General features: G+C 33.5%; 3 protein-coding genes and 1 non-coding gene across 9 annotated transcripts; 3 read left to right on the forward strand and 1 right to left on the reverse strand.

Moving 5' to 3' along the window:
• Nucleotides 1-28586: 28586 nt before the first annotated feature.
• Nucleotides 28587-30172, forward strand: LOC115958960 (homeobox-leucine zipper protein ATHB-7-like). Of its 4 annotated transcripts, none has more exons than XM_031077245.1 (3): nucleotides 28590-29257; nucleotides 29506-29780; nucleotides 29912-30172. In XM_031077245.1, the coding sequence occupies exons 1-3, from the start codon at nucleotides 28880-28882 to the stop codon at nucleotides 29934-29936; spliced, it is 678 nt and encodes a 225-aa protein (XP_030933105.1). In that variant the 5' UTR covers nucleotides 28590-28879; the 3' UTR covers nucleotides 29937-30172. The 4 variants fall into 4 exon arrangements, with proteins under 4 accessions (XP_030933107.1, XP_030933105.1, XP_030933106.1 ...); XM_031077246.1 differs by having other exon boundaries at nucleotides 29918-30172; XM_031077247.1 differs by having other exon boundaries at nucleotides 28587-29257; nucleotides 29647-30172.
• Nucleotides 30173-31572: 1400 nt separating this feature from the next.
• On the forward strand, nucleotides 31573-31652 carry TRNAL-UAG. Its single transcript has one exon. It is a non-coding gene; the product is annotated as a tRNA-Leu (tRNA).
• A 2547-nt stretch (nucleotides 31653-34199) lies between these two features.
• On the forward strand, nucleotides 34200-39407 carry LOC115960697 (pyridoxal reductase, chloroplastic). Of its 3 annotated transcripts, XM_031079670.1 has the most exons (10): nucleotides 34200-34411; nucleotides 34544-34617; nucleotides 34720-34772; nucleotides 36256-36349; nucleotides 36499-36622; nucleotides 37152-37253; nucleotides 37587-37738; nucleotides 37828-37921; nucleotides 38930-39111; nucleotides 39208-39407. In XM_031079670.1, the coding sequence occupies exons 1-10, from the start codon at nucleotides 34289-34291 to the stop codon at nucleotides 39209-39211; spliced, it is 1002 nt and encodes a 333-aa protein (XP_030935530.1). In that variant the 5' UTR covers nucleotides 34200-34288; the 3' UTR covers nucleotides 39212-39407. The 3 variants fall into 3 exon arrangements, with proteins under 3 accessions (XP_030935530.1, XP_030935529.1, XP_030935528.1); XM_031079668.1 differs by having other exon boundaries at nucleotides 34201-34411; nucleotides 34544-34772; XM_031079669.1 differs by lacking the exon at nucleotides 39208-39407 and having other exon boundaries at nucleotides 34544-34772; nucleotides 38930-39115.
• Nucleotides 39408-42851: 3444 nt separating this feature from the next.
• Nucleotides 42852-46721, reverse strand: LOC115959304 (phospholipase A2-alpha). The gene is made up of 4 exons (XM_031077657.1): nucleotides 46527-46721; nucleotides 46398-46440; nucleotides 45874-45999; nucleotides 42852-43354 (listed from the first exon to the last, which is right to left on the reverse strand). Exons 1-4 carry the CDS (start codon nucleotides 46656-46658, stop codon nucleotides 43179-43181), a joined length of 477 nt encoding a protein of 158 aa, XP_030933517.1. The 5' UTR covers nucleotides 46659-46721; the 3' UTR covers nucleotides 42852-43178.
• Between the last annotated feature and the right edge of the window lie 4771 nt (nucleotides 46722-51492).

The raw sequence follows: 51492 nt of genomic DNA on the forward strand, positions 1-51492 counted from the left end.
AAAAATTAATATAATTGTGATAATTTAACAATTACCCAAGAAAAAGATATTAAAACCTTAGACGTCTTTAAAGAAACATATATACATTATTTATTATTATTTATGTTTTTGCATAGAGACAAGGTTGGATTCAGTATTTGAGACATAAACACGTGAAAATTATTTGACATGTGTCTAGGTCTCAACAAATCCAATATACGGGAGTACTGGACCCAAACCAGTTATTTCGCAAAGATACTACCTTATGGATTAAGATAATACTGACGATTTCAAGTCTTCAAATTGAACAAGCTCTCTCTCTCTACCACTAAATTAAGTGAAGAATTAATCTACTACAAGTCTACAACTACAACCCAAATCATTAAACCCTTTCAAACTCTACCACTTGTTCCCATATTCTAAACGTTGTTTAGTTGTAAACCGCGGAATCGGACTTGCTCATAGCAAAAAACAAGAAGTAAAATAAAATACCATTTCTAATTTCTACTGTAATATTTTTTCCTGCTGAGCAGGTAAGACACGTAGAGAACGTGTGGCAAAAGATGAGCCAAGTCAGCAAACTGGGGTCCACGTCGATGAAACTTGACCGACAATGAGGTGTAATGTACACCCCAGCATTGACGGAACAGCCAATAGCAAGTCTCCAACATGTTTATCTTTACATCATAGAGATGTCACGTCAGCTTCTTTAATTTTTATTTTTATATAATTCTATCTTAACTTTTCGAATTTAATGATTGGTCTTTTACTTTTTGTTACTCGTTTTTTTTTTTTTTTTTTGGGTATATCATAATTCTATCATGACCTTTCCATCTTTACTTTATATCATGGGTATACATTTTCGTATGGATATTAAGTTTGAAATTATGAACATTATGTTTGCGGACCAGTGGCTTAGAGAATACACATTAGCAAATGTAAAAGGATAATTAATATATATATATATATATATATTTAAACACTACTCTCTCATATGTAGGGTTGTCATGGACTTGATAGCATGACCACGCAAGACTGCAGTGGCCTAGGTAGTGTGCACTCGGATATGTCATAGCCTTAATTGCGTGCCCACAAACATGCCATGGCTTTGACTGCTTGCTCACACTAGGTTGCCATGGCCTAAGCCACCTGTATAGTACAATATTTGATTAGTTTTTGAGAAAATTAGTAGATACTCCCGGACTACCATAAATGCATACTCCCCTCCTCTTACATGAATTGTGAGTCTCACCATGAATTTAATTAGTGGGGCTTTCCATTCATGTGAGAAGAGGGAGTACGCATTTATAATATTCCGAGCGTACACAATAATTTCTCTAGTTTTTGGGTGTGCATAGTCATTTTGTCTCATACATATAATTAGGAATAATTAAAAGGAGAAATTCCTTGGAGCAGCCCTAAAATTACCGAAAATTATTAGGTACTCCTCTTTCTTACATGAATGGTAAGTCTTATCATGAATTTAATTAGTGGGATCCACCATTCATGTGAGAAGAGGGAATACGCATTTATGATACTCAGGGTGTATACAATAATTTCTCTAAAATTATTATAAAAGAGACTTAAAATAGATTCTAAACAAAAAAATAATAATAATAATTGTGGGGGGCAATTCGATCAATAGGCCCATTAAGGTCAGGATTGTTGGGCCTGTGGCCCATCCGAGGATGCGTATCCGTCCGAGGAGGCCAAATCCAGTGTAGTGACCCAAAAAGGGGGGGTCTTGCATTCTATGGAATCCCACATCGCCCAGGGAAGCACATGTGAATGTGTGTATAAGGAATGATCTCCCTTTAATGTGTAGAGGCCTTTTCCCTAGCGCAACCTGAGGAAGAACAAAACCATGAGGAGTATGGGCTCCAAAGTGGACAATATCTACACAGTTGGGGCGGGGTCGTTACAGATGGTATCAGAGCCATGCCCTAGTCGGAAGTGTGGGCCCCACACGCGAGGACGCGTGTGCCCGTAAGGGGGGTGGATTGTAGTGACCCAAAAAGGGGGGTCTTGCATTCTTTGGAATCCCACATCGCCTAAGGAAGCACATGTGAATGTGTTTATAAGGAATGATCTCCCTTTAATGTGTAGAGGCCTTTTCCCCAGCGCAACCTGGGGAAGAACAAAACCGTGAGGGGTATGGGCTCCAAAGCGGACAATATCTACACAGTTGGGGTGGGGTCGTTACAGATGGTATCAGAGCCAACCCTAGTCAGAAGTGTGGGCCCCACACGCGAGGACGCGTGTGCCCGTAAGGGGGGTGGATTGTAGTGACCCAAAAGTGGGGTCTTGCATTCCATGGAATCCCACATCGCCTAGGAAAGCACATGAGAATGTGTTTATAAGGAATGACTTCCCTTTCAATGTGTAGAGGCCTTTTCCCTAGCGCAACCTGGGGAAGAACAAAACCATGAGGAGTATGAGCTCCAAAGTGGATAATATCTACACAGTTGGGGCGGGGTCGTTACAGATGGTATCAGAGCCATGCCCTAGTCGGAAGTGTGGGCCCCACACGCGAGGACGCGTGTGCCCGTAAGGGGGGTGGATTGTAGTGACCCAAAAAGGGGGGTCTTGCATTCTATGGAATCCCACATCGCCTAGGGAAGCACATGTGAATGTGTTTATAAGGAATGATCTCCCTTTCAATGTGTAGAGGCCTTTTCCCTAGCGCAACCTGGGGAAGAACAAAACCATGAGGAGTATGGGCTCCAAAGTGGATAATATCTACACAGTTGGGGCGGGGTCGTTACAGATGGTATCAGAGCCATGCCCTAGTCGGAAGTGTGGGCCCCACACGCGAGGACGCGTGTGCTCGTAAGGGGGGTGGATTGTAGTGACCCAAAAGTGGGGTCTTGCATTCCATGGAATCCCACATCGCCTAGGAAAGCACATGAGAATGTGTTTATAAGGAATGACTTCCCTTTCAATGTGTAGAGGCCTTTTCCCTAGCGCAACCTGGGGAAGAACAAAACCATGAGGAGTATGGGCTCCAAAGTGGACAATATCTACACAGTTGGGGCGGGGTCATTACAGATGGTATCAGAGCCATGCCCTAACCGGAAGTGTGGGCCCCACACGCGAGGACGCGTGTGCCCGTAAGGGGGGTGGATTGTAGTGACCCAAAAAGGGGGGTCTTGCATTCTATGGAATCCCACATCGCCTAGGGAAGCACATGTGAATGTGTTTATAAGGAATGATCTCCCTTTAATGTGTAGAGGCCTTTTCCCTAACGCAACCTGGGGAAGAACAAAACCATGAGGAGTATGGGCTCCAAAGTGTAGAGGCCTTTTCCATCTGTAACGATGGGGTGGATTGTAGTGAGGGGTATGGGCTCCAAAACGGACAATATCTACACAGTTGGGGTGGGGTCGTTACAGATGGTATCAGAGCCATACCCTAGTCGGAAGTGTGGGCCCCACACGCGAGGACGCGTGTGCCCGTAAGGGGGGTGGATTGTAGTGACCCAAAAGTGGGGTCTTGCATTCCATGGAATCCCATATCGCCTAGGAAAGCACATGAGAATGTGTTTATAAGGAATGACTTCCCTTTCAATGTGTAGAGGCCTTTTCCCCAGCGCAACCTGGGGAAGAACAAAACCATGAGGGGTATGGGCCCCAAAGTGGACAATATCTACACAGTTGAAGTGGGGTTGTTACATCCAGTCATAAGGTAATTACTGAAGGGGGGTAATCAATATCACGAGAGTGAGGTGCTGTATTCGACCGAGGACGCCATACTCCTCGGCATTGTGCGTCCGAGGACGAACAGGGCGCGGCCTTGTGGCAGCCGGGCCTCAGAATCATGTCACCAATACAGATAGGATCACAGACCAAGGGTAAAAGGGAAAAGATAAACAAAATATCTGTAACCACAGCTACCTCCGCATTAATGACTTCTCAACCAACTCTCTGGCCGCATTAATGTGGAGGTGATACCTGAACAGTAAAGAGGCAGCTGTATAGGAAGTTCTAGGAGGTGCTGGATGGGACAGAAAGAAATCCTCCGAACCCAACCTACACGTGTGCGGTGAGGATGAAAGGCAAAGGGTGATATATAAACTGAAAGAAGAACATGCAAGAGGAGGATCGGAACAGAAAAAGAAAAGAGAAAAAAGCACAGACAAAAAGGAGGAGAGCAAAAGGAGAGAAAGAGAATTGTATTGATCATCAAAGAAAACGATCGTTGTACCAACTTTAGACCTTTAATATACGTGAGAGTGAATCTTTTGAAGAGACCACAGTTAACCTAGTTCTTTACATCCACGCTCTACAAATCATATTGTCTGGGTCTTTTTACGTACGAACCCAACACTATTACGGTTCGTTGCAAATCGCGTCCTTACAATAATAATAAAAAATTTTTTTGGTGGAAACTAATAAGATATTTTGCTATTTCTTTATAACATTTTTTTTTCCTCTCGTACAATTCCATGAGATAATACTTTAGCTCATTCTTTAGCCAAAGAGCAAAATTGTCTTCGCCTCTAATGATTTGATGAAGTCTGTTCCTCCAAATCTCTATAATTGTCATCTTTCTGATTTTAAAGTATTTAAATAATAAAGCCTTATGGCCTTCTGCTCAAAAAAAGAAAATTAGAAATTAAAACCACTAGGGTGACGTTTTATAGTTATGTGAAAACTCGGTAATGTCCAATTGAATTTATGACCCCAAAATACGGCTAATAAAGGAAAAAGATAAATTCTAATTACCATAAATGCCCTTCACATATATGATTAAAAAATATATATATATATATATCAAAGTCCATGCCCCAATCTGGGACCGGATACTGTGCCAGATTTTACTGCAAAATTGTTGTAGAGAAAGCTAGTTGACCTATTCTCATTTGCGTGGGCTAATATATATATATATATATATATATATATATATATATTTTTTTTTTTTTAAAGTGTTTTTTTCCTCTCAAAAGAAAAGGGCTAATATTATTGTTAAAGTAAATCACTCACAGATCAATAATTGCGGTTTGTACGTGTTACATGCTAATTTCTTTGTTTATTATTATTATTATTTTTTTTATAACTTTGGTTTCTTTGTTACTCTATACTTTTTATTTCATACTCCTCGTATTCTATATACTATATTCTATGTATATATATATATATATATATTTTTTTTTTTTTTTGGACGTTAATTTTGACAATTGGATTATATTTTCTTTTTATATTTTACAAGTTTGTAAAATTTTCGATCAATAGATATGTTATCAATCAAAATTTTAAATTTAAAAATTTTTGCAATTTTAAATTGTGAATATATGTAGTTATGTTAATTTTTTTAATGGGAATTGTAGTCATTTTAACTATAACTAACAATAGAAACATGTTATGTGTTTTTGTCATGGACAATGCATATTATTTGCTTAAAATAAAGTATTGAATGCATGTTATCTTCCTCTTGTTGGTTATAGCCTTAAACTACAATTAAATTTGTAAGTTACAACTTGTAAACCAAACATTGTTCATTAAATATTGAGTCCGGTTAATGTGTGCCCTTAAGGCACACATTAAGCTTTCTGTTTTTGGAAACATTTTCTCGGGAATTGAAAAAGCTGTCATTACTTTTTCAATTCTCGAAATTTTTTTTTTCCAAAAATGGAAATTAATGTGTGTCCTAAGGGCACACATTAGTAAAATCCTTAAATATTTAACAATGCAAAAAAAAAAAAAAAAAATTATGGTTTGCATGGATTGGTCGGTTCTAACTTGTCAGATATCATTATTCCCAACCTTCTGACCTAAATAATAAATTGATAATAGTAATAGAGAACATAATCATAATGCCAGCCATAACGTTGATTTAAATTAATGTGAAATATTCATGAATGGTTACTTTAAAAATGTGTGATCAATAATTTGAGACAATTGGCAATATAAATATTAATTGCGGCTGTGGCCGTATTAAAAGTTTGTAAATTTAGCAATTAGCCGTTAGGTTTCCTTTTTTGTTTTCAAAACGTAAAAAAGGACGGTAATGCTACATTCACAAGTTATTTTACAATTTTAAAAAAAAAATTTATTTTATAAATTTTTTTAGGAATAGTTAATGTGTTGGATGGTTATTGGTAATTAGTAAAATTGTGATATTAGTGATGGGTCCAATTGAAAACTAGTAAAAAATTTTAACATCAACATTTTATAAAAAAATGTTATAAAATAGTTTGTGTCTGTGACTCGGTAGCATTATTGGAAAAGATACTCGGTCTGAGTGGACCCATTTAAAAAAAAAAAAAAAAAAAATCCTCTCCAACTTTTGCAATGGTGTGTGTCTTGCTCTTGCCTCCAAGATTTGTTTGAGTTTAAAACAATTAAAAAGAAAAAGAAAAGAAAAGAAAGTATAACAAAAGAATGCTGGTGTCATGTGCTCAAGTCTTAAGTCTTATTTTATTTAACCCATTGAACTAAGATGGTTTTGTAATTTTGTTTGGTTCTTGGTATTAAATTTTTTTAGAATATTATCTCTGTTGCTTAATTATGAGAAATTTTTTTTTTTTTTTTTGGGTTTTTGTGGGGGTTCCTTCCCAAGTTGGATATGGTTGGTTTGGCAAATGTCGTGTTCAGAGAATATATTTAAAAAAAGAAGGTAAGTGTTACATTTTTCTTAGCATTAAAGTTGCTATTAAATAGTCAAGTGCCTTAATTCATAATTTAAATCTCTCACCTTCAATTATAGAATTGAAAAAAAGAAAAAAAAAGTGGGTTTTCACTTTTCAACGTTACTTGAAAGTCTTAGGCAATATCTTTGTGTTTATTAATTTTTGTTAAATATTAATTTCTTGTAAGGATAATTGTTAATATTTCATTTACAATATGTCAATAGGTGAAAGTGTGAAACTATTTAATATTCTTATCCAAAGTCCAAACTCCGGAGTCCCTAGCAAGAAGAATACAGTATTATCCATTTCAACTTAATTTCCTCTCCTTTCTCTCTAATCTTTTCATCCCCATCAGTGTTAGATAAAACATCAATATCCAAAATTAATAAATATATACCATTGAAAACAAAGTTTGAACGTAATCAAGATTTGCTTTTGCTCAAATTTAAAATAAATAAAAAAACGCAATCAATATTTTCTAAAGAAATTATCAGAAATTCAGATTCAAATGCCAGTTTGTTGACATATTCAAACCCCACTATTTTTTAGTTCTTTATCATTTCCTTGATTTAAGCTATTTCTCCATTCCCCAAAAAAGAGAGAGAAAAGATTTAAGCAATTTCAATTTTAAAGTATTGCTTATCCATTTAACTATAAAATCTGTAATTGAATTTAAGCCATGAGAAAATTGCACATTTTCCGTAGCAGGGTGCCATCTATTTTGATTTTGAACAGTTTATCCAAATTGGAGATGTACAATGATGGAGACAAAAAATATATATATATATATATATATTAGAAGGAAATATTTATAATTTGGTGAAATAGAATAGTAACTAGTGTAATACTTATAACTTTTATTTTTTATTTTATATGAACTACTTATAACTTTTATATAAGTACACCGTTAAAATCATTTTTATTAATATATCAATCATAATATTATACTCCAATAATAATTAAAAAAAATTGTAAAATTTTTCAAGAGTCCTGTTAAAGAGGGTACAAGAATTATTATTATTATTTGTTAGGGTGTCCAATAGTTATTGATTCGGAGATAACTCAGAATTTTAGGTGGTCCCTTATCATCACCAAATAGTATTCTTTAATACTTTTTAGGGATTGGTGTTGTCGCATCGATTGTGTTATTTAGGGTATGTTTAGATACCGTTTATTTTGTTGAAACTGAAAAATTATTACTGAAAGTACTGTAGATAAAGGTAAAAATTAGTTAAAATAGTACAGTGTAATATATGAATAGTGCCAAAAAGTGCAGTGGAGCCTATAAATAGTAGTAAAAATAAATTGAATAGTGAAATAATATTTTTAATTTCTACCCAAACGCATACTTAGCATTATCCCATGAGTCCCGTGGAGAAAGGGGACTTTCAAATTCTAGTGATTGATTAATCCATTAATAAATCTAGAGACATGCCATATCGCACATCAAAATTTACAATTTGTTAACTTTTGTGATTGCGAGCTGTACGTCAGTATTTTCTGTCCATGGTAGACTTGTGCAATTCATTGCTTTTCCTAATTACTCGCAATCGCATAAGTCAGTAAATTGTAAAAACAAGTGTGAATGAGTTATATGCCGACTCTACGACTATACAGATGGATGCCAATTGCTTTGCCAAGTGTGAGTTTGTGACATTGTCTAAAAAAATAGGGGACATTGTGGGTCAAGAGCGTGTTAAACAAGAGAGAAAGTGAGAAGAGAATTTGCCTGATGTAAAGGAATAAAGGTCGGCACGAATCAAGCAATATAGTCCAAGAAGTGTGGATGGGGAAAGTCCTAAGTGGTTTTGCTTTGAAACAAAGTAATGCTAAAGTGTCAAGCAATGTGGGGGCTTTCCTAACCTTTATTTTATTTCTTTAATCTAAAGGGAATTGTCCATTCCTTTGTTTGTCTCCATACTATACTACTAAACCACTGTATATATGTTTATACTATAGCGTATTTCACAATCAATTCCTGTTTCCTTGTTATTATTATTATTGTTATTTTTATGATTGAGTTCAATCATTAGAAAGTATATTTCAAAATTCACCAAATACTTATAAGTATGACACAATATTCATATTTATTTTTCTTTTTCTTTTTCTTTTATGAAGAAAGGAGTGACTTCACCTTTCATCACCAAAATATTTTTCTTACATATTTAATATATTTATCTTGATTTAAACCACTCACATAAATTATTTCATTTGCAGTGGACCTTTGTTTTGTCAACTATTCTTATTAATATTATAATCAGTTTTTATATTTACTAATGATAACAACAATAGCAATAGTATTCCCATAAAAAAAAAAAAAAAACAATAGCAATAGTATCTTGCCAATAGCATTTAACTTGGCACATTCTAATATTATTATCAGTTCAAATCTCTCATATTTTATTATAAATTATAACTATCAAATTATCAAAATAATAAAGCTCACATTTATTTGTGAGCCACCCTCTCCTAAAAGATATTATTATTTTTGAGTTGTGACTTGTTTTATGCTTTATTTGGCTGGGGTGAAAAAGAGAGTATCAAAAATGGGGGAAAGAAAAGGGAGAGAAAATGTGATTTTCATCATATGGTTTGAGTAAAATAGAAGAGGAAAGAAAATGGGGGGTAGATGAAAATTTTCACCTATACCCTCCATTCTTTTCCCTACCATATTGGAAAGAAAAGAAGAACGAAATTAGCATTGAGAAGAAAGTACAAAATTACCCTCAATTTTCTATCATCTATTTATAATAATAAGGACATAATTGTAATTTACTCTTTAATTATCATTCTACTTTTCCAACTTCCCTCCCAACACACATAATGTAAACACAAATATATTTCATTCTCCTACTTTTCTATCCTCCATCATCCCCCAACCAAATAGAGCCTTAAGAACCCAAAAGGTCAAAAATGCATCCTAGGCTTTTAGAAAATAGCATAACATTGACTACTAATTTCCAAGTAATTTAACATTAAAATTTTCCCCCTTTTTTTTACACGCTTGTTGATATAGTTTGTTATAATTAGCGTATTTATAAAAATGGTATTAATGATGTTCCTCATAAGAATGACGTTGCTCAAATATCAAATTACAATTTTTTTTTTTTTTTTGAAAGTGTTTAAATCATAACTTACCACTTTAATAAATTGTGGAAAAAAAAAAAGGATGTGGAAAATTTTGTATCCATCTACTCAATATAACCAGACCTATTAGACCACCCAAGAAGATACTATATTGCTAATTATATAGAATTTTTTTTTAGTTCTCTCCCTTTCTATATGTCCTCTTCTCAAAAAAGAAAAAAAAGGATAGGCTTTAGGAATAAGGTTTTGGGCCGGGCTGGCAAATCTGGGTGGCTTCGGAGTTTTCATTTACAAACTTGAGCGGATCCGGTAGTCCCCCACCCCTTCCATTAATTCTTTTCAATCCATCTCGGATCTTTATTGGTTTGGCCCAATAACGAAGATTTCAAGCCCATTCTGCTTTGTGAGATCAGGATTATTTATTACAGCCAGGCCCAGAAATGGTGGGATAGAAATCATAAACATCATAGAGGATATGAATGTCAAACAAATAGCTTTTGCACACAATTTTTTAATTTTTTTTTACTAAGTAGATGAATGCCTTATAAATGTAAAATTTAAACCCACTTCAAAACTCCACAGGTAAACCTGGCAATTATAAGCCAAAATCCAATTCTCTTCTTAACAACATGGGACAAAGTCTAAGGGACCCTTAAAAAGAGTTTTCTTTTTCTATTACAATTTGGGACTAGTGAAAGCGTATTCACACAAACAATAATATAAAATAATGACACGAAACAATAATATGTAACTTTTAATTTTAGGAACATAATATTTTTCCAAAGACTGTCAAACGACTCTGACACAGTGATATTCAGCCCATTTTAAGCAATGGCGGAGTCAGGATTTTTATTTAGGGGGGGCAAGATGAAAATAAAGAGCTGAAGACAAAATCAATTTCAATTTTTTTAATTAGTATAATTAAAAAAAATACTTAACTAATTAAAAAAAATTTGATTAACATATAAAATATAATGTTAGTGTTAAGTTTTTTTTTCCCCCTCATGTGTAACGTCAGATTTAGTATAAATGTTGTTGTACTTAAGATACTTCATAGGTGACTACAAGTATATTTTTCAAATAAGTAAAAGATTTAAAAAAAAAAAATCAATATATAGCCATTATTATTCGAAGTTAATGGAGCTTCTTACTAATCATCAGCCAAGAAAAGTGTATTAAAAGTGGAGCCAAGAGTGACAGCCCCGTAGCACAATTACATGCAGAATTGAAGACCATAAGCTTAGAGCAAACAGAAACATATATAAAGCAAGACTAAATCTAAAAGAAATATATATATATATATATATATATATATATATTAAGGGGGTGGGGTTTGGGTGAGGTCAGGGGGGGCAATTGCCCCCTCTCGACCCCCCCTAGCTCTGCCCAATTTTTAAGGGTTTAGTACCAAGGTTAAATTCCTTTAACTTTTACTTAAAAAAAAAGAAGAAGCTTTTTTGTTGTTGTTTGAGAATAAAAAGAAAAGGTTAATTACTTGAGCATTGTTAAACAAGGTTAATTTCATCGTCATTGTCTTTGCCGCCGATGATACATAATACTTGGCTGTACATTAAACTACAACTTATCCTCAATCAATCTTTCATCATCATGTACTCGATTAAAAAAGAAAAGAACTAATATCAAATTTAGTATCAATTTTACTATAAAAACTAAAAAGTTAACAAAATAACGTGGGGAATGAATATAATTAATGCTATATTAATAGTTGGGTGAACCGGCCATGACCGTAAATGACCATTGCACAACCGTATTGACACAATTTTTGGCATTATTAACAAATTTTATTTCATTGGTAGGTCCGTAACCATGAAATGTTGAATATTTCATTGCCATTAATTAGCAATATTGTCTTTGTGTTTTGTTCAACTTGGGATTCACGTACTCTACTTCTACAGGTGGCATTTGGTTTGCGATCTTGATACGATGTACATTACGATGATATAACATTAAAGTTTTTGGTTTATTTTATTTTTTCTACCATTACTATAATTTAAAATTACAAAATATATCACATAATCTTAATCTCATCATTTTCCTAAATAATGTAATGTTATATTTTTATATTGAGATTAAATTAATGTAAGATTACAATAACGTAATATTACGGCGTAATATAACATCATGATGAATCAAACGCCCCCTACGTGTAATAGTAATGACAAATGAGTGATGAGTAAGAGATTAATTAGGAAGCAGTGGATCAGTGTTTTGAATATGATTTTATTCCATACACCATATAAATAAGCATTAACAGTGATAAAGATAAATACCTGAGACTATAGGATGGCAACAGCTTATTCCTTTCTATTTAATAAACGCCTCCCACTCATTGCTAAGATATCTTGTAGCTTATTTGAACAAACTAAACTATAGAATCAAACTAATCAAATTACATCTTCATCTATATCTCCTTATCACTGCGGTTATGCATCTTTAACTTCTACTTTATCAATATGGCTGTCCAAAATTAGGGCATGGGATTTGCAGCACGTGCTTGTTGCTACGAATAGGTAACACTTTGCCATACATATTTTACTTGGCTATACATAAAACTACTATAAATATCCTCAGTCAATTCCTAATGATGTGTTAGATAAATAAAAAGAAAATCGAAAATTCTAGAGAAGTAAAAATTCTTAAAAAAAAAAAAAAATCATCTAATGCTTTTTGTTCTTTGTATTAATACATAGAACAAAAAGCATTAGATGAATTTTTTTTTTCAGTGCCTCCAACAAGACTGAAAAAAGAAAAAAGAAAAGAAAAGAATACGACATATACTCGTACACATAGTTTTCACAATTTACATACATTGGTACACATACAACGCAAAAAAGTAGTTTTTACATTTAAAACATAAAAAGTGGATGTATATAGAAGATTTGAAATAAGTTATGTGAAAGAATCGTTTCCTATAAAACAAATATGATAATTTTGCGTTTGTTGCGGGATTAACAGTATTATGTTAGTTATAAGATATAACTCTATAAGTAGCAGAACAGAAACAAAAAAGAAGGAAAAAACTAAAAATAAAACTTCTATATAAGGTTTTGCACATGCCCATTCTGTTTTTGGGTGCAAAATCGTTTTCCTTAATTTTGTAGTAAATTTGAAAGAAAGTAATTAGAAAGAACAATAATCTAAAAAAATAAGTCTAAACATAGCATATAGCAACATTCTTTAGAGGGCAAAAGGAAAATATCAAACATCAAATGACAGCTTCACTTTTTCCTCTTTTCATTTCTTTCCATACAACCAAACCGTACACTGCGGTTGACCAATATCAATGTCTCACTCTCTCACCACACCATGTAACCCAAAATACATAATTCCTAATGTGTCCTCATAAGTATAGTCCAATATTAATTTCATGTGTATGCTATAGTCCTAGCTAGACAAGTTGACATTCCGCCAGATTTTGATCGTCCTCCGCCGGCCGTGATGGGGAGGCCGGAATCCACCGGCAGCACTCTCCTCCGGCAGCCAACGTGTCGGCGATTGGTCTAATTACCAACATACCCTCCCCCATTGCAGCACACAAAAATGTACTAATAAACACAACGAGTGCCACAGCGCCATAGGCTAGTTCTTCAGGACTCCAGAACGAGGACAACCCAAGAGACAGAATTTGCACAGCCAAAGATGTCAAAACCGAGAAAGCAAGCACATAGATTCGAACCCTCAAGCTCTTATTGATCGCTAGGGACAAAGCTTTCCAGCAAGAAAACAAGAAGCATAGACAATACGCAATGCAAAAACTACCAAACGCAATGGTACTCAACAAAGGGTATCCGCACAAAACATTCTCGTTACCAAAACCATCCTTGAAAACCACAAAGCTCCTTGTAAAAATGGAAGGTAGTTTTTCCTCCAAAGGCACAAGAAACACAAATACCACTTGGAATGTTAATATGGGAAAGCAAGAGATGAGAACAAAAGGGAAAGCCCAGTTTTCTCTCTTGGCTTTTTGTTTGATAGAGATGTTAACGAGGAAAAGTAGGGTTACCAAGAAGGCAGGCTCGAAGAACCCTAATGAGAGAACAACATGGATTTTGCATAGGCTTTCTTGGTTAGATTCGTTTAAGGAAGGGAAAAGAGGGTAGAGAAAACGCTTACAAGAGAAAGGTATGCGGAGAAGCTCGTTGAGTGCCCACAAGGTAATGAAAGCGACGAGGATGAAACGGACTAACCAGAGAGAATTGAATTCTTGTAAATGGTAAAGGGTGCGCGATTTGAAGCGGAGGTGGAAGATGAAGCAAAGGGACAAGATGGAGAGGAGAAGGAGCAATGCAATGAAAGCAAGGGTGGTGTAATCGTTCAAGAGAGAATCAAAGAGAGGCAATGGAGGAAAGAAAAACATGGAGAGAATCTCTCTTTCCCTCTTGTGTCTCTCTTTTCTCCCTCTCACTCTTTCTAGCTCTCAAACCCCGGGTTGATAAATATAATATTTGATTAATAGTATGTATCACCTAGCTACCTTGTGTTTTCTATAATAAGGTAGGTTTGATGATTATGATATGGGTGGTGGTTTTGGTGGCAAAATCCGAAGTGAAAGTGGCGGCGAGAGGGTGAGATTATGCATGGAATGGTAATCATATGGAGGAAAGATGGCATTTGGTGGTAGGAATGGGATGGGGGAGAGAGATTTGTTTATGGTAAAATTTTCTCCCCCAATTCCCAACCGGCGGGAAAAACAGGCTAGATTGGTCCTAATAAGGTAGGAAAATTAGCTTTGTGTTTTGATTAGAGAGAGAGAGAGAGATGGTGGAGGAGGAGAGAATTGTGTTGTAAATGAGATGGCACCCTTAATCTCGGGTTTGTACGGTTAAGGATTTTTTTTTTTTTAGAAGAAGAAGTTAAGGAATTAGTTTGTTTGATATGCATAGGATTTTACAGCTTCTATATTAGTAGTATATTGGCTTTGCTGTGATGAAGAGGTTGCTATTCCTGAGGCTTAATCTTGTGGAGTCAATTGAAGGATTTTGGCATGTTAAAATCCTATCTTAGAAAATTGAGATAAGTTACAAGATATTAGTAATAATATTATTATGGTGATATCTCTGCCGAACACCTGTGTGATCTTACCAAAGAATTAGATTTTTTTAATGATTTTATTATTATTAATGAGTCTTATCCATTTATCTGTACCTTTAAATTATTTGTTAAAAATAATTTTAGGGACATAATTGGGAAAATTTATAAAATTTTTTAATTAGGAACATTAATGAAACATTACATTTCTTGTAATCATCAATCAATTATTCGTTTAGATTCTTCTAAAAAAAAATTAAAAAAAATTATTCGATTAGATTTTTTATTATATAATTTATAGGAATTATAGACTATATGGATGTCAGAATTTTTTTCTACTATATTTTATTAGGAATTGACACATAATATGTTCTTTTAATTGTGGATGTGATCAAGAAAAATCGGATTCTGTTACCCAAATTTGTAGTTTATTAAGTTGGCAGATCTGAATTGTATTACAGCTTAGATGGATGCACTTCCATTATATGATTATAATTTATGGAAAGCAAATTAATGAATTAGTTTATGGGTATATTATATACGCTTTTTTTTTTTTCCTTTTTTTTATTATTATTATTTTTTTATTTTTAGAGAAACCTAGGACAGCCTGGGCTTTATTAATAAAACCTCAATGAACATCAAATAAGACTAGAGGAGCAATGTCAGCTGGGATGTACTCCGACCACACCTGTAGCCCCATACAAAGGTATTAGGTATATACCATCCAATGGTTTTGAGTTTGACCAGAATGTTAGCAATATTATGGAAAGGTGAATCCTGTGGGTACAAATAAAACAGCTAGCTGTCTTTTATGTAAGGGTAGGAGGAGCTCCTTCAATTTTTTATTTCCTGTATTGTACTTTGAAATGCCAACCGTAATACTTTGTGATTCGATCAATCATAAGTATTAATGACTCCATTATTGTGGGATTAGTGAACTGGTTATTCTCTTGTGTAGAGAGAGAGAATAGCCCTAATGCATGACATAATTTATGAACAAACAAAATATTATGTCATGGTTTTCTCTCTCCAAATTACTAAAAGACTTTCATTTCTCCATATTAATTAAGAAATCTACATACATAAAGTCCAGGATGAGGAACTTGCTAGCTAACAGAAGAAATCATTTCTAGGAGCTCGTGGGCCTCAACCAGTGATCTATATTGGTAAATTGATCAAATCTTAGTAAATTTTAAAAAATAATAATAATAATAATTCAATAATTATAATAATGGTAGGGAGGATTTGAATTTTGATTCTTCTTATAATGGAGAGTAAGTAATGCCATTAAAATACAAAATTCTTGACATAAAACTAGCAAGTTAGAATATGCCGATTTGAAATTATATCAGTAATTACTTACAATAATGAAATTGATTCTCCTTAAGCAAAAAACAAGTAATATTTATTGAAATATAAGACTTGATTCTAAGATTTTAATCAACTGATACAAAAAGCTACCCAGTAGATGGGTGTACCCTATAACCCAAGAGCAAGGGGCAAGCTGAGATAGATTCGCATTATATGACTCTTAACAGTAAGTAATTAATACCAAAACATTGAGAATAGGTAAAAAAATTTCCATATAAAATAACCTCTAATTTGAGAACACTAAGAAATATCTACTGCAACTACAACACTTGGTAGGTAGTGGTAACCCAGCCAACAGGCAAACTTAAGAATAACCTTGCATAAATATTGAACCACAAACATTGCTTATGTTGCTCCCCAATACTTTGTATGCATAACGATTCTTAACCCATTGTTTATATTGATCTTTTACATGTAGTGGTAAGCGTGGAAACTAAAGTGAATCATCAGGGCACAGTGTGTCATCACCTTCACCGGCAATATATATAAAACCTACATTTCCTGCAGTGATCACTTTCTACTCCACCTAAAGAAATAAAAAGTTCCATTCTTTAACCTTTGTCTCTGCACATTTGCGCACCTGCATCCCACTACTGATAACAAATATATTGAAATGCCTTTTATTTCATATAAATTGTGGTCCAAACCATACTCTACGGGAAGTGTGTGCATGTTATGGTACAGTCCCAATGTAATTAAGAATTCTCCTCGACCTTGCTTACTGGTTTAGTTTAGCATTTGGGAAGTAGATTCTTGTTTTTCAAAGACAAATTTTCTGTTTTCTTCTGCTTTCAGAAGGAAAAAGGGTAGTCTATTATATATAGTAATAACAATACTGGATGCTTAGACATAATTCTTTGAAAGACAAAATATTCTTTAGATCTCCTTTAAAGATTTGGCTTTGATATTTACAAATGTTGATGTGACTAATTTTTTATTGGTTTTTATCTAGACCTGCTATTAATATCATTTTTTTTATTTACCAATAATCACTCACTATATCAGAAATTTGAAAAAAAATTTGTGAAAAAGTTTATATCTCTAACATTACACTCATATAGAGTTATCAAAAATAGAAAAAACTCTTTATATAGAGCTTTACAAAGATTAATTACAATTTACAAATATTTGAAATAATTTGTGAATCTTAGCAAATCACTTTTCTTTTTCTTTTGTTTTTTTTGAAAAACGGCAAATCACTTAATTTAAAGAAGCAAGTTGAGAAAAATATATGAATTCAAATAAGGAATTATATCCTGAAAGATTTAACTTGCTTTATTGACGAGTGATTGCAATTAAATTGATTACGTGATTGTACTCATGGAATAATAATAACCGTCATCTCCAATTAATTTTTGCATTCGTACAACTTAATACTACAAGGAATATCCATAGAGATTCTGGTTCTAATAATATAGTATAAGCAGTTAAGCACAGTGTTGATGTATCTTAAATATATCGTCAATGACCATATCTTTCTTGCTTCCTTCACACCCACTCCGTCACTATCAACAAGTTTGATTGCCAGTGCCAGATAAAAAGAATGTATTTCATTTCATTCAGTGGCTACATATATGCTTCCCACCTCTTACATGAGAAGATAAGAGGCAGAGGAGTAGTATGAAACAGCAATGTGATTACTAGCTTATAATTACTTTTTCAAATTATTTCAAAATAATCTAAAAAAATATAAATCTTTATCACTTTCAATATAGTATCATAACCAAATCCAGTGACAGTTCATTTGGATATATAAAAGTATTTGAAGATAAGGATCTATAATTGAATAATCTGAATAAATTAAGTGTAAAATGACAACTTTTATCTTGATAATATTTTATGGATGGTTTAAGATGTGTATATATCAATATGTAAATTCGAAATGATTAAATGCAAGGTGTTATTTTAAATCCATGTATTTTCTATACTATATATAAGAGAATTTCTCTATTTCAACTGGACTTTTATGTGGTTTAAAAATACCCTCATTAATGAAGGGTAACTTCATTTAGAAATAGGGTCATAAATGTCAAATTACAAATTTTATTTTGAATTCAAAAAGAGAGCTCCACCACTGCGAACCTTTGGTGCGGTGGTCACTCTACAAGTATAAATGCTTATGGGGTGTGGGATGCAAGGGCCGAAATTCAAGTCTTCAAGAAGGAACTTTATATACATATACACTTAGATTAAGTTAGAATAGAAATTCAATCTTATATAAAATTTAGGATTTTTTCCCTTTACGTTAAAAAAAAAAAAAATTACAGTTACTGCTTATCTCTAAAATTTATCATTTTTATTTGTTTGAAAAAAAATCTAAATTATAATAAATGCAAATTATTAATCTTTACAAAAGAAAAAAAAAAAATAGAAGAGCCTATGAGCACGCGCTTAATGAAGGGTAACTTCATTTAGAAATAGGATCATAAATGTCAAATAACAAATTTCATTTTGAATTCAAAAAAAGAACTCCTAAAATTTAAGATTTTTTTCCCTTTACATTCAAATTTTTTTTACAGTTATGACTTATTTCTAAAACTTATCTTTTTTATTTGTTTAAAAAATAAAAAAAATATTTCTAAATTATAATAAATGCAAATTATTAACTTTTACCTAAAAATATATAAGAATCTTTCAGCATGCATGTGAGCACGTGCTCAGATGCTAATATTATTAGAATAAAATTCTTAAAACTCAAATCTATCATGTGCTGTTAAATTGATGTAAAATAGTTTTTACTAGTGAATAAATATATTTCAAATCCATTGATTTTAAATCCTAAAATCTAAATGCAATTTTACACCGTTTACCAAGTTCATATTGACTCTAGAGTCTAAGAGCTCTAGACACCAATCCTAAAATCCAAATGCAATTTTACACCATTTCCCAAGTTCATATTGACTCTAAAGTCTCTAAACTCTAGAAACCAATCCTAAAACCCAAATGCAATTTTACACAATTTCCCAATTTCATATTGACTCTAAAGTCTAAACCTAGACACCAATCCTAAAATCCAAAAGCAATTTTACACCATTTCCCAAGTTCATATTGACTCTAAAGTCTAAAGTCTAAACACACCATATAGTTTTGTCCTAGCTATTAGACTAGCAATAGTATGAAAGCTTACAAACACTTTTTTCCAAAACTTACTTAAAACTTTGAAAGTGGCATAATTTGTATTGTCTTTAATGTTTTTCTAAAAGTTTACGAGATTACAGTTCCAAAAGAATAATCTGACGGAAAAAGCAATCCACAAATGATAAAAACTTACGGTTCTCGTATGGTAGGTAGCATTGTTAACGCGAGAGAGAGAGAGAGATTTAAGAATCATTGGAATGAGCATTATTCATCACAAATATGGCAATCATACATTGCCGACGTAATTGGCTTCATCCTTCAAAAAGCAAAATTACAAAAACAAGAATAAACAAGAGAAAGATGGCTCGTAATTTCACTAAGTGCCTTACTTTTTCTTTTTTCTTTTTCTTTTTCTTTTTTTGATGAACACTAAGTGGCTTATTTATGCATTCAGAAATAAAATTAAAAAAGTTGTCTGTCTCATGCAATACAAATTTAAAAGTCTGAAAGTCTTTCATCCTTTATTAGAACTAAAAGTTAACAAAATTAAGAACAAACCTGACCTCTACTACTGCATAATAAGTATTTTATAGTAATTTGTATACCACATGAGGGAAGTCATTGCTTCTCCATTATTTTGGAACAACTACCAAGAAAAGAATCACTTTAATTGTTCATAGTTCATACTGATACAGAGACAAACAATAATGTTTGCACAGTTTGCTACACTGAATTTAGTACATGACAAATAAAAGGAGGTGGTGGTGCATGCATGGGCTTATTGAATCTATCTATTGATTCCATCCCTAGCGAGCTATAGCAGCTAGGCTTACTCGGTTTTCCTCTTGCTACTTTGTGTTACGATTATCCATTATGACTGTTTAGTGTTTAGACATTAAACAGTCATGCCATTGAAAAATAAGAAGAGGAGATTATTCTCAAAAAAAAGAAAGAAAGAGGAGATTGTATTCTATTACTTTTCTGTAGAATTATTGTTGTAATGAAAACAACTATAGAGTATGAAGCATAATAAAATGGCTTTATATGTCGTGTGATTTTATTTATTTTTTATTTTTTTTGAGAATCAAGTCATGTGATTATTGTTGCAAATAAAACAAAAATAATATTATATCATAACATGTAACTTAATATATTAATTTAGGTTTTACACCAAGAGCATTGTAATTATAATTTAACTGGTATTTTCTAATTAATACTTTTAAAGGAAATATTAAAATTTCAAATTAAAAACCAAAAATAAAAAACAGTTAGGTTTAACGTGTTATTTGATTTAATGTGAGCATATTTTAACAATATAAGATAGTAAGATACTGATATAAGACAATTTACTCCATCTAAAACCTTATCACCAAAAGTTCTAATCATTTTTAAGTAGTATTTATTTTATTTCATCTGAAATTTATTTATAAAAATTCTAATTAATACATATTAATAGTTTTCCTTTTCTTTCCTCTTATCAAAAGCATTGTCTAAACTCTAAAGTCTAAACCAATACAGATTCATACCTAAAATATTTATTAATACAAGATAATATCTTTGTAGGAGAATATGGTTAACACACACACACGCACACAAGTCCCTTCTTGATTGAGGAAAAAACATGATACTACTAGCTAGGAAATCTCCATTAAAAATAAAAGGAAAAGAAAATATTTAATGCCCCTATCTTGTCAATTAACACGCATACGATTACTACTTAAAAAGAAGTAATTAAATTCATTAATTGATGAAAAAATAAATGAGACATAATTTTCATTAAATCAAAAGAAGCCTAGCCTAGATAATATCCGGGGATAAGATCCAAAAGATAGATAGCGTCAAAAAGAAAAAAAGAAAGAAGAAATGAGAAAAGAGATTTCGAAAAGATAGCAGAAAGATGCCTCTTTTTATAAAGAGAGACACACAACAAATTGGAATCAATTCTCCAATAATACTATTTACCGACAAACACAATCTGATCTAGGTAGAATATTCCTGTAGTGCAGCTCCATATATATCTAGCTAGCTAGCAAGGTATAGTATTCCACTAAAAAATATATCAACAAAAATTCAATGTAAATATATATTTGGAAAAGCATTGGTAAAGCTGAGAAGTTGAAGATTGTACAGCTCTGCAGATTCACACCCACCCCACTAGCAACAAGTTATACAAAACCATTACTTAATATTTTAAAATTGAAGGAAAACTTAATCTTTGTAGCTAAAAGTGTATTGTCCTTTTTCTAAATAATTAGGCTTTGGTAAACTAAACTTTCCACTAATCTTCTCTAGGGGATGAAAGGCTCTCTTAGTAGCCCTTTCTTAAACCCTAGTTAAAAAAAAATAAAAATAAAATGAAGATACAACAATTATTGAAGCTAAACCCTAAAACTGAAGAAGGGAAACATATAGAAATTACCAGAAATTTTGAAGGCATCATGAGAAGAATCTATCCAATGATAAACCCAAAAAGGATTTTGGAGGAACTGAAGAAACACAGTCATGATGGCAGTAGTTGAATAACCCAAGACTAGAACTTAAAAGCAATGATGAAAAAAAAAAAAAAAAAAAGTCTGTGTTCTTGTCAGAACCCAAAGACTAAACATAAAACAGTCAAAGCTTTTCATCATTACACCAATCTGATAGTAATTAACCACACTAATATTTCCACAAAAGAACAAAATCAAATCCACAAAAAGTAGAGAACTTATAACACCAAAAAATGATGGGAAATTTTCAGAATTAAGCAAAACCCACCTGGGAGATCATGCAGGCGATTGAATGAATGAGATCTTAAGAGGCGAAGATGATTGTACTGATCAAAAAGGAAGCAATAATTGAGGGGAATGAAGCCTGGTCCGAGGACGCTGACACACATATATATAAATCGAGTTATGATCATATGTATATGATCGGTTTTGAAACTGATAAGGAACAGAAAGAAAACGATCGATTTAGCCGGTGAGTCTTGGCCTTGGACCAGATAACATTCCCCTCAAAAGAGAAAGCTTCCTCAGTTCTTAGCTATCCTTATTCCTTGATATCTCTTTGCAAGCAAGAGACAGCAAGAGACTTCTTTGATCTTCTTCTTCATATATATTTTTGTGTGGTTATTCTTATCTCCAACAGTGCAAACCTTTCTTTTATGAATGGAATGAGATTTTGGTTTATGCTATAATGAAATCATGATGATGAAAATAATCATTTTGGTTTTAGGGAAAGATAAAGGGCTGCACACACGGAGAGAGAGAGAGAGAGAGAGGGTGCATGGGGTCCTGGGATCGTGGTCATTTCTGGAACCCAGCTGTGGGGTTGGGTGGGACTGCCTGTCTCTCTTTCTCATAATTCATATGCACAAAATGTGTGTTTTTGGGTAAATTTTAAAAGTTATTCTTATGCTTTTTTTATGTAGAACTTACTTTATCTTACATTTTTTTTTTTTTTTTTACTTTTTCAAAGTAAACTTTAGCATACTTTCAGCGGAAAAAAAAACTATATAAGTTGTTTCCAGAAGAACATAATATAAATCAGTTAATGTCTATTCTTCGATTTGGATCATTATGATCATGATCTCCTTCAAATTCTCTAACACATTATATGGATTTGACTATATATGTTTTGAAGTAGACAATAATACTACGGTTGGTGGAATCATTCTCCTTCTACCAATCATCAACCTTGTTTGAAGTAGTCATGACAAAATAAGTTGAAAATTGAACATCTTATAAATTCATGAATACGTACACAGAAATTTTTCAAAGGTTATTACAAATTTATAATGCCATAAAATTAATGCATTAATGTTTTACTATATTGTTGATGCGGAATTGATCAGCAAAAAAAAATATTGTTGATGCGGTATGAATCAAATTAGTTGAGATGTCCGTTGTTAAGACTTTTATAATAAAATTAGTCAATAATTCATGCAATATATAGAAAATTTTAACAAAATATTTTTTGTTCATTCTTTTTTTTGGGTCTAATTAACTATGAAATTTAATAATTATGATAATTATTAATAGGTATTTACTATATTTTTGTTTGTATATGGAACTATATACTCTACTATTTAAAAAATATATGATTTTGTAAAATTTTAATGGATGGATTAAATATAAATATATATATATATATATATTTATATAAAATTGAATAATGAAGCATACAACAACAACATTAGTTGAGGGAGTTTATAAACATAAAAAATTTCACATTCATTAATGTGGTAAATTATTAGTGGTGATTAAAAAACTAGTGTTAGTGGTAAATTCAGATAATAACCAATTAAAACTCATCAATTCAACAGTTGTGATTTTTATTTATTTTTATTTTTTTGATATATGAAGCATTGCTCACATAAGCCAACAAACACCGTTTCAAAATTGAGTATGTGAAACAGGTGGCAGCCCACCAAGATCTACTGTGAGGTCGGTGAGTACAGTGGAGCCCAATTAGCTGGTAGAGCTGTCCAATGAAAGAAATAACACTTGTTTCGTTCTGGGCCAAATTTATTCATGCAGGTGTAGGCCCATTACATTTCTACGCTGCTACGCCGGCTTGCACTAAATAACATTGATGGGTAAGCCCACTTAAGATTCAATAAAGGGCGTTATCTAACGGGCCTGAATTTTGTTTTGGAGGAATGAAAAAAAGTGATTTGTCCAAGAAAATTGCTTAAGTGGACCTGGATTTGTTAACCCGCTTCAACTCAAGAAAAAAAAATATGTACCAAAAAATATTTGTGTTAATAACTTGAGTAAATTGGATTTCTAAATGCACTCAGTACTTTTTTTTTTTTTTCTCTAAACAAATGCAATAAGTTTCATAATACTCGAAATTATGGACCAGGGTTGAGGGGTGCTATCAACTAATGCTACTATCTCAGCAAAAATAAAATAAAATAAAATAAAATCAACTAATACTACAACTTCACCCACACAAAAATGTTTTTCAAACTCTGGACAAAAACAGGTATTGAATATATGACCACAAGGTCATTGGCCACAAATATAATTGTTATGCATGTGTGAGTGGAGGTTACATATTTAATAATAAAAAAATATGAGTAATTAATATAAAATAATTAGGTCCACATTTATTGATTTAAACTTTTTGGTTAAGTCGTTTCGTTTCAAAAAAAAAAAAAAAAAAGACTTCTCAAGGTATTAATATTTCTCCATATCATCACCGTACACCCTTGGTACAGTAGTCACTCTACAAGTATAAATGCTTGTGGGATGTGGAGGGTAAGGGTCGGGGTTTAAGTCTCTAGAAGGAAACTTCACACACATATACACTTAGATTAGGCTAGAGTAGAAATTTTATCTTGTATATAAAAAAAAATAAAAGTATTTCTCCATATCAAAGATTAAAAATAAAAAACAAATAAGGGTATTAGTGTTTATAAATCGCAAATCTCAATAAGTGGTATTAAAGTCAATGGATGTCTTAAAAAAACCCAACAAAGCAGAATTTCTAATGATATGACCAAAGCAACACAAGATTTCCACGGATGGCATATGAGAGAGTCCATGGAATTTGTTAGATATAGAAGTATGAGTGAAAGTCTCAAGATTCACACACATATACACTTGGCATATGAGAGAGTCTATGGAATTTGTTAGGTATAGAAGTATGAGTGAAAGTCTCATGGTTGAAGAATGAGGGCCCGTGTATGGAAATTGTTAGGATATATACGTGTGGGGGGAAGTCTTATGACCATATATAATCTAATCCGAATATACTAAATTTTAATATATTCCGACCATCTTCCTTCCCCTATACTCTACTCTCGTCTCTCTTTATCTCCCTCCGTTCCAATCATGCCTTTAAGAATTTTTTATTAATAGAATTTAATTGTTACAACAAGTGAGAGAGAGAGGTGATTTGAATTTTGGTACTCCTCAAAATGAAGACCAAGCAATGTCAATAAGATACAAAACTCTTTAGAATCTTTCGGATTAAAGGACGAACCATCTCACTTTAAAATTTTAGGCATAAAAATTTGTTGTTAACATAGTAGAAATCAATCTAGACATAGCTCATGTAATCATATATATAATCCATAGATACTAAGAAAGAGTTGGATAATAGGATTGTTAATGATCATCAAATAATTCATGACTTAATTATTAGAGGACTAACCAACTCACTTTGTTGTAGCTTTTAGGCACGAAAAATTGGCATATAAATTGGTTTGAGAATTGAAATGAATTATTAGGTCATTCATGCTTGCGCAAAAGAAAAGAAATGCTAATTAATCATTGCCGTTCAAGACAAATAAGTTGGTCATTGTCAAAGGCAGTGGTTAGAGATAGACTTAAGGAGATTCGAGGGGGAGGCCTTTTTCATATACACGCAGTTTCTAGATGCAAACCCAGCTTCCTGGACGTGGACAAAGGGGTATTTGTTGTTCAATACTCACTACAGGACATTACATATAGTAGTTTTGGTGACATTTTGAGGAAAGCATCTTGCTTTACGACATTTGCTCCTTTAATCATCTTCCCAACTTTTCAATATATTGCTTTTGTCTTCATGTTCACATTGCCTCATAACTTTTGATTTTAATCCTTAAAAGTTAAGCTATTTGGATTTTAGTCCCTAATGTTGTTTTCGATAGATATGAGCCTCAAGTATAAACAGAATGATTATTCTATGAGAAAGGGTGAGCACATTCAGACACAAAAACCCATAATATAATTTGTATTTGTATCGAGTAGCATGTAGGCAATCCGTAGGGTTGTAAGAGGTTTTATACATGTAAGTTTGTATTCAAGTTCTTAATTTAATCAGGCATTACTCTTTTTAAGTAGGTTTTTACCCTTTTTTGCAGTTTATTTTACTTTGAGTAAGCTTGGTATATATTAGGCTTGATAGTTTAGGCATCGTAATCTAGGCATTTTCTTATTTTCATTGTTAACTTGTGAATTTCACAAAAGTCTTATTAAGTTAAGCATGGATAGAAAGACCACAAATAAAACAGACTCATGTTGGGAACTAAAATTCAATTTTTTATACATTTAAGGCTTAAAATTAAAATTACCTCAAATTTTAAGGATATAGTTTACATTTTAGTCTACACTCTATTCTAGTGCATTTAAGGTGATTGCATGGTATACAGTAACTTCAATCTACATCCATTGTGGTATTTAAGTACTCCTATCTCCATAGGTAAATTATAATGTCCCATTCAAATGGTGAATAATATATAAGACTGCATCCAAAGTTCCAAACCATGTCTAAATGTCCTACTTGAATGAGACTAATTGCCCTTTAATGGCCAATAAAAATTGTTGATAAGGAATTTTCAGAACTTCAATCAAACAAAGAGCTGTTGTCAATATAGTAGAAGTCAAATTTCAGGTCTTGTTGGTTAACTGTAAACGTGTTCCAGGGGTTGTTCATTGTTTGTGTTTCTTTTGTTTCCAAAAAATGAATTTACTTTCAAAATGTGTTTTGGAAATCTAAACCTATAGGGTTCAACAATTCCTTGCCAAATTGTCAACAATTTAAGGCTCCCGTGGCGTGCAAGCGAGGACTAATTAGAAAGAGTATCCTAAGCTTATTGACCGACACCTATTCTTTTTCACAAGACACTTCACCAACCATGACATTGACACCTATTGTTTTGGTAAGAATTCATGACATATACACGCCAAACTGTAAAGCCATTTTGGACAATCCAATGCCACCAAAACATGAACAGAGTTTGGAAAAATAGTACCTGAATCAATGGTCTCAAATTATATGAACTTCGTGGCCAAATCTATACCTGAAACTTGAAACCAAAATGGATAGTTGGCCTTTGTCTAAGGCCAACTGGTATGATTAGCCTATCATTGTTAGGGTTGATTTTTAGAATCTCATGTGATTTAACTTTACAATCTATTATTCATCATTCATTTGTCTGTGTTAGGCGATTTAATTAGTTGATCCTCATGTCTTAGGAATTTATGATCCACTCTAAGAATAGTACGAAATCTTATCCTAGATATTCAAGTGATAAGTATCAATATGAGCCAGAAACTTCATGCCAAAGATTGCACCCATCTTTTTGTTCAAAATATGCAGGAGGTCATTTGTTCAAATTATTGTTACATAGCTTTAATCTGTGCCTTCAGTACTAAGTAATTAAAAATGTTTCCTTCAATGGAACAAGACTACAGGATTTTATTATATCCATCAACATCTTGTAAAACTAGTACAACAATCTTCATTAAATCACTATGAGTTTATCTTCCCAGCTGAGTAAGTGGTTGATTAATTAGTGATAGTAGTGACAAAGTGCTAATATATACCTGTATTAGTCAAATCTAATCAAAAGTCTATTTAGAATTAACTGCCACCCTTTGTGAATCAAAACCAGAATATGTTAATAAAGAGAGAGAGAGAGAGAGAGAGAGGGAGGCACTTATTTCAAAGTTCATTGCCAAGAAGAACTTTTTCTTCTGATAAGCTAATTGTCAGTGATTGATTGTGGGAACTTTACAAAAATCTAATGTACTGAAAAAGTGCGTGCAAGTTCAAAGTTAGTTGATTAATCTCTATCTTGCAGACACTGATAAAGCTTAAATTTGACTACTCAGACCCCATGGCCAATTATTTTTGTAAGCTAGCCACATAACAGCAGATCTAACCACAAAATATCCGTTCCACACTGATCCAGACAGCAAAGATCAAAAGGTTGACAAGAACAGTTCGAAAATTTTCCTCAGCAAAAGATCTAAAGGACGATAATAATATCTCGAAAATTTTCCCTTTTACTCACAATAAAGTGATCCTAAGTTTGAAAATAAGAGCAGGAAACAATGCTCTCACATACCCTTGCCACATGCAAGATTCTGTAGTCAAGAAAATATGTTAACTAAGAGATGCATTCTTTTAACTTCTAAGATAAACCAAACCCCTTAAAATGAATATTGTGTTCTATTTTTTTTGCTTTTTTTTTCTGTTCAATTTTCTCACTGACTAACCAAATGGCATTCTTGTCACTGCCATTTTCTTCATACATTTTATATCATTTGAGAAAACTACAGTTTCCTCGTATAGTTTAGTCCTATTACAATGTACCACACAAACTTTCTAATTACTACATTTGAAACTTGAAAGCTTCATCTTTTTCAGAAACAGTTTTCAATGAAATTAGAAACAGGTCTCAATTGTATGCTTTTTTCTTTCCTTTTTGGTTTACAAAGAGTGGGGGGTGGGGGATTTGAATCTAAATTTTCCTCATTGGACAATACCACTCAGTCACGAGTCTCTTGGGTAGCCTCCAATAATGTGTACGCTTGCAAAGATGACCTGTGTATAATTTACTTTTCCATTTATATACCACTGTGATGGGACTCGAATAAAAACTATGCATGGATCACTGTCTATAAATAAAAAGAGAGAAGATAGGAATGTCATCAAAGGCATAAGATGGACATTGCAATACGGTATCTAATCCCATTGGTTGGAGTAATCCATAAGTCATAATTATCTGAAAGCAAAAGCCCATATACTCTCTTCATGCCTAACTATATATCCTACAGCCAACCTCTATGGTAGAGTTCCAAAGCACATTCATCACAAAGATATGACTCTCTTTGCTTCCAAAAACAAAGAGAGTCATATCTTTTATTACTCTATTAATCAAACTACTTTGATAAACATTTCTTCCTGTCTCAATTGAGAAACAAAACAATGGAAGGTAGAGAGTTCATGTACAGTCCAGCAGTGCCAGAAGGTAAATATGAAATCTTCACTTGCCAGCAGCCACCTCAAACTGCAAGAAAGAAGAAGAACAAGATTGTGAACAAGAGCAGGTTTAGTGCTGAACAAATTAAGTCACTAGAATCCTCATTTGAATCAGAGACAAGGCTCGAGCCTAGGAAGAAGGTGCAACTGGCACGAGAGCTTGGGCTGCAACCTCGCCAGATTGCCATATGGTTTCAGAACAGAAGGGCTAGATGGAAGTCAAAACAGATAGAGAATGAATACAAAACACTCAAAGATAATTATGACAATTTAGCATCCCAGTTTGAGTCCTTAAAGAAAGAGAAACAATCCTTGCTCATACAGGTACTGTTTTTTTTAAAATATATATTATTATGTTATGAGAAGGCATTAATTCCCATATGTTCAAGTAGTCAAAAGAAATATACTAAGGATATTACAAATTTTATCACATAATTCTTTCAAACTGATATGTGGCATCAATCGCATTCGTTGTCACGACAAGTTGTAAACTTTTTGTAGTAAAACTGATGGTAGCTTTGAAAAATTTTCCATGCCATAAACATGAGCATCTTGTTTGATTTTGCCAACAGTTGCAAATCCTAGGTGATATGCTGGAAAAAACTCACGGTGGGAATGAAGACAGCAAGGGTTTGGAAGGAAATAGTGCAGTTTGTACATCAAATAATGTAAATACCAATAGTGAGACTAAAGCAAAGCTGAATTGCTTTCAGGAGGGAATGGAAGGTAGTGCAGTCATGTGTCCACATGAAGATAAGACTGGCATTCGAAACTTTGAGGAGGAAGGACAAGGACTTCTGAACGTGACAGAACATGTACATGTTCCTTTTGCATCACTTGAAAAATGGTACACTTATGATTCATGTGGTCTGCTTGATCAGTTATGTAGTAGTTCATACTAGCTAAACTTTTGGACTAAGAAAAATGCACCTAGTTTACAAATTTTGGATATTTGTTTAACAATTGGACCTTCGAAAGGACCAGAGGAGAGAGGGAACGGTGAAGTGGATGGCTCTAAGTACATTCAGAATAGTCCACCAAGCATCCATATAGTAGATTAAAGGAATGCTACAGAGCTCAAGACAACTGAAGCAAGCAAACGAATGGTCACCTAGAGGTTTGTTCAGGCATGTTTGCCCGTGTGAGTGTGAGTGTGTGCATGTGTTGTGAGGCAAAGACTGCGACCTTGTAGAAATATGACAAACATCAATACAAAAGTGCAACATAATGCTTGAATAATTTAGCAGTGTATTGTTTGATTGTGTGAATTATAGAATTAATTATTTCTTCTTTGTGGTTTATGGTGTATACATCAACACGATAAGATGCAAGACATATATGAAACCCACAAACCAATTCAGTGAGGTTCCATGAACAAATTGCCATACTCTATTTAACTAAAAGAATTAATGAGAATGGTTCTAACTTCTAAGTTAAGGTCAATCTGGCACACAAGATGGCCTTAAAAGCACTTAGCCTCAGTTACACAAGATGGCCTTTAATGGGAATGGCCATGCGCACTAAATCAATATTGGTTATACTGTATATAATACTGTTCAATCACAAGTTTAATTCATCCTAGCAAAAGTTTAATCACAAACTTTTTTTCTATATTCTATGTATAGCACTGTTCAATCACAAGTATAATTCATCCTAGAAAAAGCCTGTAACACTTGAGAAGAACATATTTTTGGAACACTATGGTTTCAGGTAGTCGAACATAAAAACAAGGTAGCTCATCTTCTAGCAAAGTGGGATTGGTCTGGTAATATTTTTGGCTCTTTTCATGGTTAGGCTTCCCCTTTGTTCTTAGTCACTCTTTGTGTTCCTGTTTTTCTTGTAGCCAAAAAATAAAAATAAAAACCCTTACACTGAGACAATTTATTTATCCTAATGTCCATTTTGCTTTCAAATTTAGAATTTCTTTCATGCCTCTGACTTGCCTTCAAGGTTCTGGTTATTGGGTATATGCTATTCTCAGTTTTTCGCCATGAGTTTTGGTTCAAAATGTTAAATTATGAAGCAGGTCCTACCACTTTTTTTGTTTTTTATTATAACAAGGTCCTACCACTCTTCAATACACTATGGGCTATGCTCTAGTACTTTTATAGGGTAATCACTGATCACGTCTACATTTTTTGGTCTTTTTCAAGACATCAAATCCCAGAAGGTTGCCATCAAAGTCTAATACTTCCATTTGATTTCAAGTCAGCAAACATATTATTTTTTACTCCACGGCCTAATCGAAATTCACTTCCTTATCAAATATATTCTCATGAAAATATGCTGTAATAAAAACTAGTTACTTTAAGAGAATTGAAAGTAACACATTAAAAAATAAAAAATCAAAGTCATACAACTTCTTAAGCAAGATAAGAGCGACACACTGACAATAACAAGCTCTTTTGTTTTTTTCTTTTTGGTGGCTTTATGCGTTATGGGTTTCATGAAAAATGATTATTTTAGCTGGGAAGTGACAAAAGCACTCACTTTGAAACCTCCATGTGAAATCTTCAAGTGGGTATTAGCATAATGGCCTATTCTGTGCTTTGTCTATAGCGCACACAAATGTTGACAGCAGGTAAAAAATCACATAATTTATTTATAGTTATGAAATATGTACCCGTATGCACAAGCACGACAGTTTGGCCGAGTGGTCTAAGGCGCCAGATTTAGGCTCTGGTCCGAAAGGGCGTGGGTTCAAATCCCACAGCTGTCAATTTCGTTTTGTTGCTTTTTTGTGGGCCCTCTCTCATGTTATTTTGGGCTGTGTCCCTAGTCTTCAATTGGGCTTGAATTTGAATTTAAGTTCAATTTGTGTTTTTGAAGGGATAACATTAGTATCAGGCCCAATGAAAGCAAGAATGACAAAGAAACACTAAAATTGGGGAAACTCCTCTTATCAATAAAATAATAGTAAAAACCATAACAATTAGGAGTATTCTATTTTCACTATAAATATGTTTTGAATTATATATGATAGAAAAGAGATCATCCAATAGTATTGTCAGCTAAAGAGATTTGATTAGATAGACCCAATTTTACCTTCCATATTTGGCACACTATGAGCATTGGATCCAAAACAATAATTTTGACATTGCCATGAAGCCCAAAAGTAACCAATCCACTAAACACCCGCTTATTAAGCAAATAGAAATTAGCTTTGTGGGCTTTGCTTGAACCACTTGATGCAAGGTGAAAATAGCCCAATACCACCTTTCAGCAAAATTTGTAACAAACTAGCATTGTTTTGAAAAATATTTAGCAATCTATCACTTTTTTAGTACTCAAGTTTCACAAAATTGAGTTCTAAATAGTACTTGAGTTTCATAAACTCGAGTTCCTAGGTAAGTCGCCAGCGTGACACTACTGACCTAGAATTTGTGTAATTAAAAAAGTAATATGGTACTCGATATTATGAAAATTGAGTACTTCTTTATAGTACTCGAGCTTCACAAAATCGAGTACTTTGTTTTTCTTTTCTTTTTTCCTACTTTTTGTTTTGTACAAAACTTTTACTTATTTCATCTTTTTTTATTTATTTATTTATTTATATTTACTGAATAGGTAGAATATCTTATTAAAAGAATAAAGTAATACATGTGTAAGAGGGTCCGGGAGCTAAACATAGGTAAAACAGCTATCCTATGCCCATGGACAAGACATATATCAGTAGTACAAACCTAGCATTAGCTACATAGTTCTTTGATTTGCCACTAGTGTCTGATATTCATCAAGTAAAGAAGAATTAGATTTGTATTTTCTAAAATTTGTGAACTAAGTACCTACAGATTTTTCTATGCTCTATTGCGTTAAGTGTAAAAAGAAGCTGCAAATTTTTAGGCTTTTGGGTTCAGTTTTGCACAAGTTACCAAAGTGTGGATTTGGGTGAATAGGAAAGGTCAAATAGACTAGGCTTGAGGCCTGACAAGTTCTCAAATATCACATGTGGTGTTGTCCTCATCTTAAAAGAAAATTAATGGTAGTAGGTGGCAGAAAAAGAAAAAAAAAAAAAAAAGGGAAAAAGAAAAGAAAAGAAAAGAAGACCATATAGAAGAAGATGGGTCTAGGATGGATCTTCAGGAAATTCTGCAGCAGTGCCAACCTGATATATGTCTTGTCCATGGGCTTAAGATAGCTGTTTCAGCCTATGTTTAGCTCCCGGACCCTTTTACACATGTATTACTTTATTCTTTTAATAAGATATTTTACCTATTCAGTCAAAAAAGAAAAAGAAAAAGAAAGATTAAATAAGTAAAAATTTTGTACGAAACAAAAAGTAGGAAAAAAGAAAAATAAGGTACTCAATTTTGTGAAACTCGAGTATTATAAAGAAGTATTCGATTTTCATAATATTGAGTATTATATTGCTTTTTTAATTACACAAATTTTAGGTCAGCAGTGCCACGCTGGCGACTTACCTAGGAACTCGAGTTTGCAAAACTCGAGTACTAAAAAAGTGATAAATTACTAAATATTTCCGAAATAGTGCTAGTTTGCCACAAATTTTACCAAAACGTGATATTTGGCTATTTTCACCCTTGATGCAAGATATGATTGATTAATTAGGTTTGGAGAAACCCTTACCATTATATGATAGGAAATTGCATCTTAACATTTTGTGGTTGTACCAAATAGTTCAATGTAATTATGTAAACATTACATATTTTACTCTAAATGAAAAAAAAAAAATTTAAATACTGCTCCAATTAAAGTTTTATTTTCTAATAAAAGTTGGTACCAAGTGGCTCAATGCAAGTGTTACTCATCATATAATATGTTTTTTCATGCGATTAAATAATTTTTAAAATAGTTTATGAAACTCTATTTCCAAAGTTGTAAAAAAAAAAAAATTTATCACCCCAATTGAAATTCTATTACCAATATTTTCAAATAAGTTTACTGTTTTATTTTAAATTCTTTAATACTCTATCAAATTTTCCTTTTGTTTCAATAAAAATTTGGTATTCATTATTTATTTTATTATTCAATTTCAATAATTTTTTATAATTCTCAACTAACTTGGTATTCATTATTTATTTTATTATGATTCAATTTCAATAATTTTTTATAATTCAATAGTTTGAGAGTTAAAGAATTTTAACCTTGAATACATTCAAGTAATATGATCCTCATGTAACTCCCCCTCTTTCTTTTCAGCTTACTTTTAGTAATCTAAGGTGAACAATTCTACAGTTCAAAGTGGGACTACAAGTTCAAAGTGTTAGGTGTCACCCAACAATATGTCCATGTTTATATTATATCCTATCCATTAAAAGATATGACAATATCCACTCAACTCAACCAAGCTCTTTCAACTGTCTTCCCCAACACCCACTAGTTTAGTTAGCAATAATGGGTTTCTTTACCTCAACACCCACAGCCTATTTCAACTCTTTCAGCCCTCTAAATGAAATCTCCCTTCCTTCCTCACCATTTAAGCCCCTCAAACTCCCTCCCTATTGGCCATGGCAAAAGGTATATGTATAATATAATATGTCCTTAAACATTCCTCTCTTTGTTTTTGTGTGGTGCATGATTCATATGCTGCATATGCATGTATGTGTGTATTTTGGATTTTAATAGTGTATGTTTCAATGGTATTGGCAGGTGAAGATAGGCCCACTTAGTGTGTCACCAATGGGGTTTGGAACTTGGGCATGGGGCAACCAGCTTCTATGGGGGTACCAGGAATCAATGGACACTGAGCTTCAACAAACTTTTAATTTAGCTGTGGACAATGGTATCAATCTCTTTGACACAGCTGATTCTTATGGGACTGGCAGGTTAAATGGGCAGAGTGAAAAGCTTCTTGGGAAGTTCATCAGGGAGTATCAAGGTTAGTTTTTCTTTCTCAAGTTTCATTTACTCATACTTGGTCACCAAGCGATTAAAGAACATTGGGTTTTCAACTAGTAAACAGGTAATCACAGAGACACAAAACACATTGATCAATGGTTCTTGACAAAATGTATGTGTCTCCAAGTGTGTATGTGTTTGTCAAGCTGTAAAGATGATCCTTATGATTTTGAAATTGAATTAGTGCCACACTTCTTAATCTCAATGTTCAAATAGCCTTATAAGTTGGAAGTTGAAACCATATGCTACAACAGAAACAATTACCATTTGATCATTAAACCCTCTAATGAAAATTCGGTTGTTCTGATGTGGTTCATCATTCAGTTTCGTTATCCATTGGCTTCAATGATGCTAGAGACCTAGCAATTCCCTTTCTCATCTTTCTTCTTGAGCAATTGTAAACAGTGACAATGCTTTCAATGCTCAAGTTTCCAACCTTTATTCAAGAGCAAGTTGAAGTTCCTCGAGTTGTTTCTTACATCAACAGAATAGCATCCCTGGTGTTGCCACACATATCCTAGTACATTAAGGAACTTTCTAGTTGTAATTTATTTACCTATTTCTGATGTTGGTGTTGGGCAAGAGCCTGTTGGGTCATTGGAATTTGAGGGTAAAGCTGCCTACATGACCTCTCCCAAACTCCCCAAAAGTGGGAGCTTTGTGCATTGACTAAGACCTTTTTTTTTCTATGTCCCTGTACAACTTACTTGAAACTGGTAGACCACTAAGACCAGTGCATATTATTTTTACATTTGATGAAGATGATGCCTCCCAAGAATTAAGCTTGTTTAGCTCCATTTCAGCTTTAAGTGTCTGTTTCAGTCTAGCTTTTTTACTAGCTTTTAGCTTTAATGTACAGCTTTTTAAAACCTCACTTTCCCTCTCTTTTTTTCTCACTTTTTCAAAGTACAAACATACTTTAACACATTTTCAGCAAAAAACTAAATAAGTTGATGCCAAACGCACACTAGTGTGCAACGATGAGATATAGCCAATAAACTAATGGATCATACATTGTAGCCATTAGAGGCTTTTGTGGAGAAAGCAGCCATAGTTTCTTTCTTCATCATTGAAAGTTTCAATTTTTAAGAAGGGTTTAATGAGTGCTATAGAGAAGATGGGAGGGACAGAAGAAGCTATAGCCTATTGTGTCAATGAGATCAACCAAATGTTCAATGTTTGAAAATTTATCTATTCATTTGAAAGTAGAACACTAGGAACTCTAATAAATGGTTAGTGATCAGAGTTAAGTCTGCAACATCGTAAAGATAATATAACTTGATTTACTGTCTTCTTGCTCAATACTTGAATGAACTCTCATTCTTAATTGATCAAACAATTAAAGATGTCCAATAAAAGGGAAGAAAAAGTGGTGTGGGTAATGCAGGGTGAGAGTATTTTCGTTGGTTTTAATGCCATACAAAGTACTAAGCGTTTCAGTGCTTGTGTAAATGTATCCTCAGGTCAAAAGCGGGTGCAGAATGAAATTGTGATTGCCACAAAGTTTGCGGCATATCCATGGCGCTTAACACCAGGGCAGTTCGTGAATGCTTGCAAGTAATACTACTTTTTGCTGTTTTGTGGTATGTTCATCAATCACACACAATCCCCCCCCCCCCCCCCCCCAAAAAAAAAAAAAAAAAAACTCTAATCAAATGCATATTGCTTCTATTGCTTATGATAATAAAGCTTGACCGATTTTTCAGGGCCTCTCTAGATCGGATGCAGATTGAGCAAATTGGAATAGGACAATTGCATTGGTCAACTGCAAATTATGCTCCTTTACAGGAGCTAGCTCTCTGGGATGGTTTAGTGGCAATGTACGAGAAGGTTACCATTATTTAAATCAGTATGAAAACTATTTAGTCAACAAGATACACTGTCATTTTCCATATTGATCAAAAAGTTTGCTCCAATGTTGCTCTTGTAGCTTTGATGAGTAGAGCGAAGCACTGCAGAGCAACATGCATTACATTTTATCCCACTTACAAATCCTGAGCATGGATATTTGGAAACTTCATAAAGATAAAGTCTTCCTATTTTTGAACAATGCAGAAAAATCTTAATTTTTTTCATGGTGGCATTGTGATGAGTTTCGAAGCTTTTATGTTCTTGGGAACTGCAAGAATTCAGATCATTTCAATGCCTTTGTACATTTAACACACACAATTTTCCACTCCCCCCCCTTCTCTCTCTCTCTCTTTTCCTGGTGTAACTTCTTTTCCCAAGTATTTGATCTATCTAATTTTGAAAGGAAGCATGGTTGATTATTTGATTTATCATACATGTTCAGCCATTCAAAGTCAATTTACAAGGACAATATGCAATATAGTCATATTGACAATATGGAAACATTTAGGGTTTAGTTCAAGCAGTTGGGGTGAGCAACTATGGACCAAAGCAGCTCGTAAAAATATATGAATACCTGAAAGACCGGGGAGTCCCCTTATGCTCAGCCCAGGTATGACTTTATAACTATGTGTCAAGGCTACTATCTTTTGCAAACACATTTCCCTAGCTCCTTTACTCTCCCTACTACCCAAATCAACATGATTAATGCTATATGTCTATCATATATATCACTCTATGTACCAAATCCTCTATCTTCTGCAAAGCAGTATAAGTATAGTTTTATGCTATCAGAAGAGGATATAAACTATTGAGCATCCATCTTACCATAATAATAGTAGATGCTTGTGCTGGGCTTACATTGCTTATGGTGGATATATTTTGTATCATTGTATGGATGTATACCAAAACTATTGTGTTATATTGTAGAACACCCTAATTTCAGGTGCAATTTTCTTTGCTAAGTATGGGACAAGATCAGTTGGAGATCAAGAATATATGTGATTCTCTAGGCATCCGCTTGATTGCTTATAGTCCATTAGGGCTTGGAATGCTTACCGGAAAATATACGCCCTCCAAACTTCCACGTGGGCCTCGGTAAAATAGGATTATGTTTACACTATCTACTTGATGGTAGAAAAGGATGGATGATGAATTCTATACCTAATAATTTCTCCTTTTTGCAGGGCCTTTCTTTTCAGGCAAATTCTTCCAGGATTGGAGCCTTTGTTGAGTTCACTAAGAGAAATTGCACAAAAGAGGCGCAAAACTGTACCACAAGTAATCATTTTTACCTCTCAAAAGATTTAGCAACTGCCGTGCATCTATCAATTATTGGAGTATAATTTGCTAGTCCAATATGATGCAAGATTATACTGCTTATGTGTTTCATGTGATATACCTTTCATAAATAGTGCATTCCTAAAATTCATGGTATGCACTAATCCTACATTCCTACTGCTTTCCGGCAATTAAGCATGTCAAACTGGTTTTAGTAACATGAGACTTGTCATCCTTAAAGTAATGATAAGTTAACAGCATTTTTTTTTTTTCCCCTGAAATTGTCTCTCGTGCTCGTAGAAGGTTAATAGCTTTTTGCTGCTCTACCATAAGCATATAGGGTCAGCAGCAGATATTGCTCTCTGCAGTTCCTATCTGCCAAAATGTACATCTCCAGGTCTGGCATGTGTATTCATCATTTGCTGCTGTCTCAAGTCCTGGATTTCAGCATGCCCTTCTTATCTAGGGCCTTAAATTTGCTTAAATCCGTTTCTGCACTTTGCATCCTAATATTTCCATCAAATTTAATGGAAATGTCAAAAAAATTTCAGAAAACTTATCTAGTCAAAATTTAAATTTGACACAAATTTTAGCGGCAAGAGGCAAAATGCTTATTTCTCATAGTTAAGGAGGGACATTGCTTAGTTTTTAAGTTTATAGAGGACATTGCAAACTACACCATAAATAAGAGGGAGAAAGTTCAATTACCCCTTTAATACAGCTCTCTATACCTGTTCTCTTGTAGCATAGCTTTTTTCATATTTCCAAGATAACTTTGCCTCTCATGTTCTGTAGTACAGAATGAGTAAAGTTGAAAAGGCCAGTATTTTACCATGACCACTTGTTCAGCAAGCACACACAAATTTACCATTATTGTTTTTAGCTAACGTTAGTGCAACATATGATTATTCTTGTCCCTAAACTTGTAATATCTGTCATTCCTAATGCTAATCCATTCTGAAATGGTGAGTCTATTTTTCGCCTAATGTAAGACAATTTTTTTGCCAGGTTGCTATAAACTGGTGCATCTGCATGGGTGCCATTCCAATACCTGGAGTTAAGACCATAAAACAGGCAGAGGAAAATTTGGGTGCTCTTGGATGGCAACTCAGTTCAGGCGAGTTACTACAGTTAGAAAATGCAGCTCTCGAGTCTCCCCAGAGGATGATCCAGAACATTTTTCAGACAAGGTAGATACGGTATTCCTTTTTATATTTCTTAAGACCAAAATTGTGAGTACAAGACTCAATAAATGTGTTTTATCCTTTTTCACTCTTGATCCACAGATAAAATTTGGATAGATAATAACAGACTGGTTCCTGCTCAGAAGTATGAAGACGGGACATAGAAGGCAAAATATCAACAATGATAATCATATGACGTTTGTATCTGTGTCTGTGATAAACAATATAGTATTTATATTTCCTAGTTTTGTTCCAAGTATCATCACTCTAGGAATACTCTTGATTTCCTCCCCTTCTTCTTCTTTTTTCCCTTTTGATTTATCTATTTTTAAATGACAACAATAAGTTAGAAATGCAGGTGCCGGAGAAACCCAATGCAAGTGCTAACATCATCACTTTCCTTAGCAAGTTTATGCAAATTCAAAGCCCAACAATGACACAACACAGTCATCTGACATATTACAAATTTACAACCAACAAAGTAATGGAAAATTGACTGAAACACATGATAAACATTTTATCTTAGACTAATGAAAAATATTAGAAGACACAATACGATGGGTTCCTGCTTGTAAGCATTGACAACTCTTAGCATGATCTACCAATACCATAAGGGTGATGGCTTATGTGTGTAGCAGTAGCTGTACCAATATGAAAGTCGACTTGGAAAGAGGAAGCTCAGAAAAAACCCCAATACATGACAAAATAACAGGATCTTTATCTTTAGATCATATGGATGAGAAACATGACAAATTAACAAATGCAAATGGTGCTCTGTTGGGTACAAAGCTTTTACATATTTTGTAAAATACAAAATATGGATTAACTAAACACGTGCGGCAAACTTATATGGCACTTAACGGAAAATATGGATGAAGGAACTATTGATGCAAATGGAACTTTAGAATCAGATGATAAAATCTAAATTCTAAAATTTCAAGATTTAAAATCCAAAGACCTCCAAACTTTAATTAGGAGAGTAATTTGCAATTTAGAAAAAAAAAAAATTTATAACTTCAATTAATACTCCGTGAGCTGGAAGTGTGAGGTAATGCTTTGGTTAATTTGATTTTTGTTTTCATTTCAATTCCATTACCTTGCCGGCAAGCTCTATTTAAGTCCATTGTTACAGAACAAAAAAAAATGCACACATACACACAATCAAACAATTAGAATAAGCAGCCTAGTTGTATGAATTGGTTTTCATTATGGTAACATTGAACATTGAAGTAATCTCCAACAGCTGACCACCTTAACCATTACAAACTCTCCTTTAATGATCAACCGTCTCCTCTTCTATGCTCCGGATAATTCTGACATCAAATTCAACATCGATGACATATCCAATCGCCTTAAGAACTCTCTCTCGGAGGTCTTAACCAAATAGTACTACCCACTAGCTGGACGCTTGAAAGAGAACCGTTTCATACATTGCAACGAGATGAAGGGATTCCTTAACGTGAAAACACAAGTGCAAACTTTCTAATGTTATCAACAGACCAGTTCCTGGTGAACTCAACAAGTTAGTCCCTTATTTTCCAACTCAACGTGTTTGAGTGCGGTGCAATTGGTATTGGAGCTTGCATGTTGCATAAGATTGCAGACGCGTTATCGTTCTTCGTGTTCCTCAAGATTTGGGCAGCTACAACCTTTGGACATCAGTTTGAAGCGGCTACACTCTTCCCACCAAAGGACTTATCCGGATATGTTCCTGATTTTGGTATCACAAAGGAGAATATAATAACAAAGAGGTATGTGTTTGATGCTTCCATGATAGAAACTCTTAAGAGAAAAATATGCTGACAATGAAGGCCTTGAGAATCAGAAACAACCTTCAAGCGTTGAAACCTTATCAACCTTTCATATGGACACGCTTTGTTGCTGTAACTAAGGATGAATCAGGACCAGAGAAGCTATGTACACAGTGAATCTGCGTTCAAGAACCGACCCACCACAACCACAATCATCTTTCGGAAATCTTTTTTCCATTGCCATAGCAATACCGATTTTGAAAAATGGGGATGAGGGTCAAGGTCTCGTGCGCCTCGAATGAGTAACGCAACAGAGCAATGTTACACTTGACTTCTTTACACCTAAGAAAGGAAGTCCCACATTGAATAATAATAAAAAGAATTAATAGTTTATATAACATAATTAAATACATACCAATTGAGCTTAGGTCTTTTGGGTATTGGGTCACCTAAAAGGCTTAGGGTCTTTTTGGGCTTAGACTTTTAATTATCTAGTACTTTTTAAAAAAAAAAAATACCATATATATATACATCTTGGTTAGACAATGTATTATTGAGTTTAGATGGATTTAGTGGCTGAGGCTTTTAATTATCTAAAACAAAGAAAACAAATCAATGATTATTATGAAGAAGACAGGTTCCTAACTTTAAGACTGTCGCTACCAATTTTTCAACTTCTTTACACACCCCCCCCCCCCCCCCCAAAAAAAAAAAACCAAAAATAAGTGCCTTCTTTACTTCTTTATTTGAAATGAAATGCTTTGCCAACATAGAGTTGAATTATTATTATTATTATTTTCAGAAAAGCATAGAGCTGAATTAGTATATTTGGTTTAACTGTTAAATAACATAAATAGTTATTTATGTCCACTGTGAAAACGTCAAGCCATCCAAAACCTACTATCCTCTTAATTTAAGAGAATACTAAAATGTTTCAAGTTTAAAATTTTAATATTTCTTTTGTTCAAAGAACTTAATGCATGTCCAATGTGAAGAAGTCAAGTCATCTAGAACCTACTATCCTCTTAATTTAAGAGAATACTAAAACGTTTCAAGTTTAAAATTTTAATATTTCTTTTGTTCAAAGAACTTAATGCATATATAATAAGATTTCAAAATCTAGAAGTAAACTACTTCACAGATTAAAATGCGAACAAAATGAAATTGTAACAATATATCCACCAACACCCGTCCCAATTAGGGTTTCGTAATGCCAAAAATCATCCTAGTTGTATGATTGAGTGCTTCAGGATAATATAATTTAAAACTTTGATCATGCAAGTACTACTTTAAGTATTATTTGATAGAGCATGGTAAACTTAATGGATCAAATAATCCAATGATCTAACTTTGGCATGTATGAGATGGAATGCATTAATTTTTACATCCCTAATTCTTGCCTTAAAACTTCCTTCTCTACAAGGCCTTTCAAAACTCACATTCCAAATATTCTCTTATCAAAAACACTAATTCTTGATACTAGATCATTTGTAAAAAGAATATTTGTGAGATTGAATATCATATTATGTCATTTGCTAAAATTCAAAATATCAGATAATCTTATAGGTAATACTCCGAATAATTTAGGGATGGTCATGAGTAGGATATGGGTAGAGTATACCCATACCCAACCCAATTAATTTATCCATGGATACCTGATTACCTTACCCAATTAGTACCTATGCCCAATTGTTACTCGATTTATTTACCAAATGGATATCCATACCCTACCCAAACCTGATTTCTATAAAATCACCAAATATGCTAAAAAACTACTAAAATGACCAAAATATCCTCAAAATCTCTCAAATTAGCAAAATACCCATGAAACCTCTAAAATGACCAAAATATCCCTAATATATCTAAAATCACCAATTATGCTCAAAAACCACTAAAATGACCAAAATATTTCAAAATCTATAAAATGAGCGAAATACCCATGAAACTTCTAAAATGACTAAAATACCCTTGATATCTCTAGAATAACCACTAAAATAAATACTATAAATCATATTTGTGGCCTTTCATTAAAGAGCTTCATAAGGACTATTTCTGTGTTGTACACATTTACATGAGACCTGAATGCCAGGAATTTGTATCAAAAGAAAATCGTCAAAATATAAACATTTCCATTCCAGCACAGCACCCTGACCCTAACTAAAATTTGAATTCTTCATTTTTTTTTTTAACCTATATGATTTCTAGGCAGCCATTTGGTGCATGAAAAAGAAAGTAAAAAGAAAATAGTAAAAAAGAAGAAGAATGAATTAAAGAATTAAATGAAGCTGTTGCTCCTTCTCTCCACAGTAAGGAAAATTCATTCTAAGGGTCATGAAGAAATCCTCCAGCAGCTAAAGCAGCTTGCATGACTACAGTGATAACTTCAATAGTCACATTAACATCACATTGGTTCCCAGCAAACGTAGGGCTTCCTGATTTTTTGACATCAGCCATACAGTTTATCAAGTTTTGGCTGCACTCTTGACTTAGATATCCACCTGCACCACAACACCATCACCATTATCAGTTTCAATCCTAAATTCTGTCACTACTCACTCATTCACATGACAACAACACTGTCAAAATCTAATATATTAATGATTCAATTTTATCATCTATCATCATCTTATGAACTTTGGTGCAGGTACTAATTTACATTGCATAGACACAATCGCACAAATATATAAATATGTCCCTCTCAATAAGTCTTGCCACAAAATCAATTCGATTGGCAGGTATAACAAAACTATGAATTCATGTAAATGTGATGTTACCCCAATTGCAATGTACCAATACAGTAAATTGTGAAGAAAAAAAAAATCTGTATCCTTAGCATTGCTCATATGTTCCCGTCTATCACGCTAAATAAAGAATACTTATCTCACTTTCTCCTCCTTTATTTATTTATTCATTTCTGACTATTGGTTCACAAGAAGTCCTAGCCAATTTGTTTCCCTTGTTATATGTCCATATCTCACCACCGACACTACAAAACCTATTTGTAATTTAATAATGCACCTAAATCTCACAACTAAATTATTAATGGATATTCAACAACTACAATGAATCCTTTCTCATACCCACAGTACACATACTAAATGCACCTAAATTCTCAACCCAAAAAAAAAGGCACCTAAATGTCTTGCAACTAAATTATTAATGGATATTCAACAACCACAATATGAATCCTTTCTCATACCCACAGTACACATATTAAATGCACCTAAATGCCTTGCAACTAATTTATTAATGGATATTCAACAACCACAATATGAATCCTTTCTCATACCCACAGAACACATATATAATACAGAAAGGTCCCTCTTAGCCTGTATAGTTATCTCTTTAATTATCAAATGCATCATTGTAGATGGGAAAAAAATAAATGAATGAATGTGATAGATCCATGTCTGAGATTTGAACATCACCCATTCCCTTTCTTTTCTATATATATATTCAAAGCAGATTTGTTTAATAAAAACAAGGTGGGGTGAAACTTTTTTGGCAAATCAAAAAAATGAAAAAAAATGCAAGCAATATCATCCTTTTACTCCAAAGTCAATAACTACTACACTTGAGAGGAGAGTACCAAACTCCCAACTGTCTCTTTATTATAGATAGGGATCATTTCAGGAAAGAAGATGAAAATCAATAAATAGGGATCATTTGAGGGAAGATAATGAAAATCATGAGATGGTTTTTTTTTAAATTATCATTTTGGCTTTTTAACCTTTGCTTCATGTTTCAAAATGGTTCATAACATTTCAAATATATTAGTTTGGTCTCTAACCTTTTGATATTGTGTCAAAATAATCTCTGCCATTAAGTAGAGAAAGAAAAAATCTGACGTGACTAATGCCTAATGGTGATATTAAAATATTAAATTTGATGTCACTTGGGATGTCAAATGTATACCACAATAGCCTTAAATTTATAATTTAAAGAAATAAATGAGTTAAACTCACGAGACAACTATGCATTTGGGATACATGTGAGTTTAGTTTAACTCAGTTTCTTTAAAAGAATAATAATAATAAGGGCCATGTAGCATTTAGTGTGGCATCAAAATTAATATTTTAATATCAACATTAGCTGTTCTCAAAAAAAAAAAAAAAAAATCAACATTAGCTACGTTAGATCTTTTCCAAAATACATTAGATTTTTCTTTCACCATTTATTGGTAGGGGCTATTTTTACACAATGTCAAAAGGTTAGGAACTAAACTAACACATTTAAAATGTTAGACTATTTTGAAATATGATACAAGATAGGGGAAACAAATAGTAAATAAACATTTTTCTATAATATGGTCTTCCAAGTTCCAACTATGGATAGAGTTTAATTTGGCCCTGAACTATTAATTATGTAAACTTAGATAATTTCATAATCAAGTCTCCTACATTTTAAATATAATAAAATTAATAATTGAAAATTGACTTCATTTTTTGAATTTTTTTATATTTTTCATAATACCCTTTTAACATACTTGTCATAATAACCTTTTAACATGTGCTCCTATTTGCAACATTGTTTAGTTTCATTAAAATTTAAACAAAAAACAAATTCAAAAATGAAATTGAAAGTTTAGTGATCAGATGATCCAACTTAAACTTTATCCAATAATTAGAGGACCAAAATTAGTACTTTGACCCTTTTTTTATGCTATCAATCCTACACCGTACTATATATAAAATCTAGACATTTCTTCTATTTTTTGGTAACTAATTTTTTTTTTTTTTTTATGACGTAAGAGAACTTCACTCAGATTAGTTGCAGTTGCAAAGCATACTGTACAACAATCCTTACTGTTAATCAATCTCCTATGGACAACTGACCCCACCCACCAAAACCAATTACCAGGAAATCCAGGGGCTTTTCACTCCTGATAGGCTAAGCAGTTTATACTCATGCCCAGGAGCTTTTTGTTTTTTTATGTTACTATTGAACAAGGATTTTGAAGTAAATCAAAATATGAGAGTCTGAGACCATAAAATCCTGCTGGTGTAGAAGAACTTACTTGTTGTATTTCCCACGCAATCATCATGCTTCATACAACAAGTGTCGAGGCCATCACAAGGTTGCTCCCCAGGGCATCCACTGTATAAGAGTCCACAGTACTTACCATATCTTAAAAATGGAGCAACTATCATTCCAAAAATTAAAAAAAAATTAGTTAGTCTATTATTGAAAACTTAACAAATACTCTAATAAACTAAACTTTAATTGATTCTCAAAAAAAAAAAAAAACTTACTTTAATTAATTAATTATATATATAAATATTCTAAATGATCAATATCTTCATTTAATTTTCCTTCTGATTCTATTTCTTTTCCTTTGCTCAAAAGTCTTTATTTTGAACTGATTTGCTATAAGTATTTGTATAATTATTTTGTTGTATTATATTATCAAATTTTTATTTTCATCATATATCAAAATTTTCATTCTCAACTATATATATTGAATATTCCTTAAAAAAAAAAAAAAACTATATATATTGAAGAGAGAGAGAGAGAGAGAGAGAGAACCCATTAAAGGTTTACCTGCACAGAACTCTGACTCGCATGTGTTACTGCAACCTTTATCCTACAAATGAAGAACAAAGGCAAGCTCAGGAAAATGAAACTATTTTTTGTGATATGTATGAGAGATTCTGAGGAATGAGAACAAACCAGGGAGACTAAGGCATCAGAATTTTGAAGACCAACGTTAAGTGCATAGACAGGAATGTAATGAAGGTTGAGGGCAATGAAGGAACAAGAGAGAAGAAGAGAAGCAAACTTTAAGGAATGGTGAGGAGCCATTGCTGGTGAGAGAGCTAGAGAAATTCAGGCACAGAAATATCTTGGTTTTGCTTAAAAGCTCTGATTTTTATTGAACAAAATATATATAATAAACAAATAAAGGAAAGGCCGAGATTGTGACAGGAGTACAGTAGTTTAAGGACCACTTTTTTTTTTTTTTTTTTTTTTTCAATCAACTTACGTGACAGTTACTGTGATCAGTTGTGTTGTGAACTTAGTTGAAATTATTTTTAATCAATTACGCAATTATTTTATATGTAAAATTGTGATTGGCTGTGTTGTGAACCGGTTTGAAATTACTGTTAGTCAATTTGAGGCGAGAAAAATACTTTTTTGGTTAATTGTCTGCTTAAAACCTATTAATGCTTGCCAATTACATAAATAGCCATATATAAAATAACCACTTTAGAATCTAATCCTAACAAATAAGAACCAACTCCTATTTATTTCTTTCTAAAAAATAAAAACTCCCATTTATATACCATCTAAAAAATATATATCCTAATATGCAAGTAGATAATTATTTAAATTTTGAACTTCATCAATTTGAATTGATTGGCTACTGGCAAGGTAGTTAGATCAAGATCATACATAAGATTGGTGAGAGAATTTAATGGATTGGATCAGAAATCGGAATATTCTAATTTCATTTATAAAACATAACTGGTGAGAGAATTTCATGGATTGGATCAAGAATCGGAATATTCTAATTTCATTTATAAAACATAATGAAAAATCATTAGTAATAATAATATAGGTAAAAGAATCATAAGAAAAATAGTAAATGTAACACAAATTACTTATAAAATGAACTAATTACATAGTACCAAATTACCAATACTAAATAAATAACAAATTTCAAACTTACAAGTTCCAAGCTCCAACACCTAAAATATGCATAGAGTCCCAAATTAACAAATTTGATCATTGGCTACAAAAGGAAAATTCATCCCAATTCCAAAATTACAAAGACTCTACAAATGTTTCAATTGTATTAAGATAATGAGAACAAACCCTTCAAAACCCATTACAATTTGATCAAGAAATTTTAATAGTAATACTACTGATACAACACTTTCATAATAAAATCTAGATGACAAGTTATTAAAAGTATGTAAAAAAGTGATGTCAATTGTGAGTTTAGATAAAAACCAATTACAATATACCATTTAATTTTTATTGTAAAATTATTGAAAAAAAATATTATAAAGATAACACTAAAATAATTATATTTTAACTTATTTTAACTGGATTTAAACAAAATTTGAGTTTAAAGTGTTCAAATTTTTTATTTATGAGTCAAAACAAAATAAAAAATAAAAAGTTACATATAATATATTTATTTTTTTTGAACCCCTTAGGCTAGCTGTTGCGCCGCCCCTGATTGATGGCTATGGGATACAATAGGTTGTCAGTCACTTGACTTGCTTTCACATAAACCTCCTATATTTTTTCATCCACTGCTCAACCTACCGTATTAGAATTGTGACACAAAATTGTGACACAAAAACGTGCTATCAATATTCTTTCTAGAGTAGTAAAGAAAACATAATTACTATGACTAGGAGAAAAGTAGGGAGGGTTGTCTTGTAGTAGCTCGTGACATGTTTTTGTAGTGTTGTTCACGCTTGTCCCCAAAGTTCTCTGGCTGTACAATTAAGAAATTGAACCATTATGCGAGACAGGTTGCGGGTTAACCTCGTGAACGCTGGACTCTGAAACTATTCCGATCAATTTATATAGATGTTCTATTTTTTTTGGTAAAAGACGATTTCATATAAAAACTCAACAAACTACAGCTGGAACAGAGCAAAGTCTGTTAAAAATAACACCAAAACTATCATCCTCCAAAATTTTTCCTAAGTCCACAGGTGGACTAGAAAACAACATATAGTCTTGCTCTTGATTAGCTCCTAGTCTAGCCATCAAATCAGCGCAACGGTTAGCTTCACGGTAGCAATGCTTCAACTGAACTTGTTGGAATCCGGTCATCAGTTGCCTACAGTCGTCCAAAATGGGAGATATAATCTGATTTACATAAGCAGAATTCTTCATGACATCCACAATCACTTTGGCATCTATCTCAACAATAAGACAAGGAATATTCAATCTACTACACAGCAAAAGACCATCCTTCAGCCCCCACAACTCAGCAGCAAAAACATCAGTTATTCCTATATGCCTAGTGAAACCAGCAACCCAATTCCCATGCTCATCCCTCACTACCCCTCCACAGCCCGCCTGCTCCATACCCCCAGTAATCGAACCATCAGTGTTCAATTTTTTCCATCCTATGGGCGGCTTCTCCCATTTGATTCCCTTGTTCATCCTTCGGACAGGATTGCGAGGAGAAGAGACACAAAACATAAACTCTTCTGCTTGGTTGGAGATCTCCCTAAACAGGTTCGGATTAGGGCTCTTCCTGCTGAAAACAAAAGAGTTCCTGCTCTTCCAAATGCACCACACAGCAAAGTAAAACAAGATGCTCCAAGGTGGCTTTCCTTGAATAAGACTACTTCTCACTTTCCCATTGTTACGTAGCCACTTATGCAGATCACTCCTCCAAAAATCACTATTATTTCCCTTCACTCCCAGCTGACTCCAAGTATGCTTTACCCTTGGGCAATCTCTAAGGGCATGTAAAATGGTTTCCGGCTCTCTTTGACACACAGGACACCCTTCATCCTCCACAAAACCTCTTCTACCAAGGCAAGATTTAACTCCTATGCTATTATGGAGGCATCTCCAAAGAAAAGACTTAATTCTAGGGAGAGTATCTAACTTCCATATCCAACTAGCATCTACACAACCAGCAGCTTCCACATCAACCACCTCCCTTGTAAAGGAATAGGCACTCTTGAGATCAAAACAGCCCCTAGCATTACCTCTCCATCCTAACCTGTCCCTTCCTCCATCCCCAAAGGAAATAGGAATAGCTTGAATGATCTCTTTGATTTCAAGAGTAAACTCAAAGGGGATTCTATTCCAATCCCAACCTCCATTTCCCAAAACATCTTTGATCTTCCATTGGCTTGCTTCACGGGTTAAAGGACCATGAATGAGGCTCCGAATAGGACCTTTACAAGTCCAATTATCCAGCCAAAAGCTGAGAGTGCTGCCTCTATGAACCACCCACATGCTACCTTTGTTAAAAGTTTCCCTCCCCTTCTTGATGGCTCTCCAAATCTGAGAGCAGGGCAGCCTATCCATGTTAACAGCATTTAATCTCCTATTGCTGCAATATTTTCTTTTATGCACTCTCACCCACAAAGCATCTTCCTCCGTATGGAACCTCCAGTTCAACTTAGCAAGGAGAGCAGTGTTTCTACCCTTCGCCTCATGCAAACCCAGCCCACCTTCTTCTTTAGAATTAGTAACTTTCTGCCAACCAACCCAATGGATTTTCCTTTTAGTCTCCGAAGAGCCCCATAGGAAATTTCTATTAACCCGATCTATACCATCCAGGATTCTTCCTGGTAAGTACGTGCCTTGCATGACATAAGAAGGAATTGTTGATGAGGAAGCTTGTATCAAAACAGCCCGGCCAGCCAGAGAAAGCATATTGGCTTTCCACCCGGCTAATTTATTCTTAACTCTATCCAAAATAAAATTAAACTCTTGAGTGGTGGCACCCGGATGCTTGATGGGAAAACCAAGGTATTTATCAAGAGAGGCCGTGGAAGCAAAACCAAGGATATCACAAAGCGATTCTCTTGTATCCCTATCCACATTAGGAGAAAAATACACTCTAGATTTGGTAATGCTCACAGATTGTCCCGACATGCTACAGAATTCATCCAGAACATCTCTAATAACTGCACACCCCCTGCCATCTGCCTTCCCAAATAGCACCAGATCATCCGCAAAAAATAAATGCGAAAAGGATGGCCCACTTTGAGAAGCCTTAACAGGCTGCCACAATTTTGCCTCGCATTTATCTTGTATGAGTTGACCTAGGAAGTCCATACACAAAATAAACAAATAAGGGGAGAGCGGGTCTCCTTGCCTAATCCCTCTCGAAGGATAAATGGGGTCCAAAGCTTCTCCATTCACCAATATTGAGGTCGACACTGTAGAAACACAACTCATAATAAGATCAATCAAATCAACGGGTAAATTTGCTCTAATAAGCATGCTTCTTATAAAACTCCACTCTAGCTTATCATACGCTTTCTCTAAATCCACTTTAATAGCCATATACCCCACTTTCCCCTTCTTTTTGCTAAGGGTGTGAACAATTTCCTGCACAATGATTGCATTGTCAATGCCTTTCCTCCCCGGAACAAAGGCAGTTTGGAGAGGGGATATAAGCTTCTCCAAAAAAGGCCTAAGTCTAGCAACAATAATCTTAGTAATCACTTTATAGATTGTATTGCATAAACTAATAGGCCTATAGTTCCCCAACGTTTCCGGACCTTGAATCTTAGGAATAAGGACAATGTGAGTCCTATTCAAAAACTCCGGAACTTTTCTCTCAGTAAAAACTTTCTTTACCAAATCAATCACCGAATTGCCAACAATCAACCAAAATCTATGAAAGAATCCCGCATGCAAACCATCCGGCCCTGGAGCCTTAAAAGCCTTAAGAGACCACAAAGCATTTTTAATCTCCTCCACCGAGGCAACCCCATTAATACTCACCTTTTCCTCATCTAATAAACTGCCTTGCCATAAAGTACTAAAGGGAATCAACCAAGAGGCACTATAGAGAGAGGAAGAGTACACTTCATTGAAACCACTCCAAATGGCATTTCTAATTGCCTCTTCCTCATACAACCACTCTCCTACCGAATCTTTAATAGCCAAAATCTGATTCCTTTTTCTCCTTACCAAG

The sequence above is a fragment of the Quercus lobata genome, chromosome 9, assembly GCF_001633185.2.
Source record: "Quercus lobata isolate SW786 chromosome 9, ValleyOak3.0 Primary Assembly, whole genome shotgun sequence".
NCBI classification, from domain to species: domain Eukaryota; kingdom Viridiplantae; phylum Streptophyta; class Magnoliopsida; order Fagales; family Fagaceae; genus Quercus; species Quercus lobata.

Bases quoted from the DNA above. Each gene is read 5' to 3' on its own strand.
- LOC115958960 (XM_031077244.1), top strand. From the start codon at position 28,880: ATGGAAGGTAGAGAGTTCATGTACAGTCCAGCAGTGCCAGAAGGTAAA. The intron at 29,258-29,505 runs GTACTGTTTTTT...TTTTGCCAACAG, and splicing joins AACAATCCTTGCTCATACAG to TTGCAAATCCTAGGTGATAT.
- LOC115960697 (XM_031079669.1), top strand. From the start codon at position 34,289: ATGGGTTTCTTTACCTCAACACCCACAGCCTATTTCAACTCTTTCAGC. The intron at 36,350-36,498 runs GTAATACTACTT...CCGATTTTTCAG, and splicing joins CAGTTCGTGAATGCTTGCAA to GGCCTCTCTAGATCGGATGC. The intron at 37,922-38,929 runs GTAATCATTTTT...TTTTTTTGCCAG, and splicing joins GGCGCAAAACTGTACCACAA to GTTGCTATAAACTGGTGCAT.
- LOC115959304 (XM_031077657.1), bottom strand. From the start codon at position 46,658: ATGGCTCCTCACCATTCCTTAAAGTTTGCTTCTCTTCTTCTCTCTTGT. The intron at 46,000-46,397 runs GTAAACCTTTAA...TTGGAATGATAG, and splicing joins CGAGTCAGAGTTCTGTGCAG to TTGCTCCATTTTTAAGATAT. The intron at 43,355-45,873 runs GTAAGTTCTTCT...GTTGTGGTGCAG, and splicing joins TTGCGTGGGAAATACAACAA to GTGGATATCTAAGTCAAGAG.